General features: G+C 36.1%; 2 protein-coding genes and 1 pseudogene across 4 annotated transcripts; all 3 read left to right on the forward strand.

The window, feature by feature from the left end:
- The first annotated feature begins 808 nt into the window (after positions 1-808).
- On the forward strand, positions 809-10,431 carry LOC128234104 (uncharacterized). 2 transcript variants are annotated; one of them, XM_052948113.1, is made up of 4 exons: positions 809-861; positions 7,891-8,045; positions 8,216-8,321; positions 8,908-10,431. In XM_052948113.1, exons 1-4 carry the CDS (start codon positions 859-861, stop codon positions 9,217-9,219), a joined length of 576 nt encoding a protein of 191 aa, XP_052804073.1. In that variant the 5' UTR covers positions 809-858; the 3' UTR covers positions 9,220-10,431. The 2 variants fall into 2 exon arrangements, with proteins under 2 accessions (XP_052804073.1, XP_052804074.1); XM_052948114.1 differs by having other exon boundaries at positions 810-950.
- Positions 10,432-16,513: 6,082 nt separating this feature from the next.
- LOC128235885 (uncharacterized) lies at positions 16,514-19,416 on the forward strand (annotated as a pseudogene).
- Positions 19,417-28,420: 9,004 nt separating this feature from the next.
- Positions 28,421-36,341, forward strand: LOC128234105 (uncharacterized). 2 transcript variants are annotated; one of them, XM_052948116.1, is made up of 4 exons: positions 28,421-28,495; positions 34,809-34,967; positions 35,149-35,254; positions 35,459-36,341. In XM_052948116.1, exons 2-4 carry the CDS (start codon positions 34,813-34,815, stop codon positions 35,768-35,770), a joined length of 573 nt encoding a protein of 190 aa, XP_052804076.1. In that variant the 5' UTR covers positions 28,421-28,495; positions 34,809-34,812; the 3' UTR covers positions 35,771-36,341. The 2 variants fall into 2 exon arrangements, with proteins under 2 accessions (XP_052804076.1, XP_052804075.1); XM_052948115.1 differs by lacking the exon at positions 28,421-28,495 and adding an exon at positions 28,516-28,584.
- The last annotated feature ends 35,748 nt before the right edge of the window (positions 36,342-72,089 follow it).

The following is a 72,089-nucleotide window of genomic DNA, read 5'->3' on the forward strand; positions in this document are numbered from 1 at the left end:
TGTTCAGGTTTTTGTAATTAAAATTAAACGGTATCAATAGTCTTTTATCTGACTAGTATTAGTAGCTTTATGTCTAATGACTTAGCTAAACATAGGATGATCAGCTTAAAGGGGCTGCACTCCGTATGATGAAATAGCGAAAAAAAAAAAGAAAATTGTCGAAAACTGACATAAACTTGGTATCGATGTGTACAATGCATTGAAACTTACTAACTGAAGTACCACATAGTTTACAATTAGTTAATTTTCGCAGTATTTTCGTATTTTTCCATAAAAAAAGATTGGCTTGTCGATGTTATCACGTGAAATTACCAAGTTAGGTATATAGCTAAAATATTACAACCGTTCAGAGTTTAGTCTTCGTAGCACAGTGGATACAACACTGGACTGTAATTTTGGCGACCCCGGTAGGAACCCGGTATCCGACTCTATTTTTTTTTACATTTTGGTATTTGTTTTACAATTTTGATATAAAAGAGTAAAACACTTTGTTAAATAATTGTTCTGAGATTCGTTACAGAAAAAATCTTTGTTTGGTGCCAGTCTGGTGTATAGTCCCTTAAAGTCAAAAGTACACTAAATTTTATTAACTTAAAATCTAAAATACGAATGAATTGTATGCGATTATATGGGTCAGTTATCAACGTTTAAAAAGACCTGACTTCAAATTGGTTGGTATTCAATATTTGTCTTAATTTAATCTATTTTAATTTCGCTTTTCTAGTTGAAATTTTGCAAGAGTGGTTAAGATTGATGCCTAATGACGCATGCCGTCGACAGGCTTTGATTCATTGATACTAACTGAGGCGGAAAGACTAAACCGAAAGAGGAAGGTGTGGGAAGTAAAGGGAGTTTTTAATGGTAAATCCATGCATACAGTCAAAATATTAAACGTTGTCTTTAACATTTAAATAATTATTTCATTTGGAACAAGACAGCAAATAATTAAGGTAAACACATTAGATGTAAATCGATTTCTATAACTAAATTAATTAATAATTAAATGTTATCGTTTAGAAATTGTTTTTTCGAACAAAATCCAAACAGAAATATTTCTGTTGAAACATTGCCTTTCTTTTTAACAAAATCATCAAAATCAGTAATTTCTTAATTGTTTATAATGCATTATGGTAAAACTGACCCCGTATGTGTATCGGATGATTCTTGCTGCATAGCATATCTAAATCGCATGAAAAATATGAATGAGCCAGTCTCTGAGAACACCTGTAATAATGGTATTTTATAATTGTATTGAAATACAAAATAGAAGGGACCGAAATGAACAGCATTTTAAACAACCATAAATCAGTTAAAATGTGTTTATTGTGAACAAAATCGATAATTTGTTAGAGTGTTTTGTTAGAGAAAGTCTGTGTATACCTAATATGGCAACCGTCTCTGCAAAGTAGATATTACCCCTAAAAACAAGAATCCTTTCATTTGATTAATGTTGATTTCGAACTATAAATAATATATTTAAAGTTTCTGAAACATTTTTTTTTGTAAAATAAGAAACTGTAGAGTCAAAAAAGAGTACATATACACATGTATTATCATGCTAGAACATTGTAATAGTGTGCGGTTTTGTCCATAAATTATCATAAAAATAATATCGTTTAAGAACATACACAAACAACAATAAAATGTCACTATTAATCAATGATTGCATGTCTGAAAATATGATTGGACAGTAAGACCTCTTAAATACATTTACAGTATTTGCTATTTCATTAGGTTGAACCAAAAATGTCAATGATAGTTATACCAATTCGGAAGTGGCTACTCGGTGTAATTGTTGCTTTTTCTTCTCTTTGCTGGACCACACGGCATTGAATCAACGCATGGATATTCAATTTCATGCACACCAGTTAGGCATTTTCCGTAAATTTCCTGATGCTGGAAAATCCAATCTGGCACGTCTCATGCCAGATAAGTCACGCGCTACAACGCGCCCCTTATTATTATTTTGAAAAGTTCATTTCAATTAAGCGAAATTAAATATTTACGTATGCAAGTCTTAAAAAAAAATCGTCACCACGCGATTGATTTTTACAGGCACTAAGCACGCGCCTTCAAGTGAAATGTTTGAAAATACGTACTTATTAGCTCACCTGAGCACAAAGTGCTCAAGGTGAGTTGTGATCGGCCGATGTCCGGCGTCTGTCGTCCGTCGTTCCGCGTCAACAATTGGTTAGTATCATCTTCTCCTAAACTGCTTGGCCAATTTTGATGAAACTTCGTAGGAAAGATCCTTGGTTGGTGCCTTTTCGAAATGTTCAAAAAAATTAATTCCATGCGGAACTCTGGTTGCCAAGGCAATCTAAAGGAAAATGTCAACAATTGGTTATAATCATCTTCTTCTCCTTAACCACTTGGATAATTTTGATGAAACTTCATAGGAATGATCCTTAATTGTACTTTTTCAAAATTGTTCAAAGAAATGAATTCCATGGCAGAAATCTGGTTGCCATTGCAACCTAAAGGAAAGATTACAAAACTTTTTTGGCAAATACTATGAAGACTAGTGCTTAAATATTTGGTGTGTAACATTGTCGATTGGTTATCTACCATGTTTATTCAAATTATGCCCCTGGAGAAAAATTGGCCTCACCCCGTGAGTTACAAGTTCATTATAAATACATTTTGTTAAAATCTGATAGTAATGTAAAGTTTACTCTTGAAGCAAGGGTAGCAAGTCTTGCTATATGCTCTCCCTTTTTGTTGGAGATTCCACTACTTTCTATTTTTAGTAACAAGATTTCAAATTTTATTATGTCTTCAACACAGTCACTTCTGAGGTAATTATTGTTCTTTTTTTTAGGTTCATAGATTCAAATAATTATTATACATTTTATTTTTTAGAAGAAATCTCATTTTTACTTAATAATAAATTTAATTATCAGACTTTTTCATTGAACTTCATGTAGATTAGTGTTCATGCAGATGCTTTAATCTTATCTTCTGTGTAGGTAGTGTTTTTCACTTATTTATATAAAGAAAAAAATAATATTAATATTAGAAAGAATGTGATATCCTAGATGAGCAATTATGATATTTTAATTTAAAGGTGTTGAATATGATCTGAAGTTTGACTTATAGAGCATAAGGCAGTTTATTGATTTTATTGGATGGTGCACTGTTTTTTGTTTGTGTATCTATTCTAAAAGTTCTCTCAGTGTGCACGCAATTTAACTTAGTTTTGTCAGTGTGCAGGCAATTGAACAAAGTCCTGTTACTGTGCAGGCAATTGAAAAAAGTCCTGTCAGTGTGCATGCAACTGAAAAAAGTCCTGTCAGTGTGCAGGTATCTGTACCAAGTGCTGTCAGTGTGCAGTCAATTATCAAGTCTTGATTATCATTGTCGGTGTGGTGCGCAGGCAACTGAACAAAGTCATGTCAGTGTGCAGGTGAGAATCAAATTATGTCAGTGTGCAGTCAATCATCGAGTCCTGTCAGTGTGCAGGCAACTGAACAAAATCCTGTCAGTGTGCAGTCAATAACCAAATCCTGTCAGTGTGCAAGAAACTGTGACAAGTCCTGTCAGTTTGCAGGCATATTTGACAAGTCCTGTCAGTGATTATCCAGGCAACATGTTTGACCAGTATGTTTTAATGCCCCCGAAGGTGGGCATATTAAAATCGCACTGTCCGTCCGTCCGTCCGTCTGTCTGTCCGTCTGTCTGTCTGTCTGTCTGTCTGTCTGTCCGTCCGTCCGTCCCTCCGTGTGTCTGGCTCAATAACTCGTGTCCGACTGTAACTTTCTCTTGTATGGACAGATATTAATATAACTTGCCACATGTGTTTGACATACCAAGACGACGTGTCGTGTGCAATACCCGTGTCCCTAAGGTCAAGGTTACACTTAGTGTTTATTCACAATGGAATGCTGCATATAAGAACATAGAGTATAAGTTGTCATGTCCGGGCTGTAACTTTCTCTTGTATGGACAGATTTTAAAATGGCTTGCCACATGTATTCGACATACCAAGACAACATGTCGTGTTTAAGACCCATGCCCCTACCTCTTAGGTGAAAGATACACTAAGTGTTTAATCATAATGGTATGCTGAATATGAGGACATAAGAGTGTAGGCTGTCAAGTATGGGTGGTATTTTTTATGTTCAGGGGCAATTTAAAATAACTTGCCATATGTATTTGACACGTAAAGGCAAGATCAACTTTTCATGTACTTGTTCATAGGTCAATGTCACATTCGGGGGCATTCGTCACATACTGTGACAGCTCTTGTTCAATATTCTTTGAAACAAAAGCTATATTGATAACAAAGGTTAAACTCTTTTACTCAGGTGAGCGATTTAGGGCCATTATGGCCCTCTTGTTTCCACATATTGTTACTTTTAGGTATGCAAGAAAAAAAAACATTTATCATGTGTTTCCGGTTAGGTTCGAAAAATCCAACCCTTGGGCACGCTGCGTGCTTAGTAATTAGGAAAGCCTCGTAACCGTGTTATGCACGTGCCCTCTTGTCGGATGTTCTCTATTCAGACCGGATACACATGATTAATATTATTTATCAGTCTGTTGCCTATTTTTTTTTATCTTTGTAGGTATAGAAGCTCAATGGTTTGTGATTAATAAATCATGCTGTTCCTATGCCATGTGTTTGTATTGTTTTCGATTTCCTCGCATTATTTGTTCTTCTGTGCGGGATAACGTTACTTTATCGATTACAAATTTGATACATTTAATCAATCTTATTTTACTTACAAGAAACGTGTTGGTTACAAGGAGTTATATATGGAATATTTAAAAATAAATTTAATGGTCTGTATCCTTGATAATGAAGACGGAATTGTCCGAGCTTTTCCGATGAACAGCAAAATTATACATGTAGTCCCGCAAACTTAACACACCTGATATCAAAGGTTTACACTTCCGGTATAATGTATACCTATGTTTAATACCTATAAGTTTCTGATATATCGTGCTTGCGTGTTTCGACCATTGATAATGTTACATTGTGACACACAATTTAGGAAAACCTCTTTTTGTGGCAAATAAATTATTGACGTCATGTTTCACGAAAAATATGTATACGTGATTAAAGACAGCAGCAGAAAAAAACAGATTTTGCAGTAAGACCATAAATAATTTCACATTCATTTTTACTAAATATTTTTCAGTGAAGAAAACAAAATCACTTCCTCGTTCGTGATAAAAAGCGATTTTATAATCATATAAGATTGAATGAAGTTTGTGTTAACACTATTGAAATAAACGTCAAGGTATATGGAAAAGGTTATCGATAATCGAAGATTCAAGTTTGAAAATTAAAAACAAACATTTAATCACGTATCAGGAAGTTTTGAATTTTGCATTGGGCTTAAAATCATGTACGTCGCTTTAGTCATCACATGTCAATTATGTAACGATGTATTTTACATGAAGCGAGCTGTACAGGAAGTTTAATATAGATGATGTTATGTTAGACGGTAAACATTGTTTTGGACAAAAATTATTTCCATTTATAACTTAAGCCGTTGTGTGCAACGGTACCATATAAAACAATCGGCGCCATATGTTAAACGCTGAATCATTTGAATGTCGTAAAAACTGCACAATATGTGAAATATTTGATAAAAGGTCAGCTGTGTGCCATATATAAAAACTATGCATCATATTTGAACCTTTATGTGCAATGCACCAGATGCAAAACGATTCATTATGCTAAATATGAAACTTAAACATTTGGGGTTTGATTTGGGATAATTTGACAAGACGAGATGGAACGCGCAACCACAGAGGCAGCAACAGCAGCAATAGCAGAAGCAACATCATAATCGTTATTATCAGCATCAACACCACCTTCACAACCTCGCATTGTCATCTTTTCATTTTCAAAGTAGGATGTTTTCCTTTCAATAGTTTTTTAACTATTCCCTTGACATATTTTGCCATGAAAACCATTATGGGGAGTTAACTTTAAACGTAAACGTAAGATACTGCTGCCAAGGTTCACAACTTCGTAATGCCATCTATCTGTTATCAATGTTTAATTCAATTTTTTGTTTTGAGTTCTGCACCTGACACAAACTGGTTAAACAATCAGAACAAGACTTTGTTTTCGAAGCACCGCAATGGAACACTAATGTATCCCCGGAAGCATTCCGAACAACTTTTATCTAAAGAGTGAATACAGCTTATGTCATTTAAGAGTGAAATTAGCAAATGTTCAATATTTGATTAAAATCAAGAAGTGGAATAACTTCACAGAAATGAGTCCAAGCGACTTGGGAGTTTTGCAACAATGACAATGAGAGTTATCTTTAACATTGTCATCTGCCAATCGACCAAATAGATTTAATTCCACTACGTAATCAAAGAATAAGACATTATATATTTTTTACACAAATCAATTATCAAGAGCACATAACTTTGATAGAGACGACAAGTTAGAAGTCCTGTGCCAGAAGTTTTCTAATTCTGGTTCGAACAAACATCTTATTAAGAAGCTCAATGTAGAAGGCGAGATAACTCAGGAGTTGGACCAAGAGTTTTAACTATTGCGATCTGCCTAATGTCAGTGTCAAGATTTAATGTCCAACGTTCAATTACTATTCCATCAAGAAGTAAGGGAAAATAATTTCACCGAAGTGAGTCTATTATGTGGTATAATTGTTGTCATAAACCTATGTCCCTTGTTTCATTAAATTCATCTATTTAATGTCATCATATTAATGGACATCTTTCAATGTCCAGATCGCAATTTCTTGAGTGTCCATGAGTAAGAATTGTTGTTACCTATCACTGTTCCAGACTTCAAATAACAAAAAGATGAAGATTAAGTACAAAAAGATGATCGAAGAAGATCGTTTTTTCTAGATGCGACGAGGGTTCTGGTAGATTAAGTACGCTTAAAATCTCCATTTCTGCTTTAACGTAAAACATAAAGATGCACTCTAACTCCCAAATAAGATTTACCACAATTAAAATTGTTTTAATTTTCCAAAAGGGATAAATAAATGTCGAAAAATTCACGGTTACAATATTGTTATCATTAGTTAATATTTTCCCTAAATGTATTTTTTAGTAAGTTGTTTATCAGTCAAAATTGATGTTTGTTATACACGTGTATAACTTGTTTTTAAATAAGAGTGTCACTTTAAAAATCAATACTCTGTGAAAGATACTACAACAATACCCTGCCATCGACATGCATTATAAATCCGTTTTATTATATCTAATTCCTGTGAATTCCAAATCTGAAGCGCGCGCAAGGAATTGTATGTACACTACATCAAAAGGGACTAGGCCGAACGAACGATGTCGCCGACGGATTGCGTCACTTTTCTTAATACCAAACACATCTGTTAAGTTCTATTATAATGCTGCCATGGATTTTTGTGATATGATTTGCACAAGATCGGGTCTACAAACAGACGGACATTTGTACGAACAAGCTGAGTCCAGTATACGGCCCATCCTTCCGAGTGTAACCGAGAAAATACCGATTTTTTTAAAGTGTATATATGGTGCGGAATCTTTGAACATATGGCGCATGGCGCAAAAATCGCCTATGGTGCAGATAGTTTACATATGGTACAGAGCAAATTTATATATATATGATGCAGTTTTTTATATTAAAATGGTGCAGCGTTATATGGTGCCCAAGAAAAATGGTACTGTATCAATATGCTAAATTGTGTATTTATTGATTTATTAAGCATATGATACTGTCACTCAAAAAGCTTTTAATCTAAATATCCACAGTAGTCAGCCTGGTTTAAGGTTTTAAATAGTAAAAGGCTTATAGGTGTGTGCAGATAGTGTTGCTCTTTAACCGACAAATAATTTCATTTAAAGCATTCCAACCACGGTGAAAACCCCTAATCGGAATACTTAATACATCTTTTATACTAATTTTAAAAGATGGCAGCATTAATGGGACGGACTGAAGTTGGCGTGAAGAAGTTTGGGGGGACGGTGACAATCCCTGATGACCCTAAAGCGCGCCTCATGTACTATCTCGACTGTGTCTGTGTCATTCTCGACATGAGTGCTACAGCAAACCTAGCCAAGTTAAGGTAAGCCATCGTAGAATACCCAGACGTATTTAGTCGGTGATTAAGATGATAAGATTGATCGAGTAAATGACGATACTGAGTTATCAGTTTGAATAATACATATTTAAACTTGGTCTTATAGCAATGGATTTGATAAAGACCAAGATGATGGCGTTTTTTTTTCTTATTAGGAACTATAAACAATATAACATGTTGACGGAGGCGGAGACGGACGCCCTTGTGTCTCTTTGCTTTCTCCTCTCACCTGACGAGCTTAACGACAAGGTCATGATTCTGGTACGTACCTTGTGTATGGTATTAATGATTATCAAACACGAGCCTATATGAAGCATTCAATTCCACCTTAAGTATACTTTCTTCTTTGGATTTATGCATGTGTCCATATAAAAGGATTTTCGGTTTATTTATTTGATAAGATTATCCTTTTGCGTTTTATCTTAATTAAGGATTGTTGGGATAAGAGTGAGGTTTGTGCACATAAACTGGTTTAAACCCCCAGTAAATTTACATTTTACTGACAGTTCCAAGGCGGTACCTAACAATTCTTGATAAACATACCAATTATTTATATATATATATATATAGTATTTATGCACAGTGCTGTTTGTAGAGTTTTGTACTGTTCTATGTTTCCTGTTTTTGATTTTGTGTTCAATGTCTTTGGCGTTTGCCCATTGCCACTAAACCGGGTTTATGTTTAAACTTTTTGCTACTGAGCATGTTTCTGTAGCTTTTTGCATAATAATTGTTGGTAGACGATCGTGTATACCAGGTATACGTTAATTACTGTGAAATCAAAGAGGGGGAAAGTCAGATTAAAGGAATGCGTAATTCGTGTTATAAAATGTGTTGTGTACTTTAGGACGATGCCATGTGTGGGGACAGTCCGAACGCCTTTTACGAGATCAGTGCGGTCCGCCACAACCTGTTGGTGACAAACAGTATCCTTATAGGTGGACAACAGCGCGCAGTCTCCAAAATCATGGTATACAAACGTCAATGGGTTTTGAACTACTGGATAACACCGATGGAAGCGTTCGCAGGTCGCCTAGCGAGGATTGCGACCGGTGGAGCGGCACCTCAGCAATGGCCGGCCATTACGTACAACCAACCAGCCACCGGACAGCAGCGTAGATCGGACACCGGCAACGACTGCTGCTGTACTATTCTTTAGTCCGAATTCATTATTATGTATGCGTTTTAAAGTGACACTCTTATTTAAAATCAATACAAACACATGTATACCAAACATCAATTTTGACTGATATACCTTTATCTACTTTCTAAATAATGCATTAAATGAAAATATGAATTACTGACAGAGGTGTAGAAATGTTTTGAAGTAGCAGGGAAGATCCCAAAAGTAGGTGTGTGTGTGGGGGGGGGGGGTAGTCTGGGTGTCCTTCCCCAGTTAGGGTCAAGGGGCCAATGCCCCTTGTGGGATTGAATTTAAGCCCTTTTTAACCAAAATTTCTAGTGTTGAACTGTTCCGGTGCATGTTTATTTTGTAACAAGGAAACAGGGAAACTTCTGTACTTGAATATGATACTGAATCTGAGAACTACCCCACTGATCTGAGTTTTATCAAAGGTACATGTAAAATTCATCAAAATAATGGATTATTTTTAGCAGTGACATCACCGCAAGCTTGTTTCATTTTGTTAAACATCCGGATAACACGCGTATACAAAAAGGAATGTTGCGTAAATGGTAATAGGACAAACAGAAGGCCAGACACGCTCATGTTGCAAACTTACTACGCTTTTTGGTGTCTGGAAAAAAATATTCTTTTTTTTCACCCTCCATTGCTTCGCTAATCATAAACTTCAAAACATCCCCATGGGGGATGCGACTAATGAGGTCATGTATCGAGCCAATGTTATTGTATTCGGAACGCTGGGAAACCCAAACCTAGAACTTGAAAACATCCCAGAGGGGGATGCGACTAATGACGTCACGAATCGAGCTAATGCTGCATTGTAGTCCGAACGCGTGGAAACTAAAATAAACAATACCATCAATCAGGGTTTTAAACTTATGTAAACATAAAAACATGACAAAAAATAACAGATTTTATTTTTGATGATGCGGGATAAATAGCCGGGTGAAGATGCTAAAGTAACTGGGTTATTTTACCGGCTTCCGGCCCATTTCTACACCCCTGTACTGATAACAATATTGTAACCATGTATTTAATAGCAGAAAGCGCAAGTGAATGATAAAAGATATACTGTTGTCAACTATAGTCTCATAAGGTAGAAATACCGTGGTTTATGCTAATTTCTTTCAAATTTAACTCGATATCCTACATAAGAACCATTGTTTTCGACATTTATTCATCCTTTTATGAACTTTAAAACAATATAATAAATTTGGGTTAATCTTATTTAATCTTATTTTGGAGTGAGAGTGCTGTTTTTAGCTCACGTTATCCGTAGGCCAACGGTGAGCTATTTGGATCGATGAATGTCCGTCATCTGTCAACACTAAGTTTTTGTCACATGTTTGCCTCTATTGTCACGAAACTTGGTCAGGATGTTTGTACCAGTAATAATTCGGACGAGTTCGAATATGGGTCATCTGGGATGAACAACAAGGTCAAAAAGGTCAACACTTTAGAGGCCACTTTTTCAGTCCAAATATCCTGGAAATTTGTCAGAAAGGTAGTTTCGTTGATTTCTAGCTCATGTCTGAATATGGGTTTTCTGGGGTCAACAACTAGTCCAAAAAGCCCAAATATGGAAAAACCTTGGTAACACTTTAAGCCTAAATATCCTGGATTTTTTTCTGAAAGGTTGTTTCGATCTTTTCTATTTCAAATTCGAATATGGGTCGTCTGGGGTAAAAAAACTAGGTCACAGAGCCCAAATAATTAAAAACCTTGTTAACACTCCAGAGGTAACATTTTTATTTCAAATATTCTGGAAATTTGTCAGAAAGGTTATTTCGTTGATTTCTAGCTCAAGATCGAATATGGGTCATCTGGGGTCAACAACTAGGTCACAGAACCCAAATATGGGAAAGCCTTGTTAGCACTCTTGAGGTAATATTTTCAGTCCAAATATCCTGGAAATTTGTCAGAAAGGTTGTTTTGATAAATTCTAGGTCAAGTTCGACTATTGATCATCTGGGGTCAAACACTAGGTCACTAACAGGTGGGTGTCCCAGGGCCATCATTGCCCTATTGTTGTTTAAACAAAATGCCAGTTCGTTTTTACATATACGAGCCAACGATCAATATACGAAACTTATACTTAGGAATCAGATTAAAGTAGAATTGAAAATTGTAACCCGTAACAAGTATTAATTAATGCCACGTTCGATTTAGGTCGACATAAAATGATGTGTTAACGTTGACATAATTTATTAATTTGTTATTAAACATGTTAACAGGACAAAGATGGACTATGGGGAACATGGTTTGAATGAATCCTCTGACATTTCATCAATTAAATTAAAAGAAATGCCAGTCTTTTCTTAATAAGAATGTGATGAATGTTTTCAAAAAAAAACAAAAACAGTGTACTCGAGGATCATCAAATAATAGCTGTGGGCATGCAGAAAGAAAGGACTAACGAGTTCAAATTTTGGTAAAATGATGTGAATGTCAATCAATAATTATAACAGTTAGGCCACGTTTTTTTTATTTTTTGGTTTACGAGAAATTTTTGAAAAAGTACTCACCGGCAGGTCGAAAAAAAACAAAAAAACTTTAAAGACTTAAGCATACCACTTTTCGAATCTTTAGAAAAACTGATTTTTTCACATTTTGATCATTTATAATATATGTACATATATAAACATTGTATAAATGTAATGTTTAAGGTACTCAATAAAATTAAACAAGTACTGTAAGCTTGCTGTTACATGTGTTTATCATTTAAGGGGTTTTGAAAACGAATATAAACAGAAAACACATTTTATTGCAATATGATACAGGTAAGTAGCACTGTGTCTCGATTCACAAGTTTATATATTAAAATTCAGTTTCCAACATCATGTGTAGAATGTTTATCTGTTGTTGTTTTTTAATTTCAAACTGTTCTTGTCGCAGGTTTTTTCCCTTGCTCCAAACATCCCTGGCAGATCGGCCTCACAATGCTGTACTGTTTGAGCAATGACAATATCGGTTCATCCTCGGCCCCTAATATGTCTGTGTCTCCGCAGAAGAAACAGATCTTCTGGAACTTCTTGGTCACAGCTGGAAGACAAATAATTTTTATTTGTACTGTATTTCTTTGTACAATTTTGACACCAAACATGCAATTTAATGCTATTTGGTATTAAACTGTAGAATTATAAGTACCCTGTTCAAATTATTTTTATACATTTTTATACTTTATAGTATCAAATTACATATTCACTGTCAAAATCACAGATGTTCATCAACGCATCCCAAAATCTATTAGAACCTGGATCGGTGTGGATGACTCCATTAACGTCTGGGATGAGTCGGCAGACACAGATGCAGCAATACTCTTAATCTGTGTATAAATATAAATAGATAGGAATAATCTCCTTTGAAACATATTGAACGGAGATATAAAACTCTAAACCTTGAAGCATTTATATGATTCCCAAGTAGTCTTCCAAATAAGCAAAAGTTTACTGCCGTTGGTTTGTGGTTTTGGTTCGGGCCTATGAAAAATTAAATTTAAACACGAAGTCAGGTCAATGTGGTACTTGGGTCATTTTCTATTAATATATACTATATGAGCATTCGGAATGGTTTCAAAATCCTTATTTATAATACTGCACCAACAACAATAAGTCAGATTTAATATGGTCATAAAATCATTATGACACACACTACTTTTAAAAACAAGCACTGTTTTCTAATAGGTCTATGATAATAAGTCACTGTCGCTTGTCATATCTCCATAATTTCTTTAATATAAACAAATAATTCAGACAATTGTGACTGCCCCCCCCCCCCTCAGTGCTTTGATTTTGAAAAGTAAAGGTAATATCACAGGTCAGGAAATCCGTATGGAAAATACTAATGCTCGATTCACATTATTAAAATAGGTTATACATCTACAGAAACAAAGGTTTGCAGAAAAATATGTTGATGAAAAAAGTTGAAATTCGGGTCGCGAAAATATATGACAGAAATGAAATGCGACAAGTTTACCTACCAGAACATTTTCTGTGGGAAGGTACTGTGATATTACAGTTCCAATATCTTCTTGTGCCGTTGTTTTACTTTTAATAAACTTTTGGCATAGTATTTTGTTGTTCATTTCGAACTTAGCGTGGAAGAATATATTCGACATGACGCCGCGATACGTTTCGTACCAACTCTATTTCGTACCCGAATTTAATTTTTTTAACTCGCAGCACGTCGGATCGGCAAAAAAAATCACAAAAATCATTTTTATTTTTTTTCAGTTTTGTCAAAATTTAGGGTCGCCGGTCTTGTAAACCGAAAAATCAAAAAAAACGTGGCCTTATATATTAACAAGGATGCTTTACTTCAATTTCAAAGGGAATATGTTCACTTTAAGAGGCTTGAGCAAAGAGGAAAACGCAAGAATATTACAAAATAATTTGAAAAAATAATCCAAGGATGTTGTGAAATAAATAGAACTGGCGTGATTAATAATAGATAAAATTCATATGAGTCAGCATGATGTGATAGAATTGTCGTTGGTTAAAAGTGGGCGTAAGGGAACAACAGAAATCAAGACGATATCATGCATCAAAATGAGAATACTCGTTTTGTTTACATTCCATTAATGAGATCACAAAATCAAAAATAGAATTTTCAAGTTCAAGGAATGCTTAATATCCAAGAATTGAAATGGTGTGATTTTGTTGGTAGGCGAGTAAACCCTATACGAGTAAAGATTAAATAAGGCCAACAATTTTTTTTATTATTTGGTTTACGGGACACTTTCCAAAAGAAATAAGTCGGGGTGATGGGAATAAAATAAAAGTCAAAATTTTCGCCAGTCGACCAAAAAAATATGAGTTAGGATAGAACATATTTTTATTTATTTATTACAACTGTTGTATATTGTCTTTTTGCACCTTGATTATACCTTCGAACTGAAATTACACTATTCTGAACTGAAAATAAGGTGATTTAAGTCGTTTTATGCTCTTTTTTATATTTAAATATGTAAAACAAATGCATCTACATATTTTATTTTTCATAAATGAAAATTATTTGTTGGATAAGTCTGTTGTTTTCATATCATGTGCTCTGTTTTACATGTCTCTTTGTAATTCACTATACCGATAATGAATGTCACAGTTTGCGCGTGTTTTAAATGTTTATTAGTAAATATATCTATTCTTATTGTTTCCAATTAAAACATTCAAGTTTATACGCACCACTCGATAATAATTAATGTATTTCTTTACACTTGTGCTTGTGACACTTATTAAAATACATAATTCAGAGCCTCAAGCAAATTACTACTACAAGAACCAAACAAATTTATTTCACATTGATGATCATCATATTGCAGCTTTCCATACACAAGTATATAATGTCTCTATTAGAACAAGAAAATATTACAGTTTTCTAAACATGACATTAAAACTAGAAAACATTAAGGCATTTAAATCAGGACATAATAATGTTTCTATTAAAACTAGAACACATTAAGGCATTTAAAACATGACAATATAATTAGAAAACAACTTTCAAACATAAAAACAAAATGTCACTATTAGAAATAAAAATAAAATACATTCTATAACACAAACTTAACAATGTCACTGCTTTGAGTAAAATTAATTGTTGCACCTATACACACATCAGTTTTCATTGTCTGTATTCAGACTACAAAACATTTTTTGTGGTGATATGAATTGTAATTTTCTGCAGTCTTTTATTGTTTTCTTAGCACCTCTGGTCTTGATAGGTTTTGTTTCCCTGCATGTTGAGCTTATCGGACAAAACATGTTAAAGTGTTTCTTTAAATCTCGCACTTCATCAGTGTCAAGAACATCAATGTCCCCACAGTAGAAGCAGATATCGTCAAAAATCATTGTTTGCCCTGAAAAAGCAGACATTTTCATTTGTAGCCTTCAGTAACTTGGTTCGTTATACAGGCTCGAACAAAGCACTTATAGAGTAAACTAAGTTTACAGTCATATTGAATGACCAGGCTGCCATAATAAGATGCTTTGGCAACAATCATTTTTTTATAATTCATAAGAATAAATTTGGCGCTGAGTGAGGCTTGTATTCAAGTAGATGATTTTCAGGCCAGAAAAGTTGAAAGTCCAACCTGCATTATAAGATACCTCTATTAAGTACTGCATGACAAGGCTTGCTTGACAATGATTTGGTACTTGTAAGCATGGAAGAGCGGATCCCCGTATATGTAAAGAAGCTCTTCCTCAACTCTGGTGACCGACTGAGCCTCAGATGATGTCAATTTTGCTGGGCCATACACAAACCTACGTTTACCACACTCCCGGCACATAATGAACGCCCGACCTAGGTCATTTAAAGATGCACATAAAATATAAATGAAAAATAAAACTGGAATCTATATTGTCCTTTTGGCACAAAAAGTTTCTGTAGAATATTTTAAACAGAACTAAAGTTTTAGCAAATCAGTACAGTATTTAGACAGGTTTAAAAAAATACTGTAAGTGCCGAATTATTGTCCATAATCATTTCAGTTAGGTATTTTTTCCGGCAATGAGTACCTTATTGAAATATATGTTTTAATTGCTCTAAATGCTTAATTGTTGTTGTTTTGTTCAGCTGAACTAAAAGCATTGTTAAGACCACTTTAAACATTACTGTGCCTCAAGCTTGAACTTATAAGGGTCACACTTTCAACAATGATGTGTTCGAACGTCTTGTCCCTCTCAGATGAAAAACATCTTTGAAAACTCCATCCACCAACCGTCTGTAAGCTTCTCGGCAAGGACTTTCTTTATTTTAACGTCCTCTTGCAGCTAAGCATTAAATTCTTCCATAACTTCACGAACTGATAACGTTAATATTTCTTTTCCTATCAATGTCTTTTTTGCGTTTCAATGATTTTGTGATTTCAAGTGTTTACGTCAATTAGAATCAATTAAAATATTTAATATCACATGTATTGTTGCGAACATCACATGTCGCAATCTTTTTATAAAGGTCTAGGACGACGTAATTACCATGATTCGGATTGGCTATAGAATTTGACAAATCGTCTTCGAATCTTCATCAGTCTTTTTTCGAACACACGAAAATATGACAGTTGGCGGCCAGAATAAAAATAAAAGATAACGAGAGATCTTTTACTTTTATTTGGCTTTAGCAAAAAATAGGATCGGCGCTCCTGTAAACCACAGAAAAAAATGCTGGCCTCAGGTTAATGCATATCTGATCGCTCATGTTTAATAATTAATGAGTCTTTGTATTTGTTTCGAAACAATATTGTGCTATAATTATGTTTTCTAATAAAAAGGATAATAAAATAAATACAGGATAAGACAAAGAAAGGTGAAGTTTAATGGCCGGAGGATCCAGCCTCTGGTACAGGCAAACCGTGTTGTCTGTCGTGAAGGGCGATGATGGTGCCGTGAATGCTGTATATAAAGTTCAATATGATGGAGATGATGATTTGTATGATGTGAATTTACTGCAGGCAGGTTACAAAGAAGGCACACGGACATTTTATGATAAAAAAGGTATTTCTAATTTTAAAGCAGTTGTATAATTTTTACGCATTAAATGCATACATGTTCTGATGAAGTGATTCTGTTCTTATTTATTTTCAATACATTTTTATGTATGACAACATTAACCCAAACAATAACATCCCTTGGCACTAAAACATAATTTATCTTACACTTTTTATTCATGCTTTCCTAAAGGATTAAATACTTACTTACTTTAAGAGTTGCGTTTACAAATTTCGAATTCAATAATTTTATAGAGATACTTTATCAATTTTGTTTTTATAATCAATGAATACTTTTATTACAAACAACTTCATTATATTAAATTAGTTTTAACAAGTTACAACTAAATTTAAAGAAAACCATTGCTTTTTATTTCAAACAACATAGCGGCAGCCATTGCAGAAAATCCATGAACCAGTTAGCATGGCCATAAACTAACACTTTTCACTTCATTTATCAAAATTAATATGTATATACAAGCCACATCAGAGCACGCATCAACTTTTATACCATGAATGAAAGAGCAATAATACCATATTATCTTATAAATAAATTGTACTCAACGACTGGATACCCAAATCACCTGTTAACGAAGGAACTAAGCCAGAGCATTAGTGCTTAAATTTCTTACAGATACAATAGAGTCATTTAAAGACAACTATCAGATATAGCTCGCCTTTCAAGGTTAAAAATTAAACCCCCGGTAAATGTACATTTTACTGATCGTTCCAAGGCGGTTCCTAATAATCCTTGATAAACATACCTAGTTTATATATATATTATATTTATATATATATATATATATATATATATATATATATATATATATATTATGTATGCACTGTGCTGTTTGTGGAGTTTTGTGCTGTTCTTCCATGTTCCTTGTTTTTAGTTTTTGTTTTTATGTTCTATGTCTTTGGCGTTTACCCAGTGCCATTAAACCGGGTTTATGTTTAAACGTTTTGCTACTGAGCTTGTATCTGTAGTTTTTCGCATAAATAAACACTTGATCATGAAGTTGAGCCCTTAGATCAGGGATAGAGCCCCTCTGAGTCCAGTCATGCACAAGTTACCATTGTTCCCGACCAGAGAAGATTTGCTCCCATTAAGTATGAGAAACATTACCAGTGGTTGTACTACTCAACTATTAAGAATGGCTATATGTGTAAAAACTGCGAACTCTTTGGAACTTTATCTGTCCAAGACAAAGCATTTGTAAAAAAGGTGTACAGTTGACATCCGACCAGAAAACTGGTGTTCCACCAAAGCAGCAAGTACCACAAGTTTTCCGTACAAAGGTTTGCCTTAGCAAAAAGTCCAGCACAAATGTCTACTGGCAGCTTAACATGAAGATGCCAGTCAAAAAGCATGCAATAGATCAGCACTAAAAATATTTAAATGTTTGGTCTTTATAATTAAACAGAAATGGGCTGTCACTGAAAATGCTGAAATGTTCATTCGATTCGTAGCCAATTTGAGTGTGACAGACCTCGAAACGTATTTGTCAACATAAGTCATCGTAGCCAGATGAGCGTCATGATGTGATGTGGGTATACTGATGATCAGAATGTTGAAACATTCTTCATTGGGTTTGTGCAGCTGACAAAGGGGACTGCAGAGTGTAGACCATTGAAGTTTTCCTGCTGGGGAAGAAAATTGATATTACAAACATTAGATTCACTGGATTTGCTAGATGTAATACAATGTATGGCGTGAAAAAAGGTATTGATAATATATTATTGCAATCTGCTTATATTTTTTTCAATTAACATATTAACAGTTTTGATTAGGCATTATTAATTAACCTCAAAGGTTAATGACAAGCGTATTTTTACTGCCCGGTCAGTCTGAAATACTTATATATATTTTTCAGGTGTACAGCGAATGGTTAGGCATGCGAGTCCATTTTCGGTATACATAAATTGCCGAAACCATCGTCTTGCACTTTGTCAAGCCCATCTGATCAAGAGATTCCCGCTCATGCAGGATGTCGACGCAACACTTCCGTCGTTGTAGTCACTGTTTGAGTTCTCCCCACAGACGGACTGTGTATGGCAAAGACCCGCTCATCATTACCAGGGCTGCAGCAACACTATGGCTGTCACATCTACAGGCATCCGCTAGATTGATTTCAATGTATTAGGACTGAATCACTGTTTCAAAGTTGGCAGACTCTTTTTTGTTTCGGTCTTAAGTGGTATAGAAATATTTGATTAACAAGACTGTGGCAAAGTATTTGGTGAATTAGAATTTTAAATGCCCCATTCAGTGGATGGACTACTTTTTTAATCTTGTCTTGCCTCTCAGGTACGTCTGTATTCCTGACACACTTGATGCAGTATACGCTGAGAAAAGAGAACCCGAGATTCAAGGCATCAGACAAAATGTAACTGACAAGAATATTGTACCTACAGTTCTTCTTCTGTGCGACATTCTGAAGCCAGTCAACATGCTGTCATTGTACTTGAAAAAAGAGAATGTAAATTTCACCTCCTTGCCTGTGCATGTCAGAAACACTATTGATTCCCTCTCTTCCTTGGTTGCTGTGTACCGAGAGTGTGCTGGCAATTAAGTCAACAGTGAAACTGAGTTTGCAAGGTATGATGAGCTGTTCTCCGAGATTGATGAGCGCACTGACCTTAACAGGAGAATAAGGCAAAACAACCAAAGGCTCACTTCTGATGCATCTCTTGAAGAGACTGGTAAATACAATATATATGTGATTATATGACACTGATTTGTCAAAATAAAGCCACACATTTACAATATTTTAAGGTATTTTTTTATATTATATGTACTGACAACTGACAAAATGGTTTATTATTGTATCATATTTTAGCAGGTGTAATAGTCAGTTCTTCAATAACTTGGTGCGGTATTTTTTCTTCGCGTTTTACATAATGTACATGTGCTGGCTTTGCGGTTACTCAATGTTCTTCAAGTTATGCAGCCCGAAACAGGAAGAATTCATCAATGACTGTCTTATTGGAAATGGTAGTCCCCATTCCGTGCTGTTCGAAAACGGATGGCTTGATTTGGCTTCCAGTTCTCTGAACCACTCGTCACTAGGACCATGCCAATATCTTAGGCATTAAGGTCAACAGATCTCTTGGCAATGTCTAGAATAAAACAGTGGGCTCTTGTTCTAGATAAAGGTAGACGTTGGGCTGCGCGAAACAGAGAAAAGTTGACGAATGCCTGAGTATCTTCCTCAGACAGCTGCTTTGGAGGTCATTTTTAGTGCGGAGGTCAGGATTCTTTCCATGGTTATGTACTGTTGTCCTTGGTATACAGAATTACTTTGCTGCTTTTGACATACGTAAGTGCCCCCGACGGACGCTGGCAATTGCATGCTTCAAATCGTTATCAGAGTATTGTTTAGGCATGTTGTCTAAACACTGAAATTAATGATCAAAAATTAATGATAAAATTGGTATAAAGGGTACATTTTTGTGGAAACTCATAGTATACTCATAAGAATAATCATAACAATAATTGTAATAATAATAGAAATGATTAAAAAAATACTGTTTTTATTAAAATTACATATCTATCAAAACACCCGCAATGTCCCTATTATTTCTATTTACTAATTGACTATCAATTAACATAAATACCCCGTAGGCAGCCTCATGATTCTAAAATATTATTCCGTACAATACTAGAAAAATGAAGCGTCGCTAATGTAAACAATAACAGTCAGTTCGTTCTCGAAATCAGGAAGACACTGAATATCAATGATATTTTGATTCATTTCTGATATGTAGACACAATGAGCATCTTTTGTATAAGTCATTTTAGGAAAACCTTGTATCTATTCATAGATATGCAAATTAGGTTCACACGCATTCGCAATGTGCAGCGCGTGACGACACACTACGTGCGAATTTGTGTACAAAATGTAAAACATGAATACATTAAATAGTAAATAATAATAGTAAATCTATTATTGTTATCATTATTGTTATTTTATACAATAATAGTGCACCTCATAATAAATTACAATTTGAATAAGATAAAAAAATCTATTGTTTTTTTGCTATTTTTATTGCAAGATAAAATATTTTTAGTATTTACCTGTTCAAATCTTACAAAAAACGGAACGTATAAAATTCAAATATATTTTCTACAGAATTAGCTTTTTGGATGTATGGCAACCGTTTCTCCCTTATCTAAGTATGTTCGGCAGTGTAATCTACCAAAAAAACTGTCCACCTCTGTAATTTTTCTATAAAAACTGTTTGTTTATATGCCCAATATGTAAACGTATTGTCAACATTCTTTTGTTAAAAAGAATTATGAAAAACATTTCTTAGCAATAAAAAGCTTTTTTTTTATCTCATGTTTATAAAAATCATTTACAACGACTAGAAATGATAATAGAGTGGCAATAGGGGCAACAAATTATTATTTAAGGTGCATGAGACAACTAATGTTATGAAGCACACTAGTGTATGCAAGAGATGGCAGAAATTTTCAACGCGTGGCGCGGATCGAGAAAAATATTATACATAAAATGTAGATTTACTCCAAATATTATGTTTGAATATGGTTATTTTCTTTTATTAGAAATAGATGAATATTCATATGAATACTTCTTCTCTCATTACGTACTTTCAATTTCCATACTGCATTGATTACTTCAAGGTCAACGTAATGATCTATTCAAGGCCAGAATATGAAAAATACCCAAAACATTTGAGTTTCCTACACCCTTTTCATTTGATAGTAATATTTTGACAATGCTTCAAACCTTTTTGATAAGCTAACGATTCATAGCATTACACGATACCAAACGTTGTTGCAAAATTGTAATTATCATAAATGAGTCTTATGCATAATTGAGCTAGTATCAAAGGTCATTGCAATGTTAAAATAACAAACGAAAAGCAAACAACTCATATTTTCTGTATATGTTCTTCATCTTTTGGTTTATTAAGTTATGTTTGCTAACAAAAGGGTCTACAGAAATTGGCATTTTATAAAATTATCTATTTTTGTCCATGGATCAGTTACCTTTCAATGAATGGTTTTTAATATTTTATGCAAGCAACTAGGAAACTAGGGTTTTCGAAAGAATGCTATCGAAGGCAATCTCTCTTCATAGAAGAGCTGTATTCAAAAGGTAAAAGTGTTTCACTGTTTAAATGTAAAATATATATCTTATATTCACATATGAACAGATAGTAGATGTTTTATAATGTGATTCATTTTGAAAGACAAAAATAAACATTCCAAAATTGAAGGTCAAAATCATTTGAATGTCAAAATGAAAACAATCAATATTAAAAGCGTCGTGAATATCTTATTCCTTTTGCTTGAAAAAGTCAAAACATTAAATCATATTATCAATCAAAATCAATTATAGTTCATATCTTTTCCCGTAATAAAAGTCAAGTTAACCATATAATTTCCCTACTTTCGCCCATACAGTGCTTAAAAACTACATAAACAATAAACAAATACTTGGATGTTTTATAAAAACTATTCAAGCAGGAAGTTTCACTTTTAAACTAGAACTGTAAGCCATAGGCTAACGAATACCCCCACCCCTCCATGTCTAGGTTGTTTGCCCTGAAGTTAGGCCGGACAAAGCTAATTTTGCCTACAAGGGGAGATAACTCCAGTCAGGGTCATGTGACCTGTACCAAATTCACAGAGGCGAAAGTTTACAACATGGCCATTAATTTCTGAAAGTTTGATAAAGATTTGTTGAATAATAACAAAGATGAATCCCGGACAGGGCTTATTTTGCCTACTTTAACACATCAAGGGGAGATAACTCCAGTCAGGGTCATGCGACCTGTACCAAATTCACAGAGGCGAAAGTTTACAACATGGCCATTAATTTCTGAAAGTTTGATAAAGATTTGTTGAATAATAACAAAGATGAATCCCGGACAGGGCTTATTTTGCCTACTTTAACACATCAAGGGGAGATAACTCTGGTCAGGGTCATGTGACCCGTACCAATTTCACAGAGGCGCAAGTTTACATCATGGCCATTAATATCTGAAAGTTTGAAAAAGATTTGTTCAATAACGACAAAGATGAATCCCGGACAAAAAAAAACGGACGGACAGACGGACAGACAGACGGACAACCCGATTCCAGTATACCCCCCCCAAACTTTGTTTTGGGGGGTATAATTATATCCAGTGCCTTTCCAACTTAATGTGGTAATATTCTAGTACCAAACAACCCCAAAACATTGTGGCCAGGTCTAAACAGTATTTAGAATACGTACATAATAGTATACAATACGGCGGCTCTATCAATTGCACAATATTCAAATTTGCTATTTTGAGGTCATTTTAGTGTAAAGAGATTCTATATTCAGCCTCCTTAGTTCCAAATTGACCACATAATAGCAACAGGCAGATTTCACGTTTTGGTGACCAAAAAGTTCCCGGTGAATATTGATTTTTAAAATTTATTGCAGATTTGTGATTTTAACATAATATTTTACAGCAATTACTCATCTATCATATTTTAGAACATTTGCAATGATTTATTCATGCATTTTTATAAAAAAAAGAATTTTGTATCACCATACCATTTGTGCTAGTGTTACAATATTGCCGGTAAAAACTTATTTTTTATAAATATTTTGATCCAAAGAAGTATTTTGTCTTGCACTAAATGATTCATTTATCTATAAAACAGATTGTACAGACAAAAATTAAAGATTGTTTTGTTTTTCTCAAATAAATTTATTGAAACAAACCCAAATTGGACAACAAGACAGAAAATATTTTCTGCAAACATAGGTTTTCTTTTTATATTAGATCAGATAAGCTATAAACATAAATGTTTTGTTGTGGTGATATAAATGTCTCTAGTATGGTGCAATTATCATTGCCTTTGATATTAAACATATATATTATAAATTGCTAATTGCGAGTATGTGCTAGTGTTACCACAAGACAGAATGAGTAACATTAGCAGTATGTCACATTAGCTGTTGGACAGAATGTTTCACAACAAAATAAAATACAGACCTACCACAGACTCTTTGAGCTTGATACAGTATAAAACAAACTATATAAATGATTGATAAACACAGTCAATTGATAATCACATAAAAATCATAATAATCATACAAGATTGACGAAGATGCAGTGTGACAGACGTACACATTTTATGAGCTTCTACAGTTGAAAATAGTTTCTTTGACTCTTCATTTAGTTTAAATGTTGTTATAATGTTTTACTCATTTGAGATTTTAACAACCTGTTGTTACAATATAATTCTATTGCTTCTCATATAGTTCCTACTAGTTTTGTTCATGTTGATTTATAAATACACTGTTGACCTAAGTTTATATGGTGTCAGACTGTATGACGAATCCTGGAAACACTGTTCCCGCAGCAGTTTGATTAAACAATCTCGTAAAAAAATATACCAATCTGGATAGAATAACTTCCAATATGAAAAACCAACAATAGAACTAAATATCAGACTGTTGTGTGTCTTAAAGGCCTAGTTTAAGCCTTTTAAAATGACCCTCCCCCTTTTAAGGCCTAATTTAAGGAATATTTAACATGATAATCCCCTGCTGTGCATCTCCTTCTAATCACACTGGTTTGACAGTAGGGGCCAATTTCGTGTGTTTACCGGTAGGTTTATCGGCTCAGGGCCATTAAGGGTCTATTTCTATCTTAAAATATCCCATACTGCGCAGCAGGATACTCAGATCGGAGATCTGATAAGACAATTAGGCAATTATGCACCAATCAATTGTAACCACGGCCCCCCAGGTCCGGGGGTAAACTGGGGATAGCCGGGGGAAAGGGCCGTGTTTTTACTTTCCAGGTGGCCCCGCATGGCCGTGTGAGTGCGGTGGTTTTGTCTTAGTGTCAAATTTAGCGGAGATATTGACTTATATAGTCTCTGGGGTGCGGGGGGGGGGCATTTGGCCGGGGTTTTACCAACAGTTCGTCCCCGCAGGGCGGGGATTTTACCCGGGGTTTGCTGGACTAAAAGTCAAAGTCCCCGCTATTCTCTGGACCTGGGAGGGGGGGGGGGGGGGGGGGGGGGGTCGTGGTTACAATTGACTGGTGCATTAGATTAAAATCAATTTACAGAGGTTGTGTACAAATACAGTGTCATAAGAAGAGATTGATCAGAAATCTTTGCCCCGAACTGTATATGCCTACACAGTGACATGGACACTGATCAAAAGATCTTATCATAAAAAAAGGCAAACAAACATCCAGAACTTTAAAACCTGTAACAATAACCATCCCACCTGCAGTAACCTTGCATATAATCCAACGCGACACAGCGGAAGACAATTCTTATAAAATAATGTTTAATGTAAGTAAATTGCAACTGTCAAACAATTTAGACGATTTACACATCATCTTCTTGTCTTCAAGGGTATGGTTCTGAAAAAGAAATTAAATTATTACATACTTTCTGTTGGGATATGAGAATGTTCTAAGTTATATATGTCTGCCTCTAACACAACAAGTCGTGGGTTTGGTTTGATCCCCACTAGGGGTACTTTCTCATTGCCTCACAAAACTAACACAATACGTAATGTTTTCTACCAAGGGAGCAGATTTGAGAGATTAAATTCACAGAGCTGTCTTCACAATCTTACAAACTAAAACAAAACACTCGAACGTAAATGCCATAAATTCATACATTTAATTTTTTAGGCAACAGATCATTTTAGATACTACTTTTACTAACACTTCTTATTGTTTCGCTACATTCAAAAAACCGTTTTGTTTGAAATACTACAAGAATACAACGTCAATTTATTATCTGTAAATCTATTCATCAGACTCCTTCCACATGGAACAACATTTAGTTCGTCAACTTGCGCCACAATACCACTGGTCATCATGCAACAGTCAATTGTAACCACACACCCTAGGTCCAGGGGTGGGGTTCAGGGAAAATAGAAAAGGTCTTATCAGATCTCCAGGGGTGGGGTTCAGGGAAAATAGTCTTATCAGATCTCCAATCTGATAAGACCTTCTATGCAGTTTTCAATGTTTTATTATGAAAATGGACATAAACTAGGCCTTTAACTATTTTTTTATTGTGTATATATATATATATATATATATATATATATATATATATATATATATATTTATATATATATATATATATATATATATATATATATATATATAGGCATTCAGTTAATTTAATCTGGGACAGTTTGAAATTGAATGAAAAACAGTCACTAGGTTGAACAGTTTTAGAAGCACAGAAACAATGTTCTTCAACTTTTATATACTCTAAGGGGGGGGGGGGGTCAAACAGGAATCCAAAAGTAACACCAAGGGAGATGTCCTATTGTCATGCAGTAGCACACATTGTTCTGTCCAAAATGTAACACTAGCATTCAGGTGACTAAAATAAGGTAAAGATACAATATATAACACAAGTTTGTGTCAAAAATAAGATTTGTCAAATAAGAAACACAAAGAATCACAAAATGAGCATACAAATATTGACTTTCATCTCAAGCATTCTCTCTTGTTGATGTAAAACTCTGCTTCTGTCCTATGTAACATTAAGGGAAGAGTCCTTTTGTCACATTAGCAAACATATTTCAGTCCCAATTATAACATAAACATTCAGTTTACTTAATCAAATTCAGATTAAGTATTAAACAGTTAAGCTTGTAGCAAAAGCATACAATGGATCACAAAAAACAAAACATAAATATGTGTTTTATAAAAAAAAGAAGGTTTCTGTTCAATGTCACATTTGCAGTTATGTCCATTTGTCACGTTATCATCTATATTTCTGTCCATTTTATAACGTTTGCATTCTTAATTCTGTCCAATAAATAACGACATCAAACACAAAAGTGGTATGAATTCAATATAAACTACGTACCTAATGAATGAATACTTATAAACGATAGTTTACAGACGACATTGTTATGTTCGAATAATTGACTCTGGGAAAGTCATCAAATTTGAACGATTTTTTAATGCTAGCGTGACATAATGTTAACGTTACATAGAAAGACAGAATGAGCCAAACATGGATTAAGTTTTTATCAACGGTATTCACCACTATTTTTATCATTTCAATGTCAACTGTGAACCAGTCCAATATAAAAGTAATCGCTACCCGGATGTTAACCCTCAGTCGGTGTAAATTATTCACGAATAGAAAATGTGCTATCGTCATGCTAAAATGGGACAGAATCGATTTTGCGTAACATTAACACATTTTTAGACCTAAAAAACATTATGATCGGGAATGACCAATTTCTTGTTACATGCAATACTGTTTTTATCCGACACGTAGTCTTTGTTTTCAGTGATTTAATAAAGGTGTGTTTAGGCTTAAAACAGTAAGCAGTGGATCATGTCTGCTAATGTTACACAACAATTGGAGGACAGATTACCGTAACGTTATCACCATGCGCAATTACCGAAAATTTAGGTATATTACGAATGAAATGCAATCATTTTAGATATATTATTGTTTTAATTAACATTTCTTGCTCACATTATTCAACAGACAAGAAAAAAATACTAACCAGATGTTACTGAAAAGCATCCTCAAAAAAGTGGTATATTGGTACCGGGAAGATTTTCTGTCTTTTTTGTCCTAAATATCGGCATATTTTTACATTTTTTTACCTTATTTAACACAATATTTTCATTATTTTAATACAAATCACTTCTATAAGGTGGTCTTATTGGGTTAGGAAAGGCAATTGCTGTATAAATGACGTTGACATGCAAAAATAATAAATGAAAGAAAATGGGCCACATAATTGCCTTTTTTGTGAAATCTGCCAACAATGAAGCCTTTTTTTTGTGAAATCTGCCAACAATGAAGCCCATTCAAGCACACTTTTAGCAAAACAAACTCATCTGTATTTCCAGTGCCTAATAAATCACATTTCGGCAACCATTTGGAGCAGTAAAAGCCCATGGACAATTCTATTGAAGCATTATCCGTGTTAAATAAACTACCCTTGTCAGCCAAAATCCCATTTCTGGGCCAGCAAACCCATGTGCTGCTCTTATTAAGGTCTTATAAAGCCTACTTGATATCATGATAATCTGTTATACAGCCCAGACAGAGATCAACTCCACACATAAGCAGCTCCAATTAAGTTTACTTAGTGCCAGGTAGACCACTTTTGACTGCCATTAAAACCAAAACAAACTCATGTGCAGCACTAGCAAAGCCTTTTCTGTTTGGCAGCTGTGCCCATCTAGAGTCAAACCCATGTGCAGTTCTAATTAAGCCTACTTAGTGCCAACAAGACCATGGTTGGCAACTATGAAGCCAGTTTAGAGCAAAATATCTGATGTGTAGCTTTAATGAAACAGCAAAGCTAAACAGCGCTACTTCTTGATTTAAAATAAGTTTACAGAAAATATTATCGACATGTAATAAATATACTTTATCAATAGATATTTAATTATCTGACTAGTTTCAGCAGAGTTATGGCTCTTGACTTGGTATGGTCAGATTGAGTCAAAATTACACTAAATGTTATTAACTTAAATCCAAAAAATGAATAAATAGCATCTATAACATTGGTCAGTTTTCAACGTTTAAAAATGACCCGACTACAGTTTAGATAGTATTCAATATTTGTATTGGATCTTTTAGCAGGAGTGATTTAGACGGATGTCTAGTGGTGCATGCCGTCGGCAGGCTTTGGCTCTATCTGGGTGTGTCAAGGCCCTGAGCGAGGGGTAGACTTATTATTCGTGTGATTGTGCTGAAATCTAGTTTACTGATAATAACTGAGGCGGTAAGATAAAACCGAAAGAGGAAGGTGTGGAAACTGTAAGGAGTTTTTAATGGTAAATACATGCATATAGTCACAATATTTAACTTTGTCTTTAACATTTTTTTATTTATTTCATTTGGGACAAGACAGCACATAACTAAGGTAAACACATTAGATTTTAATCGATATTAACCATTCACTTGTTTTATTATTTGATAATATTAATTAACATTTTCTTTTGTCAACTAAATCCAAATAGAAATAGTTTTGTTGAAACATCGTTTTCTTTTAAACGTCAAATTAAATCGATTTATAACTAAAATGTTCATAATGCATTTTGGTTATACTGAACCCGTTTGTGCATCACATATCGGAATCGTATGAACAGTATTAATGAGCCAGTCTCTGAGAAAACCTGTAATAATTGTACTGTATAATTGTAGTGTATATAATTATATTGAAATTTAGAATAGAATTCACCCAAAACATATTTTAATCAATCATAAATCAGTTTAATTTTTTTAAAGAGTTTAGTTATACATGGATATTCTATTTCGTGCACACCAGGCATTTTCGGTGAATTTAGCCATGATGGAAAATCCAATCTAGCAACACTCTTGCCAGATGAGACACGCTCTACTACGCGCTACTTATTATCATTATTCTTATTTGAAACGTTCATATTATCATTTCAATTCAGCGCAATTAAAATATATGTATGCAAGTCTTTAAAATAAAAATGAATAATCGTCAACACGTGAGTTTCACAGTGAAATGTAGAAAAATGCATTTTCTACGTCTGTTTTTTTCTCAAGAAACTGTAAAATTCAGGTATGCAAGAAACAATACAATCATGTGTTTCCTGTCTGGGCCGTAAAATCCATCCCTTGGGCAATCTTTGATCGAGGTTACCTGGGAAGCCTCGTAACCGGCTTACATTCGTACACTCTGGTCAGATTCTCTCTATTCAGACCGGATACCTACGTATGATTGACATTAATTATTAGTCCGTTGGCTATATTTCTTGTTGATATTGAAGCTGAATGGTTTGTGATTCATTTAACCTGCTGTACATTCATTAGCCCTGCTGTACCTGTGTTGTTTTCGTTTTTTATCGCATTGTTTGTACTTCTTCGCTGGAAAACGTTATTTTATCGATTACATTTTGGACACCGTTCAATTTTTTCCTACATACACTGTATATAAGAAATTTTTAGTGTTCTGTATCCTAGATAATGAAATTCCGTGGAATTGTCCAAGTTTTTCCGAAGACAAGCGAGTATAGTCCCGCAAAGATTTCTTGACGCTTGTAAACACTTTATACGTATACCTATATGTTAAAGTTTATGATGTTGTACTTGCGTGTTTCAACCATTGATGATGTCACGTTGTAAGGCAATGTTCCATGTTGGAACAAGGACATTCACGAACAATCAAAAGTGTATTGGGTTAAATAAACAACAGTTTCTTTTAAACGTTCAGGAATGGGCAATGAATACTCTTACATATAGTGTGCTTTTCGATGTAACTGTGTTTTAAGAAATTTTACTCAATATAACGGGTTTTCATATTGACTGACTCTTTTGTGAATACATAATTAAAGACACAGCAGATAGGAATCAGAATGTAATTTAAAATCATCATTAAAATTTCACATACATGCACAACTGAATATCTCACAATATATAAAACAAAAACATTTCCTCATGTGATAAATCGAAATTTTATAATCATATAAGATTAAATGAAGTATTTGCTAATACTCTTGAAATACACAGATATATGGTATAGGTTATCGGCTATCGAATATTTAAGGTTAAATCACGTATCAGGAAGTTTTCATTTTTGCGTTGTGCATAAACCTATCATGTACGTCGCTTAAATCATTAAATAATTATGTACAGCAAGGTTAACATAGGCGATTTATACAGGAAATTTAATATAGATGATGTTATATTGCCGGTAAACATTGTTTTGGTCTAAATGACTTTCTATTTGTAACTTCGATGTGTGTAACGTTACCATATAAAACAATCTGCGCCATATTTAAAACGCTTAATCATTTGAATGTCATAAAACTGCAGAATATGTGAACTATTTGAAAATAGTCAGCCGTGTAAAAACTATGCATCATCTGTTAACCTTTATGTGCAATGCACTAGATGTAAAATTATTCTGAACCATCTGTTAAATATGAACCAAAATATTCGGGATTTGATTTTGGATATTTTCAATTGTGAAGATGGAAAGCGCAATAGCAGAAGCAGTAGCAGCAAAATCATCCACATAAATCAGCATCAACACTACCTTCGTAACCATATTGATCATGTAGGGTGTTGGGGGGGGGGGGGGTAATTGTAGGTAATTCGTCCAATTCGTTCATAAATTTTGAACGTATTGCCTTGGTATAACTTTTTTTAAGCAATTCTGAGGTTTTTAAATCAGCAACAATTTGACCAAGAGTAACTAGAGCTGTCACAGGAGTGACGAATACCCCCAAATGCCGCCTGGACACAGGAATGGCAATCCATTTCTTTGAAAAGAGGCCATAACTCCAAGGTTACTGCACACTGCATCTTCTTTTATCATGCATGTATTGTTTTATTTAAATCTGTTGGGTAATTAAGAAGTTACACTGCTGACAAGAAAAACTAGCCTTTCATGAGTTATCGTCCGGAAACCGTTTTTCTATTTTCAGTAACAGTGACCTTGGCCCCAATATCGAACTTGACCTGTATCTTCTGATGTTACACCTGTGTACCAAAAATTGTTCAAATTTGCCTAGCATTTCATGAGTTGTCGTCCGTAAACCGTTTTTCTATTTTTAGTAACAGTGACCTTGACCTTGGCCCCACCAGCCCCATATCGAACTTGCCCTGTATCTTCTGATGTTACACCTGTGTACCAAAAATTGTTCAAATCTGTCAAGCCTTTCATGATTTATCGTCTAGAAACCGTTTTTCTATTTTTAGTAACAGTGACCTTTACTTTGGCCCCACCAGCCCCAATATCGAACTTGACCTGTATCTTCTGATGTTACACCTGTGTACCAAAAATTGTTCAAATCTGTCTAGTCTTTCATGAGTTATCGTCCGGAAACCGTTTTTTCTATTTTTAGTAACAGTGACCTTGACCTTGGCCCCACCAGCCCCAATATCGAACTTGACCTGTATCTTCTGATGTTACACCTGTGTACCAAAAATTGTTCAAATCTGTCAAGCCTATCATGATTTATCGTCCGGAAACCGTTTTTCTATTATAAGTAACGGTGACCTTGACCTTGGCCCCACCAGCCCCAATATCGAACTTGACCTATATCTTCTGATGTTACACCTGTGTACCAAACTGTATCTTCTGATGTTACACTTGTGTACCAAAAAGTGTTCAAATCTGTCTAGCCTTTCGTGAGTTATCGTCCGGAAACTGTTTTTCTATTTTTAGTTACAGTGACCTTGACCTTGGCCCCACCAGCCCCAATATTGAACTTGACCTGTATCTTCTGATGTTACACCTGTGTACCAAAAACTGTTCAAATCTGTCAAGCCTTTCATGATTTATCGTCCGGAAACCGTTTTTCTATTATTAGTAACGGTGACCTTGACCTTGGCCCCACCAGCCCCAATATCGAACTTGACCTATATCTTCTGATGTTACACCTGTGTACCAAACTGTATCTTCTGATGTTACACTTGTGTACCAAAAATTGTCCAAATCTGTCAAGTCTTTTATGAGTTATCGTCCGGAAACCGTTTTTCTATTTTTAGTAACAGTGACCTTGACCTTGGCCCCACCAGCCCCAATATCGAACTTGACCTGTATCTTCTGATGTTACAACTGTGTACCAATTTTTTTTTAAATCTGTCAAGCCTTTCATGAGTTATCGTCCGGAAACCGTTTTTCTATTTTTAGTAACAGTGACCTTGACCTTGGCCCAACCAGCCCCAATATCGAACTTGACCTGTATCTTCTGATGTTACACCTGTGTACCAATTTTTTTTTCAAATCTGTCAAGCCTTTCATGAGTTATCGTCCGGAAACCGTTTTTCTATTTTTAGTAACAGTGACCTTGACCTTGGCCCAACCAGCCCCAATATCGAACTTGACCTGTATCTTCTGATGTTACACCTGTGTACCAATTTTTTTTTCAAATCTGTCAAGCCTTTCATGAGTTATCGTCCGGAAACCGTTTTTCTATTTTTAGTAACAGTGACCTTGACCTTTGCCCAACCAGCCCCAATATCGAACTTGACCTGTATCTTCTGATGTTACACCTGTGTACCAAAAAATTTTCAAATCTGTTTAGCCTTTCATGAGTTATCGTCCGGAAACCATGAAAACCGACAGACCGACCGACAAGCTCACTCCTATATACCCCCTCAAACTTCGTTTGTGGGGATATAATGAATTAGTGTGGTGGTAACAGACTCACATTGTCATTTATACATCTTCAAAGATTAATTATTTCCTTTCAATAGTTTTTGAACATGCCCTTGACACATATTGCCATTGAAAGGGGAGTCAACTTTAAACATTTTTGCCTCTATAGAGTTCAACTTCTGTCAAGGTGCAAAACTGTATATTGCCATAAATCTATTATCAAAGTTTTATTCAATTCGGACATATACTGGTTGAAAAATAAGAACAAGAAGTTTTGTATTCAAAGCGCCGCAATCGTACTCAAATGTTTCCGGGAGAATAAAATCAACAAAATGTGTCCAAAAGGAACAATTACTGCACGGCGCAAACCTTAACATACATATCTATTCAATTATCTAAACTAGATTCCAATTCATATTTTGCTTACATGAATTTGAGACATTTAAGGTAAAAGGGGTCATAACGTTCACTAAAGTGCCTAATAGTTAAAATGCATGCCATGTGTATAAATGAATGTAAACATATACCAATTTTCAAAGTGGCATTCAACAGTTTCCTGTAGTTTTTTAATTCATGTTTTGAAAAAAAAAACGTCTGAGAAGAAAAATTCAATTGCATTAGGGATAAGCAGTATAGCACTATTATCAAAAGATAAAATTTCTGCTTTCTAATCAACTATCAATTTCAAAGTTTTATTCCATATGCGTAATTCCACGTTAGACATTGTACAAACGTATTTTAAGAACATTCAACGTACAAGGGTAGTTTACTTTGTAACATTTAGGCGAAGAATTATAATTATTACACTTTGTCGGCTTATGATAATATTCAAGTTATGGCTTGCACGAAGCTGACATAGAACGTGTCATATAGTCCGCATTGTCATCTTTACCCTCTCTTTGAAGTTTCAATAAGTTTTCTCCAGAAGTCTACGACATCTGCTTCCGACAAAAAATGGACGAAGAATAAGTAAACTGACAAAAACAACACACCTTACTTTCCGAAAAGAAGGAATATAACCAATAGCGAGAAGAAGAATAAAAAGACTGGATTATTAACTGATTTTGGAATATTAAAAAAAAATCATTATTAGAAAATTCACAACCGGATACGACTTTGGCATAGGATAAGAAACGTCATTCACTATTTTTTAGTTTCATCTAGATCCGAAGAGGAGTTTTTGTAGATAAAGTACGCATAAGAATCTAATATGTAATAAAAATCAATAACTTTTGAAAGGTACTTCGACCAACACTACCATCGACATGTATTATCAGTATTATTATGATCTATTCCTGTGCAGATTCATTCAAACCTGAAGCGCGCGTAATTTTATGAACATTAGATTATTCGAGAACGACCATGCATACATGGACAATAAGACGAAGTTTTCTTAATACCAAATACATCTGTTCCATGCTAATATGGCCGTGGATTTAGGAGATACAGTTTGCACAAGATTAGGTCTACAAACAGACGGATATATGTACGGACAAGCTGAGTCAAGTTTACGGCCCCTCCTCTTAACTTGTAATACACAACGTGTAAAAATACACCATATCACCAATTCCGATTTTTTGGTTTTTAAAGTGTATACATGGTGCAGAATCGTTTTACAAATGGTGCATGGCATAAAAAAATATTACATAAGGTGCAGACAATTTACATATGGTAAAGAGCTTATTTTTAAATTTTCTTTTTATCAAACATGGTGCAGCATTACATGATGCAGCATTACATGGTGCCTTTTTAACATGGTACTGTATCAATATGCTCAATGGTGCATTAATTGATTGAGAGAAACCATTTGATACTGTCGCTCAAAACGCTTTAAGGTTAAATTATCACAGCAATCAGCCTGGTTTCTTGTCTTAACTGATAAAAAAAGATAAGGCTATATATGGGCAGATGATGTTGCTCTTTGAAGAACAAATACGTTTAGCTACCAACAACTAACACGGTGAAGAGCCCTTTGAAGAATGCTGAATACATTTGTAATACTTATTCAGAAAGATGGCAGCATTACTGGGACGTACTGAAGTTGGTGTGAAGGAATTTGGGAGGACGGTGACGATCCCCGATGACCCTAAAGCGAGCCTCATGTACTATCTTGACTGTATCTGTGTCATTCTCGACATGAGCGCTACAGCAAACCTAACCAAGCTAAGGTAAGCCATCGTAAGGTACCCATGCGTATTGAGTCGGTGATTAAGTTGATGATATTGATCGAGTTAATGATGATAATAAGTGATTCGATGAGTTTGACAGTTACAAATTTAAGCTTGGTCTTTAAGCAATACTATCAATATTGAATAAGACCAATATGAAGATGATGACGTTTGTCTTTAGGAACTATAAACGATATTACATGTTGACGGAGGCGGAGACGGATGCCCTCGTGTCTCTTTGCTTTCTCCTTTCACCCGATGAGCTCAACGGCAAGGTGATAATACAGGTAAGTAAGTTGTGTGTGATTGGTAATGATAATGCGTGCCTATTTGAAGCATTGAAGTCCACCTCAAGTATCCTTTCTTCTTTAGATGTATGCATGTGTCAGTTTTAAAAGAATTTGTATGTTAATGACTTTGAAATCAAACAGGGAAAAAGTAATATTAAGGAAGTGCATTATTCGTGTTTAAAAATGTGTTGTGTACTTTAGGACGATGCCATGTGTGGGGACAGTTACAACGCATTTTTCGAGATCAGTGCGGTCCGCCACGATCTATTGGTGACAAACAGTATCCTTATAGGTGGACAACAGCGCGCAGTCTCGAAGATCATGGCATACAGGCATCTATGGATTTTAAACTACTGGACCACACCGATGAAAGCGTTCGCAGGTCGCCTAGCAAGAATCGCGGCCGGTAGTGCGGCACCTCAGCAATGGCCAGCCACTACGTACAACCAACCAGCCACTGGACAACAGCGTAGCACAGACACCGGCGACGACTGCTGCTGTACAATTCTTTAGATTGGTTTCATTAGAGCATAGCTGATTAAGTTTAACGTTATTGAATGTCAGTACACCAGTTACTGTTGAGTGGGCGTCTCCTCATATGGTTTTTGTTTGAGAGCAATATCCTGTTGGACTACATGCATTTCTTCTTTGTTTTCTTTGTACACCTAGAACAACACAGACTTACTGCTTCTGGGCTACTTCCACATGTACTATGTATGACTATTATCGAATATTTTATCCCGTTTATATGTTACATACACTAATTACATATTAGTTTAGTTTAATTTACCATGTTCATTCTTTTTCCTATACTGCACAATCGAGTTTACTCTTTTAGAATGTATCAGAGCTCTACCATTTAACTTCAAATATCATAATCCTGTTCACCTAGTCAATACCAGTATCCGTTAAAATGCGTTATTCTCATTCACAAATTAAAAACAAATCGTTCACCTGTTTGCATGCCGAGGACTTTCTCATTAAGAACACATGACTTATATAGAACGTACAAAGGGGATGAGATGACAGATAAGAGAAAACGAATGTTTGTATTGTACCTTTAAGGCGCTGATACTGATGCTCCGACTAGAATCTTTCGTTTGCAATTTATTACTGTATCATTATATTCTTGTAGTATTTGTTTCATTGGCGCCTGCATTGACAATTAGAGTTCCACAGAGAAAGGACCTTTAACCTGCTCCGGCCACCTTATTGTGCTCTATAGAATGTGCAAATTCACCATTACCTTAAATTTAAAATGTTTCCAGCAGGTAATTGGGTAGATAGACTTAATGAATTACTTGGATTATATTTAATCCTTGGGTATAAAGGCAAAATTTGAAGAGCACTTGCCTTCTATTTTTTGAAGATGAATACCTGAAACAAAATATAATTATAGCATCCTTTCATAACAAAACTTTCATTGCTTTGATTTTTTATGAAGATATTGCTAATTCATGTTATCTTTAAAACCTTTTTTTGCGAACACGTTTTGGCTGACTCGGAGTGATTTGGGATGTGACTTCATTTTCTTCAAATATTTCTTCAAATATTTTACATTTTAAAATCATTTGGATGGAAAGATTAGCAAATATGTCGCATTTGTTTTTAATAATATTTTCTATTTTAGTTTTAGTACAATGATGCTTTGTATTATGAAACTCTATGATCATACAGTTTTAAACCTTTCATTTTATAAGGTAGACTGTGTGGGATACTTATAGTTTCTTACATTGACTGCATCGTAAATAGTTTTTGCATTATGTGCTATGAATTGTTTCCCTCCGTCTGAAGATAGAGTTGGGATCTCTAATCATAGAAGGACTTGGGGTTTACCTTTACGTTTATTATTATTTGTTTTATTTATTATTTTCCTCAAGTTAATGCATACTTTGATAAGATTTACCTCTTGCGTTTTATCTTTATTAAGGATTGTTGGGATAAGAGTGAGGTTTGTGCACATAAACTGGTTTAAACCCCCAGTGAATTAACATTTTACTGACCGTTCCAAGGCGGTACCGGTATCAATTCTTGATAAACATACCTATTTTATATTCTAACAACATTTATTTACTAGCAACACTACGAAACAAATTCAAAATAACTCGTGTTAAAATTTTAATACCTAGAATTCAGAATAATGTCATGAGATCATTACTGATCCTGGTATCTGTTGAAAAACCATATAATTTAATTAGATGGAAATATTTAGAACACTATAAAAGCACTTACTAAATCTTAACAAGATGTAGCACACTCACTCCAATTCGCGTCGTATAACTAAGCCGTTCAATCGTTTACTTGTAAAAGTCACAACAACGATGTCCGCTGATACAAGTTTTATTGTAAGCTATATTTATTTGCAAATTTATTTTTTCTATTTAGCGGGAGCAAAGCTGTCTCTCAGATCTTAACCTGGCAGACTGCCAAAACCCGGTCCTAAGATTTCAACCCATTGCAATTTCAGATTTTAACTACTTTGCCTAATAAAACCCTCACTCCTAACTAGAGATAGACGCTGACTCTAAACTAACTTAATTTCTTTCTTCCACTTTGAAGCTGCGGAGTGTTTAATACTTCACAATTAACCCCAATTGCAGAAGTATTTACTAACTACCCTTTAAAAGTTAAACGATACCATGCGATACATTCACATCACAATCGAAGTGCTTTACTGGCTATCGCCACAAAAAGTAGCTTGTCAATCAATAGTTTCAATAACGTACAACTAACGAGACCAATCCCCTTAAATAGGATTTTAGTAAAGAAGATTATCAAACTTATTTCTGGACTGTAAGAAAAATAGCCATTAGCGGTAGACCTTAGCCGATCGATATCTTGATGGTACAAAGTAACGAATGAGTTTAGAAAAACGCATATCCTTTGATAATTAGGGCCATTCTTAGCATATTCTAAAGCGATTAACTGTTCCATCTATTCTCAGAATATCTAATCGACACCTGCCGGTACGGTAATGAAGCTCCAGTAAAAATATGACATTGTAATCACTTAGTTGCTAAAGAGGAGAATGGTGACCGTACCAAAGTTGAATTATTATTGACGGGGGTCATTGTGCTACAAACACTTTTAGATTAAATTTCCACAAAATGTCCAAATGTAAATCACACAGAAAGTTCGAATTATAGAAAGTTTTTTTCTAGCAATGATGACAAAACTGAAGCGAATAGACAGACAATCGTAGCTTTTAATACTGGTCCCCATTGTTCATGAACGACATCAGTGTTACCCTTTAAACTTGAAATATTTTCTTATGTGGTTTATGATTAAATAAACCAAGTTCCACTGAGACACAGTAGATCGTAAATGTACCCATTTAAATGCAAGAGGAGTTAGGTTTAAAAAAACAACAACAGTAATGACGTTTACACAACACTGTTAACTATAACACAGTTTCGAGCTTTGCCAAGTAGCTCGTTGATTTGTTGAGCCCTTTGTAAGGCAAATGAAAAGGCTTAGCCTGAACAGTATGTACACACAAAGCGGAGTAAAATACACAAACATATCCAACAATTAAATCATCTGACATTTTTTTTTCTGCATTGTTCCGAAGAACGTGGCCCTGTAAATTCACTGAAATATAAACTGAAATATAACAACATGATGTGTTTTACTTTCAATTATTTTAACTTGAGTTAATCTTACCAAGTTGAATGTCCACTGGTAATTGTTTCAATATATCTTATTAGCATTCTTTTAAACGTTTTAATAAATAACTTTTTAAGAATAATTTTCATTCATTTGCCCATTCAATAACAAGTTGATACATGTATATTTTAAATTAGTACAGTATGTTTTAGTGGAACAATTATGAGGCAGTTATACAGCTCCGCATGGCCATGTTACGTAACTGTTACTTATAATAAAATTGTTGAAAACTGTGTTGAATACCGCATGCAAAATATAAACCTTATGAACAGTTATCCTTCGTGTCATGCTGTCTCAACAAGAAATAACAATAAAAACACATGTACAAATAAGGTTTATAGTCTGATTCAACTATCAAACGTACAAATGTGGCAACTTCTTACCACTTTGCCCGGTGTTGAGTTGAATTTTTTTCAACCCAACACCCTCTCATCTCTCCGAAAAGAAGCTCTCAATTTTCACGTACGAGGCAGCCTCTGTCCATGAGGGTCTTTTTTTAAGAAACCCTAAAAGAATAACAACGTTATACTATATCGACTTTCTAGTTCATTGCTAAGGTATTTTCGTTAAAGAGTTCTCAATGATAAATTATTCAGTATATGATCAGCATGTAAATTATGTTTTACGAAATGCACGATATCAGTATCAATAATGTAATTGAAAACATGTAAACAATATAACTGTCGGGTCCATTTCCGTCTGTCAGTGATGTAACGGCACGTGCGAGCACCAGCTGACATAATCATGGAAAAATACCGCTTGCATCATCGACATAAAGTATTCTCAGCTGAGTCTGAGTCTAAAATCGTTAATGTAACAATCCTTAATAAAGATAAAACGCAAGAGGTAAACCACCAAACATAATTGTTAAAATTTTCCATGTAACCAAATGAAATCTAATCTTACAGTGATCCATTACTAAAACTTTTCAATCCTTATACTAAAAAGCGACAGAATAGTCGAGCACGCTGTTTCTGTAACAGCTCTTGTTTTTACTATTATATTTGAGGGTTCAGACAGATTGTATTTTTCCTAAACTGTTAGTAACGGTTTTAGCCATTATTTTTCGAACAGAAATGTGAAAATCTGCAATATGATATTTTGTCAGCAATCTTTTATTACTAGTTTGCCGATATTTTACGCAACATTTTGCTCTTTCTGAGACGAGAAATAAAAAAGTTTTAAGAACTGTATACCGATAAGTGTGAGAGTGCAGCTTTATAATAGAGTTGACTTAACAAATTAACTTTTTCATATCGTTCAGTTCCGTGAAAGGTAATTTCATTAAAGTAAAGATTAAAAGAGATTTTTTTTTGTGTCGTAGTTAAGAACAGATCTTTTCATACATACACTTCAAAATGCGCTTGTACCATCTGCTGTGTTAGCTCTTAAATTAACTCGCATTCGCAATGGTCTTATCTGATATTATACAAGAGGCAATGACACTTCCGAGCAAGATCAAAAGAACGGACATCAGCATAAAACGCAAGTATTACTCGTTGTTCTTCTAATATCACAATTATGAGGGCGAGTGTTGTACAATATTGCGCTGAACTCGTGTGAGAGTGTCAGATAGGTTCATTCTTACCCGAGTGTAGGGTGTTTTGCGGAAGAAAGGTGTTTTGCGGAAACGATGTTACGCAAAACACCCTGCGCGAGGGTCGGGATGAACCTATCTTACACGAGCGGCTATGGTAGATGCTTTTTCTCCCACCTCAGTTAAGTTAAACAAAATTAAGTAAAAATGTATTTTTTGCTGGAACTCTTTTGTGCTTAGTGAAAATAACTGCGTATGGATATGCGATATTTCGTGGAAGTCATGGATGTGCGCGCAATGATTCTGATTATGTTAATAGTCAAATCGGTCTTTAAATAGTTCTAAGGAGAGTGAAGCATTATTTCTTGAAAGGTGCGTGAAAACTGTTTTATGGTTGCATTTGAAGCGAGAAATACTCTATAGCGTTCTAAATATTGCGCGAAGACAAGATTTCCATGAAGCTACAGACGACAGTCTTCAACAAGGGAGGTAATTACAATGTGATGACCATTAAAAAGTAGTTCCATACGAGCATTTTATCTTCGCCCGTGGGCAAGATAAGAATTTCTAGCATGGCTAAATTATTGAATCTACTGATCTGAGGTGGGGAAAATTATTTTCCTAATATGCCAGCCAAGGTCGTTTTCAAGATAACATGAATCTGCAAATTTTTCATAAAATCGAAACACTGAAAGCTTAGTAGAGTCAGCCAAAGAAGGTTTTAAAGATAACATTAATTTACAAACTTGACACATGTGACTCGTAGCATGGTTAAAATAGAATATGCACTTGGGTGTAACTTTTCTATTAAAGTGTTTTATATTGAGGTAAAACAATAACTTCCTGTAGATGATATTTAGTTCACGGTCATAGAAGTATAAAAGATGCACTCTTTTTTAGCTTGCAATAAATATTTTAATTGGGTTAATTTTTGTGTTATTTTTTGAAAGTTCTTTCATCTAAAATAACCTAAAGGTACGGGTTTACAGGTTATGGAAATTCAATTGATTCATGTCCTTTGTTGGTTGCAAAATCATGTCATTTTTACGAATGATACATGTATATCTTGAAGCATGCTTTGTATGTATTTCATGCTGTGCTCCATGTTGACACTCTGCCGAATACATAATTACATATGCACAGGTAACTGAATAATATATTCACCTGTTTTTGTTAGACCCCGGGCAATTATTGTCTAGTTGTAGATACAGTGTTGCTGGGAGGCTGGTCAGCATGGACAAGAAATGTACCAACACAGATCGTGTAATTACTCCCATGTGCCCAAAGAAAAAGATCAAAGAATCCATAAGCACCAATACCATGGGCAATAGCACCCATTAGATTCATCTTAACAATGTACAAGACCGACATTGATTTTGGAGTTGTTGAAAGGTGTGGTACAGAGGTCTTGTCCTGATCCATACCATCTAGGATGATGGATAATTACTTGTCGGGGTTTGCCTTTGCCTTATGGATGTGTTTATGGTACTCCTTTTGCTCGAAACTAAACATACTGTGTTCATACAGAAGTCTTTTCTCAGGTTGGGTTTTTGCCGTTTCTCTTGGCATCTTTGACACATGTGTCACAGACTGTGAATCTTGTTGTCGAAATAATGTAAATAGTAATTAATAGGCACATTAAATATCAAATAAACACCTGAATAATTTGTAGCCTTAAGACACTAGGAACAATTATAAAAGGCCAATGCCTTAAACCCTAACAGACTGACATAACAGATAACTGAAGTAAAAAGATTCTTAAATACCCTTCAGAAAACAACTTTACATAAATTGTTCAGCTTATTTGCATTTTACATAATATAAACAGTTGATAAACATATCACCTGAAGTGGTTACTGAGACTCATTATACAGATCAGATACATACTATTCCAAACAACACAATTCCTAGATATCTGATGTGGTTTGAAAACATACAAACCTTTGGTATCTTGATTTGTGGTAGTTACTCCCTCCATATTCGCATAAACTGTTTTACTGATATCAATCCTTCAGTGGTCTGCTTGCTGAAGCTATTGTATGTGGATGCCTTTGTCAAGCAACATGCTCGAAACATTCTGTCTTAGATGAAGAAAACATATTTCTTTAAACATGCCAATTCATTTTGTTTGTCTGTCATGTCGGCTGACAAACACAGAACATTTTCAATAAAACTATTTACAAATGAGAATAAAATGAATGTAATGGTATTTGAATTAACCAACCAGAGAACCTATAAAAAGTAGAATAATTTGAGCCGAATTCTCGCCGTTCATCATTATCTTTCCAGAAAACTGGCATGTAATATTAATAGCTATTTGCAACACTTAAGTATTAAGAAATAACATTTTATTGTAAAGATAAAATACAGAGCTTAGGGAAAGTGTATATATATTATTTCTTCAAAAGTCAAAATATAAATGTCTTCTTACATACAGAAAGTTTTGGCTGCGGAATGCGTATTTAAGGTAAAAAACACTTAAAATATTGATTTAAACAAATAAATCACTTTGATTAAGGTTCGCAATCAGACTTAGCAGGGTTCTCAAAATGTTCGACTTGAACAGCCCTTTTTGAATTTGTAACAGGCTTTCTAGGGGGGCATGCCCCCCCCCCCCCCGAATTTCTTTTTAAAACAAGCATGCAATTTCCTGAATTCTGAGCACTTTTGGGTACAGTTTTTTTTTAGGAGATTTGAAGTGAACAACAATGCAAATATTGCATAAAAATGCTGGGTTTGTACATAAGATCACATACAACATACAGAATGTCATACAAATCATACATAATCGTCATTCACAGAAATCCAAAACCAAAAAGTCACTGTCAGTATCTGTATCATCACTGTCTTCATCTGCCTCTATCAGTATATCTTTGAGAAATGCCTTCACCATTGACCTTGACACATGCTCTTCAAGATCAGTCTGGATTCCCACTTTATCTGAAAGAACAATGGGGGCTAGATTTAGAGTTTATACGTGGTAGATTAATTTCCATAAAAATACAGTTCATGAAGTTATTTGCGTAATTTAAATGGGGAAAAGTTGCACTACTGATATTTAAAATATGCCCTTGGTATTTATAGTTGTCAATGGTACAATCTAAAGATCATAGATCGGGACCAGCAGAACGATCGAAATGCGAACATAGCCTTGTAGGCATGGATTGCGGAAATGCATGCAAGCAAATCAAAATGCGATAAGATAAACTGAAACGAGAAACATCGAGCAAACTTACGCAACAGGTCTTTTATAAATTGATGCATATCCAATAACGATCATTCATACTTACGGGTGGCTGTTCGTGGCCGAAAAAGTCATCTTTTTTACCTTTTCTTTGACATTTGGTGATGTTTTGGTCTGACAGGAAACCGTTAGTGCGCATGCGCGAATTACGGAAAATTCGTACTATTACTAATTAGAACCCGACATAGGCGTACGAACGCTGTAGAAAGGTCAGGATACAATCGGTTTTAAATATTTAAGTACAGAATGTAACTTTTGGGTTCTTACCATAATTCTAACCAGTAAGCCAACTTCATTTTCATCAAGTTTTCATTGTATCTCAGTAGCCCAATTTACCGCTGGCATACGACCTAAAGCTAAAGTCCAGAGACGAGTGTATCTCTCATCCGTAATTTTTATTAAGTACCGTTATATACAGCGGACCGGTTTTTCCCGCCAAAAAAAAATTTTTGTTAAAAAAAAAAGTACCAAGTATTAAACCCCGAAGGGTTCAATACTCGGTACTTTTTCTCTTCTTTTCTTTTTTTTTGTATGAACAAGTATAATTTGAACATAACACACATTTATTCATCTCATATATACAATTCATTCTTCATTAGAATACACATTGAGCAAGATATTAATTTCTCGCAAACGATAAAACAATTCATCAATGTCAGCAAAACCATATATCGCAATAAGTCTATCAAACTCCGGACTTTCATAAATGTAATCGTCAATAAGAACTAGTAACAAAGAACGTCGCATAATAAGATCATCCACATCAGGCATTTGAATAACATTAGGTTCATTAATTTCTAACATATCAAGTGCTTCTTCTAAAACTAATTGTTGTTCATCAAATTCTTCCACATCCGGAATGCCCATATCCTGATACCCGGGGTCCCCCGGATCCAAGTACTGAATTGCCGCCATTTATAACACGAGTTTTTCTTTCAGCTCAAGCCACTGAAATCCCAAGTGCTTCACAAGGTCTGCGTCCATGGCACTCAGCTCTCGCCATTCATCGGTACGGGCTCTAATGATGGCGACCGCGGCGGGATCTTCACAATTTTCCGCTTCCTGGATCTCAAGGTATGTTTTGACTGACTGATCGATCCAAGATCTGCAAGAGACTCGTACGTTGGCGAGTGCTTGGTTAAATATCTTAAGAGCCTCCTCAGGAGAAAGACTGGCAGTCTTAAGATGAGTCTGATGAGCGTCTCCACAAGCTCCGGCTTCCGCATCTGGAAAGTATATTTTTGATGTTATAGCAGCAGATGGGGATTTATTTATATAGTGTGTATTAATAAATTGAGTCAGTTGCATTTGAGGTTTTTTTACTGGGATCACAAACTCCGCTTCTTCATCTTCAATAAAGGTTTCATACAGATAATTAGATAGTTGCATCAAAGGTGAGTTGAAATGAGAGTACCAACCTCCAGTTTCATCTGGTTTGGACTTCTTCTGGATTGGTGACCAAGGTGGCGTCGGAGGAGCATGGGCTACTTGCAAGGCAGGGATGGCAGGCTCTGGCCAATCATTCAAGAGTTCATCTTCCATCCAGCTCAAACATGGAATTTCTGGGGTACTAGTTACCTTTGGAGCGAAGCGTTTCGAGTGTTTCTCGTGTGCCTCTTGTACTTTGCTAATCATGTGAATAATCTCTTTGATAGCTTGTTTGACGGGATAGCCGTCCTTCTGAATCAGACTTAATCTTTCTTTCTCAAATATTTTGAAGATCCGCACAAGACGTATTTTGTGGTACTTGAGTTTCGCCATTATATCGGCGGGGATGTCCTGTACTCTGTACCTTTCCTCACGGCAGTTTAGAAGGATACAAGTGTCGTTATCCCATTTGAAGCTGTAATCTCCAGCTTGCTGGTTCCACATGATCAAGTGCTCTGTCATCTCCCGGATGACACAAGACATTGGATAACCATTCTCCAACCGACTAGGTTCCAAGGTTAAGTACCTATCCACTCTTGTTGGGTTTGGTGGATTACATGCATTGGCAAAGTACTCAGGTGCTGCTGCTTCAATCCATTCTTCAATCGATACATAATCACTCAGCTCCTTCTTGATGAAGACATCGAGAGCTTCTTCCACTCCGGACCTTTTATCTGAGTCTGTCTGACACTCATAACCGAAGTCTGTGCCTGTGTCCAATTCGTTCTTAACGTACTCGAAGCAGTGCGGCATGAACCTTAAGTTGGGATTGCCTGCATTTTTCAACACTTCTGATTCTACTAGGTCTTCATAGATCAGGCATCTATTCCTCATGGCTTCTTCCTCTTCAGAGTAATTGCACCATGGTTTGGTGTTACATGTCAGTAACACTGGCGTTCTGTTCAAGAACTGGGGTGCTTTATTCTTGACACCTATTTTCTTGTTTTGACCTTCTGAGATACACTTCCATTCCTCGACCTGCTCCGGTTTTGTAAGGTTGAGCTCTGGTATGAGTATTACTTCTTTGCCCGGGCAGTCCATGAAAGCAAAATCCGCTGATGGCACGGTCTGTCCCACGATGTTAGGTAGTGGAATCAAGCAATTAGTCCAGTACGTCTTACCGGCGTTGCTACGACCGTGCATCATGAAGGTATTGATCTTCTTGATCTTCTTACCCAAGATTAGGTAGAGGTCAAGCATAAACTGGGCGGGCGTGATGTTTTGTTCCCTGCACCAGTCTATAAATGTGCGGCATGTTTCCTGGGTGGACATTTGATCTTGGTCATGGCCAAAGTTGGCTTCGATTAACGTATCTATGTACGTACTGTTTGTTTGTCGTTTATCTATTGCCATTTCGGCTTGAGCCTGGTGAAGCATTCGTAGAGAGTTCATGCTGGTCATTATTGTCCTCCACCTCTGTATGTCTTCGAGGGGTACTGGTACGCGGGCTTTGAGGTGTTCGAGGACCTCTTCGTAGGTAGTCCCCGAACACTCTTTCATCATCTGAATTATGTGATCTATTTTCCGCGCGGTCGCTGATATGGGGACCTTCGGGGGTGCCCTACTCGTAGAAGCCCTCATAGTCTCTTGATAAGTCTGATATACTGGATCCGTTACTTGTAGTTGGGAACCCAGAGCTGCTGTCGGAGACGGGACTGTCCGGAGCGATCGTAATTGTTGCTCGAATGGGCTCTCTCCCGAATATGGCTCGCTCATAGGGGGTGCTTCGGTGTCCACCCAGGATCCTCCGAAGAGGGCCTCCTCCTGATCCTCTTGCCTCCACATCGTGGCCACTGTGCCGAGATCTGACTCTGGTATGTTCTGTTGGAGCTTCTCTAGCAGCATTTTGTTGTTGACTCCTACGAGCAGCCGGGGTGTTTGTACCATGTATCCTATCAAGCCAGTTAGATTCTCGCAACGCTGATACCGTACCTTCAATCCATTGTAAAATGTCTTGGTCTCCTTCACTATCTGAGTTAGCTTCATGAATTGCCAGTGGCCCGCTGGAAAGGACGGCACATGGGAGTGGAGGAGAACATGAAGGTGGAGTCCCCGGAAAGAGCACGTGGGATCTGAATGGCCGTCGTGCCAGGAGACAACGCTTGGCGAGGTTGTGCACAGCGACTTCATCGCATCTACAACTTTCTTCTCTGACTCTCCGATGGCGTTGTATATGTTGGCGGGGGTTGAGTACTGCACAGTGGGTATACAGAATTGGGCCTTCGCATAAATGTCTGCGGACGTGAAGTATGTCCGACATACTTCACCAGTCTTATTTCTTACGTAGTCACCGTTCTGTTTTGTTAGTGGTTTCTGAGGTTGAAATGCAGCAGTGAAAGATGTAAATTCGTCTGGTAACTCTAAGATGATTGAATAAAGTCCGCCGCCTGATGTGATGTCAGCTGGATAAACTGTTTTTTCCCAATCTTTTTTGTGGGTTTGTAGTTTTTTTAGGGTATTTTTGGTACCAATAGCCTGGAGCAGACCTGAAATTTATAAAAGTGTGCTATAAGGACGTTTACCAGTGGTATAGGATGCTTGTAATGGACATGGACATCCCTCCATCATTGGTGCATTTTGTTTATCTACAGCTAAAGTGTCTACTCTTTCAGATAGATTATTGTATAGGTCAGTCCACCGTTGCATTTCTCTGACAAATCCTTTTACACGTTCAATGATTCCATTAACCCTATTTAACAAATCATTTGGCTTCTGATGGTTAGGGTCTTTACCACCATCAGCCTTTGGTATAGGACCAGTGTACGGAGTGAATGGTCTTTTGACAATGGTGTTAGTATCATAATTAGTCATTTGATGAAGTATGCCATCCACCCTATCAGTCAGGATTTTAATACGTTTACGACTAATAACGTCATTAATCATATCTACAGGCTCGGGTATTGTTGCAATGTCAGTCTCGTGCTTATGTTCTAGTTTTCCAATTCTACTACTTAATTGCAGAATTTCAGTGGGTATGAGTTGCTTATCGACACGTTCTAGTTCTGTTTCTATACTAGTTAGTGCTCTTTGCATTTCAGTCTGTTTCGCTAGATAATCAATACGTCCTTTTTCCATGGTATCTAATTTTGAACCTACATCTGTTACTTTCGCTTCAATTTTAAGTACCTCTTTATGAGTTTTGGTAAGGTCATCTATTCTACCGATTAGTTTGCGGAATTGTCTTTTAGGAACAACTTCTTCTATCATGTATATCGCTACAGTATACTCATACCCGACTTTCGATCTGTTCTCGCCATCATCTCTCCATTGACAAACTAAGTTTCCTTCTAAGTCAAAGAAGACAAGATGACTAGCATCAAGACATCTGATTTTAAATCCTGAATCATATCTATCCATACTAATAGCCACCCTATAGTAATTGAAACGAGTCCAGTCTATTCCATCCCCCCATTTGTGTTCAGTAGGAGTCATAAGTTCACCATTAAACCCAGAACTTATTTCGCCGGCTATAGATGGATAGCATACTCTATCATTACTTTCTTTATCATTCATAACATTTCGTTGTGGTATTACATTAAGATCTAAATCAGGAGTTTTTTCAACTTCAATATTCATTGCTTTTAATCCTTGTCTAATATATCTAGTTAATGTATTCCAGTCAAAACCGGAAGTTAAATGAACTTTTTTCCACATATCTTCTGCTGCCCATTGAAATGCATTAATGAATGTTTCCATTGCATAATATGTTAGTGGTTCAAATTTAATTATTTTATTGGGGGGTTCTGACCTGTCTGCCATTTAGTCGTCCTTGTTTTTCCTGGGCTTTTTGCGAGGGGGGTCTGAGAAGATATCAGCCTGGCTATCCTGTTCGTATGACATAGGAGTCTGCTTTCTGATGGTTTCTTCGTCCTCGGGTGTGATACTGAGTTTTAGTTCTGGAAATGATTCCCCTGTGGGCATCACCTGCTGGATGGAGGTTTGACCTGTGACCTGCAAAGGAGTTGTAAGCGTACTCTCTTGCAGCTGACTAGCAGGCATATCAAATAATGAAGTACCCCCCTTTCTACCCCCTTCATCAAATTCCATATCTCCAACAATGGCGGCTCTGTTGACCACTCTCATTTTTTTGAGAATGCCAGCCTCATTCAGACGACGGACAGCTTGGACATCACGTATGTCACATAGATTTTTATTAACAGTACCATATTGATCAAGTTTGGGCCACGGTACATAACTATAGTTGTAACCATGCCTTCGGCGAGTCCATACAGGATAGTCCTCTATCCCGATGGCTCGCCATGCCTCTGCAGGCCTGAGTGCTCGAAGGTTTGTAACTCGTACGTCACCATCAATGCCTGGGATGGCTTGGACGGGGAGGAGAGGACCGATTTCGTCATCTTTGTTGTCAGCTGATGTCTGGGTCAATACGCCCTCTTTCCATACGTAGTCTTTCGCCACACTTTGACTGTCTGCTTCGAGGTCAAGTACTTGGTCAAATAGAGTAATTTCGTCTTGACTGAACCCCATGCCCTCCAAAGCGGAAGCATAGAACTCAGGATTACGTAAGTCATGTCCAGTTTCACGTTCGTCTGTCTTCAGATTACCGTCACCGGCCTCTGACTGAATGTTTCTGACCACAGGGATCTCATTGATGACCGTATCAGTAAGGGCGTAACCTTTTTTGACTAACTCACTTTCAACAGTAGCTTGCATAGTTATGTCTTCGTCAAGGACAACGGGTTTAGGGACGAGAGCGTCATTTCCGGTTCTGAGGGCGGACTCTTGCAAAATGTAAGCAGTTAATGGCATGACAAAGTTTTCAGCATGGACACCAGGATTGTACCGTAGTACATCAGCGGCAGAATTATCCCAGGGATCAACATAACGTTCATTCATTCGTTTACCTTGGTCACCTAGCATTAACATTTCAACCCCCATGCGTGGAGAGAAGTAGAACTCAATGGTAGATGTATAAGTAACCTTAAATTGAGCTCTACGTTGGACACGGCCCCTAGCTGTATAGAAAGGGGCAAACCGGAAGAAGACAGGCATGGGGGGGATGATGGGGGAGCGGTTCTGTTGGGTCGCCATGCTGGCCTGAATACCCCACACTGTGTCGAGCATTTTATTGGCCAGATTGAGCGTTGTCTTGTTACATGGCAACTGATGCATTTCAGCGAATGAGCCTACTGGGATGCGACCTGAGTCTAGTTCAGCACTAAATCTAAGCTCATTGCCAGTATTCCAAGTAAACATAGCAAATAGACCATTGTATACATCAAATGCCTTAAGTCTGAAGTCACGTTGGGGCTCATTACGGGTACTCTGATACATCTCACTGGGGAACTGGACCTTGACCCGGGGTAGTAACCCCTCCTCCCATGTCTCTGGTTCGACACGACGAAATCCTTTATTGATTTCGAAGATAGTTTTAGTGCCTATTGGCACTATGTTACTGGGTCGAAGTAATCTATTTTTATCTGAGAATACTTCTATAGAGTCTGACATAGGGGTGGTCACTATGCGACCATCCGCCTGGATTTCATCGCGGGACGTTATCAGATCATGTACATGTACACCATGGCCAGTGATACGATAGCTATTACACTTTGACATATAAGGTAACAACTTGGATGGGGTACATGCTGCCTTAGTAGTATTATAAGGAAGTATACTAGCACCCCAATCATACGAGTAGCAGAGCTCTCCTTCTGCGTTGCTTTCGACCTTGGCTCCTCCTTTTTCAACGCCTGGGCCAAGGAAGTGTACAAATGTACGAGAGAATGTTACAGATTTTTTACCACCTGAAGCTACATCATGTGAATAAGTCTGGTGGATAGCATTTCCATTACTGACTCCTTCGCCAACTCCAAGGTCTGCTTGCTTCTCTGTGTTCTTCTTATTATCAGCTGCGACACCTGAAGACATAGTGCAATAAATACATGTAAATACAAAGAGTAATAAATTTTCATTGTATCTCAGTAGCCCAATTTACCGCTGGCCGATATCTGGTTTGAACCGGTCAAATAGGCCGGCGGCCGGTTCATTTTGAGAACCCTGCTTAGTCAAGATATATTTTTTGTTTTTCAAAAGCATGTTGTTTAATTTTTATAATGAAAGTAGATCCAGCAAGCAGACCGAAATGAGCATAATGTCTCCTTTTTTTTTTTTTTTTAAATTCCTGTGCCTTAATGTTCCAATTATATGGTCCCATGACTAATCAGGCACAGACTTCTTTTTAATGGTACTTAAAACTTGATCATGTCTTTGGACTGAAAACAGTGTTCCCAGTGATGTATCTGAAAAACCTGTCATTCTAGCATTATTGATTTCAAAAAATAAATACAATTAGTGCATGAAACAAACACTTTCCTTTAGTGGGTGCAAACCAACGCTGGTAGAGAAAGATGAGAAGAAACTGACACCATAATCACTAGAAAACCAGGACTTACAATATTGATAGATACTTTGACCCTTTATCAAAACATTGACAATTGCATAATACATTGTTATCTGTAAATATATTACATATTAAACATACACATAATGAAATCATTATCATGTGAATTCATAGCATTAATATAATTTTAAAATACATAAAACAGTCTTATTTTCTGAATTTGGAATACGAAATATAGAACGTGCGGTTTCACTAAAAGTTTCTTGGTTCGGCCAATATATGAGTATAAGTCAAAATCTAAGATAAGAAGGTATGTTTCAGAATAAATATAAAGTCAAATTTAGTTAATACCCTTGGTTCATACATTTGTGGACCCTTTTTAAACGAGTGCCGGTACAAACCAACCTTTGTCAATGCATGCTTGCATGAACCAAGCCTCCTTTGTTGACAATTTGTTTCATTACTAATACATGGACAAATTCACGGACAAATCCACCTTAGTCCGTAATTAATGACATCACTCACACTATCAAATCCTTAAGTGGTAATATTTATACAGCAACGTTTCATATTTTCATTGACAGTTGAGTTAAACTAGTGATTTTTTATTATGTTGTAAACGATATTCACAGGAACAGTTTTAAGGAAAGTTTTTTTGCATGAACAATCGATGACCAATATCAATCGAAATTTCTTTTTCAGATGTAGATGTTTTGAAAAAGTTTATTATTTATTTTCAAACACTTAAGTATCTAACCAAGACTTTCATTACACAAGTGATGTCCATGTCGCATGCTTGTTTGCTGCGTAAACATGATAGGATGGCAAAGCATTTGAATTTCAGACTAAAAGCATGGTAAATGTGCAATACAAAATTTCACATAATACACGCATTATTATTACAAACAAATTGCTATTGGTAAATAGTCATCTGATATTGACAAAGTATTGAATTTGAACAGTTTCAAATTGGCAGTTTTGCCATATGGAAGGGCATAAGTCAACATTTATCAAATATGACATGATTCTTCTGTTTCTTGAGATATGTTATTATTTTTCTTTTCAAATTATCCAGTTCATTTTCATGTAGGTCCAAGTCTTGTCCATTTTTTTACACTGATTGTGACTGAAAAGGCTTCGTCACACATGCTTTATAAAACTCACACTGCTTACTGGATTGGTGAGATCTCCTGCAAGTTTAATCATTATTTGTAATATTTATGTAAAAAGCTACAGAAACAAGCTCAGTAGCAAAAAGTTTAAACATATACCCGGTTTAGTGGCACTGGGCAAACGCCAAAGACATAGAAGACAAAATCGCAAACAAGAAAAATAGAAAAACAGCACAAAACACAACAAACAGCACAGTACATTTGATGGGTACCGCCTTGGAACAGTCAGTAAAATGTAAATTCACTTGGGGGTTTAAATCAGTCTGTGTACAAAACTCACTCTTATCCCAACAATCCTTAATAAAGATAAAACGCAAGAGGTAAATCTTATCAAAGTATGCACTAACTTAAGAAAACTTATCAATACAACAAATTATAATAAACGTAAAGGTAAACCCCAAGTACTTCTATGATTAGAGATCCCAACTCTATCTGCAGACGGAGGGCAAAGCTGACTCTCAGTTCTTAACCTGGCAGACTGCCAAAACCCGGTCCATAGACCTCAATATTTGAACCCAATTACATTTTCTCAGATTTTAACTTCTTTGCTTAATATAACCCACACTCCTAGAGATGACCGCAGACTCTAAACTAACTAACTTCCATTCGTTTACTATCAAGCTCCGGATGAAGTCGGTGATGCAGAATGGGCTCATATACGTGCCTTAATGGTGCCAACCCAGGCAAAGTCAACATCTTTTTTGGAATAAAGAGATTAGTGCGCACACTCCTTCAAATGAAACACTGGAATGACCTGTAACGGATTCCGAAGTTAACACCTTTGCTTTATGTATATGTATTGTTTGCGTATATATGCCTCTTACATGTTTCTAGAACTAGCCTACAAAGTAAAATGTCAGCAAATATTTTGTCTTTATAAATTTACCTGCAGTCTTTTCTTTGAGGATTTATAAGTCATCGTTTTTATCTACCGACTCTGGATTAGGCACTGGGTGGTCTAAGACATCATTTGTGACCGGTGTTGCACTGCCATCAGTATTAATTTCAACATTACATTAAAGGTAACTTGTGATGCATAACAATTGCAGCATATTTTTTTCTAGTTACTTCATTCAATCAGTCAATAGACAATTTAGTACTTACAAAATAAGTTCATTATCAAGACAGCTTTTAAATCATGTGCATGTCAGATATATGTGACAACAGTAGTTGAAATAAGCAGTAGTCAACAAGGTATCGCACTGTTTTTTTTTTACTTTTTCTCATGTTATGATTTCTTATTAGTATGATGACAAGCCTCATTTGCTGGGTACGGTCTACACAAAAATCTTATTTTATGACTGTACGAACATTATAAGTCTTATAATATTTTGTTAGTGTTTATTGTACAATGACTAACGGCATTATGTTCACCACCTGTTCCTTCCAAATTTGAAATGCAGATATTTCTAGGTAACAGTATACTCATATGAACATAATTTTATGTAACGGTAGACCATAAATTGTTTAATACACAATCGTCTAAAACTTTCCAGCTTAAAATACATGATCACTGCCTGTTTTGCCGGATTCTGAAATGAAATGAAATCGTTCTATTTTAAATCTCAATTATCAATTTACAAGTTTTTCTGATCACTTTCATACGAGTACTGTTTGTTTGAAGGATAACGGTCTCAATTGTTCGTTTTAATGACAACGACAATATTTTTCTGATGGAACTTACCTGGTAACGTTGGCACATTAATTTGTATTGTGGACATGTGCCCTTTTTTCAATAGCTACAACGCTGAGCACTTCAAAGAAATGCCTTTGAGCCCTTAACAGTTTAATCCTCTCCTTCTGTTCCTTATCAGGAAATGCCAACTGCCTGGAAGGAAAAACATTTAATTTTTTAAAATTCAAATCGAAAAGACTTCACATTTTAAATACAGTCATCATTAACTAACTCGACACTATTATTACAGTTTCACCTCTTTGCCGCACCCTTGAAGTTATTGCTGTTACCACTGCTGATGTTGTTGATGGTACTCATGCTGCTATGGAAGCCAGACGATGATGGATTAGTCGTCGTTGAAACCACAGTCGGGCGCGGCACAGCCATGGCAACAGCAGTCAGTGGTTGTGTCGGCGTGTCAGGAAACAACTTTATGAAAAAAATAACATTACTGTTAAAATTAAATTAGATGTTTTGGTATACTTAACGTATTCCTATACATACCACTTTTACTGTTGTTTTTGTTATTGCTTTTGTTGTCGTCATCATCATCATCATTATTATGATCATTGGTTTTACCTCAGACTGTCAAATCCCGTTTCATCATCATCTTCAAACAAAAAAGAGCTGAAAATAAAGCCAATTCAAACTGGATTGGAATGTTTCAAAACAACAAAAATACCACAAAAGGTCGAACGGTTTTCATACTTGCATACGTGAGTGTTTCTTTGATATATGATCATTCATCGAATACTACTAGCTTTAAAGCAGACCCTTTTCATTGATAAATCTACAACTCTTAATGTTGTACTGATGATACAGTTGTTTTATTTTAGTTTAATGCAATCGAAATATCCCTTTAATGGGAACGTGTTGATTATTTAGGTACCTGCTGCTGTCAAGCCCTCCCTTGACTCCAACCACACTAGCACCTCTCCCGATTACATCAATGACCTTCTCTATGAGAAAGTCTAGATTAAGGGCTTGTGAACCACAACCTTTAAGAGTTTCATATCTGTAACCGATACACGGACATGATAATCGTTAAAAATACACCTACTTAAAAATGAAGAGATAAAATATGAACTATAAACATAAGTCGCCTACTCATGAATTCATACCTGTCCTCGTCAACTGGTGACATTCGGCCACTTCTTTGGTATATATTCTTTTGTTCTTGGGGCCGGCCGACGCATTATAAATATCGGTCACCTACCCCCACATTGCAATCTTGGCCGCATTGGTGACTCCCTAGAATTAGCACAGTAAAATTGAATGTATATATTTTATGCAACACAAATGAACGCCTACTTGAAACTATTACTCTCACTATTTTAATGTCTGTGCTTTTCTTTTGCTTTAAAGTGGATTAAAACTGTGAACATCCGATTGTGTTTCTTAATTCAAAGCTGTTAACTGTTTGACGATGAGAAAACAGCTGATGAGGACAATACGTAGTGTTGGTGGGGAGAAAAACGTGATGAACCATAAGCCTAAATAGCGAAAATGAATTTGATCTATCAAAAGGACACAAAATCTGTCAGTTGTATTCAAAATCTAACCGACAACGCTGGATGTATGCAAATCAACAGAAGACACCAAAAGTAAAGATAATTTTCTACGGATCTATATATAGACCAATGGTTTAGATACAAACGTTAATTGAGTCACGATGAACAACATAATAAAATATATTAAAATGGTATCGGTAATTTTTATGTAAAATACTAGATGAACAGTCAATGTCAAATAGTGTTAGTTTCGGTACACTTTACTTACCGCCTGCAAATTTGGGATTTAAATAGTGGAAGATATTTTGGTTTTCTACTTTAGAAGTCCCTCGCATAACTTCGCACACCAACAACACGTCCTCCTCCGGCCAGTTTTTCGCTCGGAACTATTTTTGTCGCTTTTTAGACAAATACAGACAATGCATTTGACAGAAGATTGCCGATAATCTCCCAATGAAGAGCATCGTTTATGAAAACAAATATTTTGCGAGTTGTCGCGCGTGAAAATAGATCGTAAAGATTGGCGCAATGTTTCGTTGAAGAGTATTCAACACATAGCAACGGGGTATACGAAATTCCTAAGAATTACGACAATAAATATCAACATAGGTAAACGCGAGGCTCTACTGGGAATAATAGGTAACCCACACACAAATGTTTGTAACTTCCTAATTACATTAAAGCGACAGTCCGCAAATCGGGCAAATTAGCCATGAAAAAAAATAAATTCATCTATGTGTTGATAAGCATTCCTGACTGACGAATCCAAAAAAAATTTGGTTCAAATCGACCTAGAAATGAGTTTTTCGTGTCATTTTCAATATCTCTTCTTAACTATCGGCCCCCGAGAGTTAACGGTTATATAAATAGAAAAAACAGTGGGATTCCAAAGTTCTTGCGCATGCGCAGGGCGATACTATTTCCCGGCCTCTCCTCGTAAAATCCGGTCTCATCCGGTCTCATAATTCCCGGTTCATAACTTATGGCCCCAGGCAACGGATTGTGTTGCTGATGTTTATAACACGATTTTGACAATCTTATTTGTTTTTATATGTAACAAAATGGTATAAAATATATAAACATTATGTCTTAATTTATGCAATTCGTTATAGGTATACACTATTTATGCAATTCGTGTTAAAGGTGTAGAGAAAGATGCGATGCAGTACAAATGCTCATGTTTTTTGCATAAAAGATTGAGGACGGCTAGAGTATGAAGTAACTTAGAATTGCACCTTTTAAATTATGTTATGTTATGTTATTGTTCTTCCTTTTATGTTTACCCCCCCCCCCCCCCCCGACATAAATTTTTTTAAGCATAAAGGATTACAATTGAAAAATTCCATGTTTGCATATCCGACTCATATCTGATTTACATGTAGTCAAGCATTGTTATTTTTTGTATTACTATTATCAATAGTATACTTATAACTGAATTTAATATGAAAAAAACACACACTCAATGTGTTTGTTATTCATGACATTAATTTCAGTACATGTGCATATTTCATGTTTTTATCTTTGCCTAAATTTATTTTATGTTTTATTGATATAAAATTTGAAATAAATAGTGACATAATTATCATCAAATATCTAATGTTTTAATCAACTGTAATCTTTTGTAATCCTATTACCCCCCGCGGTCATTAACACCTTTTTGATCACTCCCGATAGCTACTATAAAACAGAGACCGGAGGAGACCGGGACCGGATGAGACCGGGACCGGGAAATAGTATCGCCCCCAAGAGTAGTCGGAAAAACCGTAGACCTACTTTCTCTTTTGCCGTCTAAAAATAGCAACTTTCGGCAATTTTCAATTTGTTAAATCTAAGTTATTAAAGCGATTTTTTAAAAAATAATTGCGGTTCAGTCGGTCTTAAACAATGTGGAACTTATTAAAAACTTTTGAAATACGGTTACTTTTGCGGACTGTCGCTTTAATATGGCGATAATTAAAGAAGTCCAACTTCAACACAAATTATTTATTTATGAAACAAAGTTTCGGCCATTCGGCCTTCATCAGGTTTTATGTATATAATGAACAGGAAATGACGTCAACATCAAATGACGTCAACGTTGATAACGTCAAAATATAGCATACATTTTTGCGCAAAATAATGTCTTATAGGATCTATAGAGATACAATTATACTGGTAAAATGCAATATAAATCCATAAACAAACATCAATAAACCAGTATAAACTATGCAACATTAAATAGGTTAAAAACAGTTATAAACCAGATTAATTTGGTGATTTTTTTTAATTCTGTAAGAAGAATTAAAATAATATTTTTGAATTCATACCATTAGGAATGACTGTGCCAAGAATGTGCATCCATTTACTCTCCTTTAATAATCGTTTCCAATTGTTCTCAATTTTATCAATTGGCATAAAAGAAAAATCATTGATACTGTGGTCACTGAGAGCATTAAAATGTTCAGACACATTTGTATATGAATCTGGAAAATGCTTTATATCAAACTTATGACTGTTCATTCTCTGACTACATTTTTGTTGTGTCTGACCAACATATTGCTTTTTACAGTTTTTGCAATTGATAACATATATAACACATGTAGAAGAACAGGACAATTCATGATTTATCTTAAATTCTTTGCAAAAATATGTATTTGAAAATTTGTCATTTTCAAAAATAGTACAACAATGTGAACATCTGGATCTATTACATTTAGTAACGAACCCGTTAGTGACAACATTTGTAAGTTTAGAATTCACAAGTATATCTTGAATAATTTTAGGCCGCTTATATGCAACAATTGGTTTGTAGTTAATGAGATCTTGGACAGTTTTACTTTTTGAATATCTCAGTTGTCTCCAATATTGGTTTATAATTTTACCAATGTTTGGTAATGATGGATTAAAAGTACACACAAAAGGAATAATGTCTTTTTCCGATGATTTAACATTTGGCTGCAAGGCGTCCTCTGCACTGATGGAAAATGTTTTCGAAACAGCTTCATCTATAACAGAAATTGGATAGTTTCGTTCTTCAAAATAGGTTTTTAGTTTATCACATTCCTCCTGGAAACGGTCATCACTTGATGTTATTCTTCTATAGCGTTTAGCCTGGCTGTAGGGGATGCCGACCTTGCACTTGTTTGGGTGACACGAAGAGTATTCTATGTATTGGTGGATATTCGTTGATTTTTCAAAAACGCTTGTTTCCAAACCACCCTTTAAGTCTTTTTCTATATGGACATCCAAGAATGAAACACATGTTTTAGAAACATTACTTGTAAATTTAATATTTTGGTGGACTTTGTTGATATCTTGAAGAAAAGCCGTTAATTCATCTTCAGAATGTTCCCATATGAAGAAAATGTCATCAAGAAAACGCAACCATAGTAATGTTTCTTTTGGAACAGTTTTTAATAAAATCTTGTTCAAACTTTCCCATAAACAAAGATGCAAAGCACGGTGCCATTTTCGTGCCCATAGCTGTTCCTAAAATCTGTAGGTAGTTTGCATCGTTGAATTGAAAATTGTTCTTTGTTAATACAAGTTTGATTAAGTTTGAGATGTCCTCAATATATCCAAGAGAGTTAGAGTTGTCTTGTTCAAGGAAGGATCTGCATCCTGTTATACCATCATCATGTGGACTGTTAGTATAAAGAGAGCTGACGTCAAGTGTCACTAAAAATGCATCTTTTTTAAATCGGATAAAGATCGTAATTTCTTGATGAAGTCTGTAGTGTCCTTGACAAAAGATGGCAAATTTTCCATGTGAGATTTTAAGACGCTGTCAACATATGAAGATATATTTTCTGTTAATGATTCGCATCCCGATACTATAGGTCGGCCCGGTGACATAATTAAGGTATAAACCTACCTCGGTAATATCACGTGATAACACCGACTAGCCAATCAAGCATAAGGAATGAATTCTACCCGGTAGACATACCCAGTAACCTTTTTTAATGGAAAAATACGAAATAACTGCTGAACTTTGATAAATTTTAAACTGTGTGGTACTTCAGTAAGTAAGTTTCTATGCATTGTACACATCGATGCCAAGTTTATGTCATTTTTCGACATTTTAAAAAAAAAATCGCTATTTTATCATCTGTGAGACAGTCCCTTTAAGTATGCTAGTAGTATTTTAGTAGGTACATTTATAGTTAATTAAGGTATTGTGAATAATGATGCAATGAGTATCGAGTACAATCGATAAATCGTCGCTGACAATGCTATATGGCGACAATCGATAGTGGTTGACCAAAATCGATGTCTCTTAAGTTACTTCCGGTAACTACGTATTTTATTGTTATGCGGTAAAAGTAGAGTTAATGTCATTTTTTCTTTCCGGTAAATTCCCGTTGAATTCATTTCAGCAAGAGAGGTCTCTCTCTTACACAATTGCGGTGAATGTAAACACTTATGCTTAAAAACTTACAAAATCTCCCAAAATTACAAATGGTTTTTAATTGTTTATATATTTCTTAAAACCTCAGTAAGTGGGTCAGGTCTTACCTGCAAATTTAAGTTATTAAAGACAGAAAAAGGTTTTGGATATTTACTCACTGTTGCAAAAAGCATGAATATAGCATCACACCAACTGATTTAAGGTTAAACTGTTTAAAAATAATCATGATTAAATTATGTATTAAGATTGTATTCCTAAATGATATTATGAATTTTTGATTATTGTCCGATAGTAAATCGAATAACTTTGTCTGATTCGATTCGATTATCGATACAAAATGGAGTCCGATTTTCAAACACTAGTATTAAATGTAGTAAGAATTTGATATAATGTAGAAATTACCAGCAAAGCTCTTTTTCATGGCTGGTTTATTTACGTTTAGGTTACTCTGTTGACTCACTACAGACAAGTGACTACTGACAACTAACTCTATCGCAAAAATGCATCGCCTTATATAATAAATAACATAAATTATATAATAATATAAATAATAAATATTCACTTTAAAGGTGAATATAAGGTATTGAAGTAGAGAAATGAACATATACTTAGTAGTACTCTTTATCAATACAATGCAGCATTAATTTCTTAAAAGTTAAACAGTGATGTTCATAAGATAAGTGAGCCCAGCATTATACCAGCATTCCGCAAGAACAATTGCGATATAGTGCTCCCCAGCATTAGAGATCTGGGGTGATACCTTAAATAACAAAACAACATATTAATATGAATTTTACACAATACAATAAATCATACATAACTACAATGTAATATCACATTTAAATGTTAGAAATGACTAGTGCACAGCGTTCGACTCAATGCTGGCACTCAACACTACGAGTTAATCTGGTAGAATTATGGATAAAGCATGTCCTAGACATTATATATAATAACTAAGGATTAATTATTAATGTGATGCAGCAGAGGAAATTCCAACTACTTACTTCAAACAGGTATATTGATTTACGAGTTACATAAATTTCGGACATGCATTTCGGACAAATGACAAACCATACTATTACACTTCCCCCTTCTTAGAAGATTAAACTTCTCCTGAAGTTGTAAAAAGGGGTGCATTCAATATGAATAAGTATCAATTAATTTTTAACAAACAACAAATAACAATGAACAATCATACAATGCAGATTATCATAAAAGCACCTTTTTATCTGTTTCAGGTACACACCTTTTATAGACTTTTAGTGCTTTGATTTTCAGACAAAGTCAAATAAGCACCAAACAAAAGAGGAGAATTACACATATAAGTGTTTGATAGCTCATTTTATATATATCATGCAAACTCTATATTATAATACAATTTAAAAAAAAACACAATGAGAACTGATTAGTATTCTAGTCCTTGAAAATAACTTACTCTTACACCTTAAAAAGGTGCCACTAGTCCTTTTAGTTTCCTGAGTACTTTGATAAATTTTTAAACACTGTTACTATTACTATTATTCAATTATTAAAAGTCTTATAGTTGAAGGTTTTCTTTCAGGTTCATTGGGAGCGGTGGCGACGTCGATCAAAGGGAAGAGGGATCCATCGGAATTCGGGAAGGCGAAGAGGGACATCGGATTCGGGGAGGCGTAGAGGGACATCGGTCCAAGCGGCAAACATCAGGAAACATCTACGTTGAAGATTTCCTGAGTCGGAGGGGTACAGCAGAGAAGGCAGACATGTCGACTGGAGATGGGGGTGAAAGTGATGTTAAGATTTTCCGCTGGAGTGCTGTAGGGTTGATTCCTAGATAAATGTTTCTGACTGTGTCATGGTTATAATACACAGTGTGCGAAATTAACATTTTGACAATGATAGCCAATGGGGCTTCAGACTCTCAATGATTCATAGCCCAAGCTAAAGTTCTGTAGCCCTACCATAAATTGTGATAAATTTTAATCTTACACAAAATTAACAATAGTAATTGAAAAAAGACTTGGAAATTATTCTATTTAATTCAGTATTACAGTTTGACAAAGTATTGCCACAAGCAAATCTCAAAATGTTATTTTCATTCGTTTCAAAGTCCTCATCAGAGTCGTATGCTGAATCGTTGTCAGAATCTTCAGCCATAGGGGTGCCTGATGGTCTAGCTGCATCCAGATCAACTCCCACTTCCTGCTTGTCTTCTCCCTCTGTCTGTTTTGCCTCTTCTTCCCCCACCTCCTTTCCTTCCTCCTCCTCTTTTTCCTCAACCTCATCAATAATTTCAACACCTACTGGCTTGTCTCTCCCTTCTGCCTGTGCTAATTTTATGCCCTTTCGTCTGGTAAATGTAGGCCTTCTTGGCCTGGTAGATGAACTCTGAGGAAAAAAAGCTTTGTTAAATGGCAACAGGTTGCATATTTTAATTGAAAATTCATAATTTAATCTTATACTTTGCAACAATAATTGGGTATAACTTTATTATGCTGGCAGTTAAAAGTGTATTGAATATGTTTATATAATACATTGAACTAATTTAATGAGCAATAATTGGTGCAGTGCAAGTCCCATGACTTAAATGACTTACCGCCCACAGGTCAATGGCGGGTGATGGATCAAATTCCTCCACATCCTCGGTCTCAAGTTTTACTTCCATGACATCAGTCATTGTTTCACTTTTCATGTGATTACGGCGATCTAAAATTATAACATACAATTTTATAAATAAGTATAAAATTATTTTTATGCATAACTTCTAATTGGCTTAATTAAAGTACTAGACATGTTAGTCCCTTTGGCTTACCAGTTTTCATAAGCTTCATTTGGGAGAATGACCTCTCATTGAAGACAGAAGTTGGTGGTAGGCTAAGCACGAAGTCTATGAGATTAAGGGCCGCTATACTGTACTGAATAACGAACGCTTGCCAGTACTGTTTACTTCCTTTTGAATAGCGTAATCGAGGGGAGATCACTGCGACGTACCGGAAGTTAGCAAACGGTGTCATTGTTTATTCCATGTCGGTTTTTATGTTTCAACTTACGAGATTTTCATCGCCAATCGGACGATCGTTTGCGGTTTTCTTGTCGCCCGGGCCATTATTCTATCGCCACGGGCGATAGGGATATCGTTAATTTCGCACACTGTAATACATCATTTTCGTGTAAGTTATATATAATCCCCGACAGGGTGGTTAGTTCCGGGGAGAACAAGATGACTGTATGTAAAAGCACTTGCCGGATAATTGTGTGAAATCCGTCTTTCATTTCTATTGATGCTGCAGCATACTCAACGGCCACTGCCTTTTCCTTAGGACTATAGTCTTTCCAGCCCTTTGGAGGCCAATGGATAGAGGGAGTTAGCATGACACTTTCTTCCGGGACGTGACTCCATTCGTGTCTGCCGGGAGGTAGTAATGGCATATTTCCAATTATGAGTAGGTTTTGGGCGATTTGCGGTATTCCACCACGTTGCCTGGTTAAGCTTGAAAATTCTTGAATGGGGTGGACTGATGAGTTGCTGGAAGGGACTTTGACGATCGGCTCTGGGGTTATTGGCGGCATTGGAAGGGGTGTTGAGATGGGTCTGAATCCTTAGATAGTCGATGAGACATATGCTGTTGTTGTTGGTGATGATAAAGCAGTTGATGTTGGTACTACTACTGGGTTAGACAATACGGATGGTGATGATGCAGTTGTTGGTGTTGTTAGAAGGTATAATGATGACAGATGGGTAATGTCATCATCATCTTGTCTGGAAGGAGACCCAATAGACAGAGGGGAAGGTTCTGCTCACTAAGTGAGAGAACTGGTGAATATGGCACACGCTTAGGGGATGGCGATCTTCTTTAAAAGAGGATGTCTTGCTAGATGTAGATGACGTAGTTGAAGAGATGGTGGATGGTGGGCATGGGTCGATGGATGCTGTTGCTTGAAGATCAATCCTTTGGGTGCGAAAGTCTGGTTCTGTACGGGTCAGTGAGAGTAGCTTGAACTGGTATAGATGCATCCAAACGTCAGACAGATGGCAGGGGTTTCTTTTCTCTCATCTCCTCTGGGTCGGAGCAGGGATGGAATTGCGCGGGAGGAGGAGAGATGAACTTCTGAAGGAGGGTTGCAGAGAGGATGGCGAGCCGTGAAATCACCTTTGGGTCGGAGCGGGATTTCTGCAGTATTCGGACTTTGTAAAGGTCATCTGTGGACGAAAGGTTAATTCTAGCATCATCATTAGAAAATTCTACAGAATTAAGTGTGAAGTCAGGGGCAGGGCGTTTGAGGTTGCTTGGTGGTGACTGTAGGTTTGCTTAACTTCCAACCCTCCATCCAGTGGGCCACCCCAGGGGTGCGGCCTGTGCACCAACCTGCCATACAGTCCATTGCAAACTGGACCTCTGGGGAGTTGAAATCTGATACAGTTTCATGGATGTTGATGAATGGCTGCGGACATCGTGAAAAGAAGAAACAAATGGATGTAGAAAGGGCTCTTGGAGGAAGTGTCATGTAGATGGTGGGATGTTGGTACCTGTCATGGCGATGAAGATCCTGTGTGTAATGGTAGGATTGCTCTTGTTTTGTAAACCTGGTGGACAAACAAGTTGGCAGAACTGGTGTTCCTTAATAATATGGTTGACCAAGTCCCGTCTATTAGTGTAAATGGCCGGGTATGACAGGCACTGATTGCAGGCTTTATTGCCTGCAAATAAATGTTGTATCTTATTACATGCACTGCTTTTCATGGTAGCCAGCCATACTGGCAGGGATGAACATTTGCATTGTGTTAGGCGGTCAATATGAATTGATTTTGCACGGCTAGTTGCTGATCCCTTCACCAGATAAACAAGATCATCTATCCTTTTAGTTACAATGAATGGCCCTTTCCAGTTTACAGAAAGCTTGGTGCAGACGCCTTGCCGACTAGAAGTGTCTCGCATCCAGACAAGATCACCACTTTTGAAAGATCTCTTTCTGGCTGTGATGTCATAGTGTCTCTTTTGATATTCGTTTTCTTCTTTAGGAACCCACGTGCTGTTTCATGGATGGCTTCCAGCTCATTGAGGAGATCATGCACATACTTATTGGGTGACAAGGCATCCTGTGTGACCACACCCAATGGTGGGAGTCCAACAAAAGCCTGGGGTAAGACAATGTCATGTCCAAATACCATTTTGTTTGGGCTTTGCCCTGTACTAGCGCGAATGCAGGATCTGTATGCCATCACCACTTGAGGAAGAAACAAGTCCCATTTTCTCTGATTTTCTGAGTAATACATGCTCAACATAGCACGTAAGGTTCTATTAAACCCCTCAACTGAAGCGTTTGATTGAGGGTGTAATGGTGTCAAACGGGTATGATGAATTTGTAATAAATTGCACATGTCTTCAAATAGGTTAGTGACAAAATGTGTACCTCTGTGTGTATTTGTAATGGAACACCAAATCTAGACACAAAGTTATTCACAAATGCCTTTGCTACTGTTTCATAAGTTGGTCTGGCAGCGAAATACCCTCTGTCCTATGAGTGAACAGGTCTGAAATAGCTACGACAAATTGGTTTCCCTGGTCAGTTCTTGGCAACGGTCCAAAAATATCAAAGGCACCACGTTCCATTATGGTTGAAGTACAGAAACAGAACCAAGTGGAGACTTCTTCGGCTTTGAAGGTTTTTGGGGACCACACTGGTGGCACTGTGCACAAAACTTTTCAACATCACTGAACAATAACAGGCCAATAGAACGTCTGACGATTTTTTGTCCAAGCATTTTGTCTGTGCTTAAATGTGCTGATGAGGGAATATCATGCATGTACTTTAAAATATCTGCTAGTCTCTGCTGTGGTACAATAATTTGTTTGTGATTATTTTTTTCAGTGTCAAACCATGTTCGCATTAGACAGCCATCTTCTAAGACAAGGCGTTCCCACATTCGCCATGGACTTTTGACAGTATTCGATTTGGAAGATATGGCTTGCCAAGAGGGTCTCGTGCTTGACCGTTTAAGTGACTGAATTATAATCTGAAGTGAAGAATCAGACCGCAGTTTGGATTGGATATTGTCTAGTGACCAGCCTTGGATTGAAAATGTGGTATGCTTAAAGGCTGATAAAGGGTCAGTTTGGCTTCTAGTTACTACTTGTTGTCACGTAATGCTACTGTTCACTTAACTTGTTGGAAGTCTTTAAGCTATTAAACAACAACAGTTCGAATGTTAGTTCTTTATTGTTCCACGTTCTTTCTAAGTATAATAATCAAGTCTAAGTACAGCATGACATTTAAGGTAGTCCCGCATCCTAACTGCCGTCCATTAAGGACCCAAGGCCGCTTTCTTGCCTTCCCTAACCCTTCTGCTTTTACATCCAAAATTATCTCTCTTATATACGTTGTTGTATAAATATGACAGCTTTACAACCCAAGGAATACACGTTTTTGTAATTAACATGACCATTTAGTACATTTGTACCAGAGCGGCTGTCAACCACCTCCATATTGAAATGGCAATCAAATATGCCCTACATTACTAAACATACAGTATGTAGACACATATACATTTAACTAAATCTTAATTATATCTTAAATATAACGTTAGTTAACGTATTACGGTATTACGTCACATTGAGCAAGGTCTGCTACAGCACTCATGGTGTTAGTATCGTGTGCCAACACTTCATTGTGGTCAGCATGACACAGTTTTTCAGTCTCTTCTTGGTTACTTTGCTGCTTAGAACAATTTGTACAAGGTGACCGTGAAAGGGCATCAGCGTTACGATGCTGAAGTCCTTGCCGATGGACAACTGTGATGTCATAAGTGCCCAAAGTCTCCAACCACCTAGCGACTGGACCTGTTGGATTCTTTAATGACCGCATCCATGATACCGCTGCATTGTCTGTTTGTAATAAGATTGGCTGACCATACAAATAGTGATGAAAGGACTTAAGCGCATTTACTGCAGGAAGTTCTTTACAAGTGACACAGTAATTATGTTCATGTTTGTTAATGCTTTTGCTGAAATAAGCCATCACATTCTCTCTTCCACCATGGACTTTAGAAAGAACAGCATTAGTAGCAAAATTGCTAGCGTCTGTGTCAATTATGAATTCGCTATCAGGAATAGGATAACCGACAATTGGCGCTGAAATAAGAGCTTGTTTTAACTTGGTGAACGCCCAGCAACAGTCATCAGACCAGATGAATTTGCTACTCTTTTCAGTCAAATTTTGAAGTGGTTTGGCTATCTTTGCAAAATTTCCAACAAAAAAGATACGTTCAAGACGTTCGATGCCCTCGGTCACTGTTTTGCTTAAGGAACAATGATGTCGTCCATATAATGTAAGCACTGGACGCACTGTAAACCACGGAAAACATTTTCGACCAGCCTTTCAAATGTACTAGGAGCATTTTAAAGTCCGAAACTCATAACCGTAAAATGGTACAATCCCACAGTTGTTGTGAAGCAGTCTGTTCCTTGTCTTCAGGCTTCATGCCAACATGCCAAAATCCAGAGTTGAGGTCCATGGAGCTAAAAAACTTAGCACCTGACAAAGCGACGATGCAGTCATTGATGTTGGGGAGGGGGTAAGCTTCTTTTACGGTGATATCGTTCAGTTTACGATAGTCAACGCAGAACCTTGGCGTCACATTCTTCTTTGTGACGAGGGCAACCGGCGAAGACCAGGCGATGGCAGACGGCTTGATAACACCCCGCTTCAACATTTTCTCCACTTCCTCGAGTTCAATTTGTCGCTTTGCGAGGGGCAACCGACTTGGAGGCTGGCGTATTGGCTCTGCATCTTCTGTATTTATTAAATGCTTCACGATATCAGTGTGACCGATATCTTCAGCGCTTTTGGAAAAGGTGGATTGGTATTTGAAAAGGAGTTTAGCTAAGTCATATTTTTGAGTGTCATTTAAGTGCTCTGAACTACGACAGTATAGATCATTGAGGTGTTACGGTAGGACAATTTCATCTGGAGTAGTAGGAGATTGAAAGTCTTTAACGGCTGCAGTGTGGTTGATTTCTGTGGTGTTTGCACAGTAAGATTCACATGTACCCATATTTGTGTTTTGAAGAGGATTTTTTCAGTGCTACCATAGTTCATCAAATTCAAATGCAAGGATTCTGAAGTAGTTTCACTTATACCATCCAAAGGATAGACTTCCTTTTTAGCCACCACTTCAATGGAAGGCTCTACGAAACCACATTGTGAAAGATGTTCTAGTCGGGGAATTTTGACACAGAAACATTTTTTCTGGTGTTAGGTGGAAGGCGAACAGGTTTATGTAACTCTACTTGACATATTTGATTTGCTTTTCCTCAAGTCTATAAGGGAACATTTGAACCAATCAGGAGACATGCGCGCTTATAGTTTATGCTATTCACATGTTTGCGTAAAAAGTCTCGGCCCAAAATGCCATCACTATCCATAGCGCAAACAACAACTGGAACATCAAACTTCTCATAGCCCATTCCAAGAACTAAATCAACATTGCCACTAGTTGTGATATTTTCCCCGTTGACTGTTTTGATTTTTTTTGTAGTAGGTTGTAGGCGAAACTGAAATTTATGGTCAAGTTCATGAAGATATTTGTCTGAAAGAAATGAACGGTTGCACCACAGTCTATAAGGAAGTTAATAGACTAGGAGCAAACCTTGCAAGTGACATAAAAGCCGTTGTGAAGTTTATTGAAACTGTGACCTGACCGAGCTAATTGAACATAAGCAAATTGTGATTTGTAGGCTTCTCATAGCTTGCTGACTCTTGGCCATCAGAGCCAGCGCTTACTAGTTTTCCTGGGTCTGCCTTGACCTGGAATTTACAGCAGCATTTGGTTGAACTGTAGGTAGAAGTGGTGGAGGTTGTGGACTTCTACCTCGCCCAAAAGACCTTAATTGTATTCACAGTGTTGCATGAAAGAAGGCAAACCACTACGGGTAACATTCTGTAGAAACTCTGCCCAGAAATGTTCGGGAGATTTACAGCCAACACATAAGCGTAGCGCTTGGGCGTTGCCCTTTGAATGGCGAGGGATTATACTATATGATTTTTCAAGCTTGTCAAGGCGCGACATGATCTGCTTAACAGTATCATCCAATGTAGCAGAGTACTCGGGCGATGCAACATCAACAACCCTGATGTTTGCTGGAGACATGGAGCCAAGAACAGCCTCATACTGTTCGATAACATGAATAGCTTCAACAATAGTTCTACATTGCTTATCAATACACCTGCATATCTGCTGGAATGTGTTTATACAGCTGGTTGAGGGCAAGGTTTCTGTGCAAACCTATCATTATCCGAGTAAGCTAGTTGAGCCAAGTAGCGTAGGTCATATCCACAAGTGGAAATACCCTCACCACGTGTGCGACGTCGGCCCTTAAACATAGTTAGCCAAAGGTTTGGGTGTCTTCTTCCACCAAACCGGTCTGACAACCGAATGACGAGGAGCCTATTATCTCTTTTTTCATCTTCAGTCAAGGACATAAAAACTTCTGGCAGTACCCTTAAGGCTTGACGCAAGGACAAGGACTTTGGTTTGTTCATCCCATCGGGACAGTTCTGCACAGTCCTCGAAGTGCGACTTATGCTGGTCGAACATACCAGACCAATCATAGGCATCTGGTTTTATGGAAGAGGTTTGGACTGGTACCCTGTAATCAAGCGCAGGGGATGAGAAATGTCACCATTATTATGGTTATATGAACTGGAATGATTCGTTGATCTAGAGTTCTAAAATGGGTTGTTGTTTGTTCTGTTTTGTTGACTATGGGATCTAAATGGTACGGCAGAATGATGGACTACATTGGTGTTTCGTGTGTCAACAGAATTGGTGTTGGACAGGTCAGCATCTACATGTACTTGGTCAATAGTGTGGAGTGATTCATTGTCATCGTCATCATGAATTGAATTAAGACACCTCTGGGTCATGTGAACTCATGGTTAAAAAAAATAAGAAGTGTTATTGCAAATGTTTTTCCTTCTTAATTGGTTGCATATTAAAATGTAATTGTTGTTGAGTTTTGTGCATAATAAACTTGTTCGTTACCTAGGTATATATATATGGCCTATAGCAAATAAGGGAAATTTTTAGTGAAGCCAAGATTGTACATTATACAGAAGAACCATCTTTGCACACATATAAATTTACTGCTGACTTTTATGGTAAGGCAGTCTGAAACCATTTGTGTTTAAAATTTCAGACAAATCGGTCAATTGGTAGAGAAGATATGAACTTTTGAAGTCGCAGGATTTCTAAAAAAAATAGATGTTTTTGTGTGACATGCATTTTTAGAAAAATGTATTCTATTAAAAAAATATTCTACAATTAACTGTTTTACACTTGTTCACTGTTTATACAAGATGGTGACCAAATATAAACTCATGAAAACCATTGAAAAATTTATGTTTGGTTCCTCCCCAAAAATATGAACATTTTTTAAAAGTATCTAAATGAAGCCAAACAACCTTATTTTATACCTTGCTTTATATTTATGTACTTAAACAGAATAAGTCAATGTACAACAAATTAAAGGTTCTTGTTTATAGCAAATACAATGTACTTTAACACATATGTTTCAGTATTTACTTATTATGTACATGTCTCCGCACAACATGTATCCGTATTTTTTTTTTTTTTGTCCCAACCCTAACAGTTAGCTTGTTCCTCTGCATGCAGCAATTTTTTGTAGTAAATTCTGCATGCCAAGCTAGTCTAAATATGTTCCTTAACACTTATTGTTTGCACTTATATTTTAGATTGGTCTTTGTTTCTTCTTTGCTCACCATAATGACATCCTTAAATTTGTCCCAACCCTAACACGTTTTTGTCTCAACCCTAACAGCCTTTTTTTAACTCGTGTTCTCTAAGACAGATATTGAAAAAGTCTTGGAGAGACATTATTCACAATAATATACACATATTTATCCTTCAACATTTACTTCAATGTCTATTGTACATGTCAGTCTATTTTTAGCATCATAAGAGCTGAAAATTCAAAGAATCTGATGACATCACAAATGACATCACTAAAGAAATGTATTTTTGTCCTGGATTTACTCTATATCCAGTTCAGTCTACTTGGAACTATTTCAAACAATGCATTTTAATCCATTTATTTCAGTGTTTAGCCATTAATAAGTCACTATAAGCCTTATAGTCAGTAATGTTAGGGTTGGGACAATTTTTCTGCTGTGACAGTTGTTGAGGTGATATTGTGTTTTAAGAGCCAGAATGAGTAACCTTAAAGTAAAATTTGATTTTGAAAAACTGAGAAAGCCATCAAAAAGAACATTAAGGAATGAAAACAAAGAAAGTGAAGGCAATGATACTAGCATGTGGCGATGGGTTGAATAAGGCGGTAAATGAAAGCATAGCCAGTTATCGTAATCAGCAGAATTATTCTGCTCATGCCCTCCATGCATTTGATACTAAGATGTATGAAAAAGGATGGCATGTACGGGGGGATACACCTGCAGACGGAAACTGTCTATTCTGGGCTGTGTCTGACCAATTGGACTAAACCGGTACTGGAAGCCTGACACATAAACAACTGCGTAGAAATGCTATTTCATACATAAAAGATATGACCCAGGTTAGTATTTAATTATTTTTCGCAATACATTTCAAATTATGTGGTTTCTACATTGTCAAACCTAATAAAATGTTTCACAGAATTATTTACAGACATTTGAAAAATTCAAACAAAATTCAAAAGTTAAAATATAGTACTGCAATGAGTATTTATTATCACATTTTTGCTACAAATACGTATATCACTACAGTAAAGATGTAACAGTTGTTAATGAATTGTTTTATAATTAAAACATTTCTATCATTCCTGCAGAGAGAAAAGAAAGAGATGACACATTTCCTCAC

The sequence above is a fragment of the Mya arenaria genome, chromosome 5, assembly GCF_026914265.1.
Source record: "Mya arenaria isolate MELC-2E11 chromosome 5, ASM2691426v1".
Classification (NCBI taxonomy): Eukaryota; Metazoa; Mollusca; class Bivalvia; order Myida; family Myidae; genus Mya; species Mya arenaria.

Excerpts from the sequence above, each read along its gene's own strand:
- LOC128234104 (XM_052948113.1), top strand. Across the intron at positions 8,046-8,215 it reads GCAAACCTAGCCAAGTTAAG|GAACTATAAACAATATAACA; the intron begins GTAAGCCATCGT and ends TTTTCTTATTAG. Across the intron at positions 8,322-8,907 it reads ACGACAAGGTCATGATTCTG|GACGATGCCATGTGTGGGGA; the intron begins GTACGTACCTTG and ends TGTGTACTTTAG.
- LOC128234105 (XM_052948116.1), top strand. The coding sequence starts at position 34,813 with ATGGCAGCATTACTGGGACGTACTGAAGTTGGTGTGAAGGAATTTGGG. Across the intron at positions 34,968-35,148 it reads GCAAACCTAACCAAGCTAAG|GAACTATAAACGATATTACA; the intron begins GTAAGCCATCGT and ends GTTTGTCTTTAG. Across the intron at positions 35,255-35,458 it reads ACGGCAAGGTGATAATACAG|GACGATGCCATGTGTGGGGA; the intron begins GTAAGTAAGTTG and ends TGTGTACTTTAG.